Source organism: Monodelphis domestica, chromosome 2 (assembly GCF_027887165.1).
Source record: "Monodelphis domestica isolate mMonDom1 chromosome 2, mMonDom1.pri, whole genome shotgun sequence".
Lineage (NCBI taxonomy): Eukaryota > Metazoa > Chordata > Mammalia > Didelphimorphia > Didelphidae > Monodelphis > Monodelphis domestica.
Genome location: NC_077228.1, coordinates 31,582,244 through 31,654,332, shown reverse-complemented (window position 1 = coordinate 31,654,332; position 72,089 = coordinate 31,582,244). Strand labels below are relative to the sequence as shown.

The 72,089-nt window shown below is 43.2% G+C and overlaps 1 protein-coding gene across 1 annotated transcript; it reads left to right on the top strand.

Moving 5' to 3' along the window:
- Window positions 1-37,252: 37,252 nt before the first annotated feature.
- LOC100023917 (vitamin D3 hydroxylase-associated protein-like) lies at window positions 37,253-64,454 on the top strand. Its single transcript, XM_001375294.5, has 15 exons — window positions 37,253-37,681; window positions 49,997-50,110; window positions 50,405-50,554; window positions 50,946-51,079; window positions 51,695-51,901; window positions 54,932-54,972; window positions 55,252-55,376; window positions 57,214-57,339; window positions 58,284-58,381; window positions 58,783-58,882; window positions 59,089-59,132; window positions 59,802-59,841; window positions 60,263-60,374; window positions 61,644-61,786; window positions 64,217-64,454. Exons 1-15 carry the CDS (start codon window positions 37,466-37,468, stop codon window positions 64,343-64,345), a joined length of 1,779 nt encoding a protein of 592 aa, XP_001375331.3. The 5' UTR covers window positions 37,253-37,465; the 3' UTR covers window positions 64,346-64,454.
- Window positions 64,455-72,089: the final 7,635 nt, after the last annotated feature.

The following is a 72,089-nucleotide window of genomic DNA, read 5'->3' as shown; positions in this document are numbered from 1 at the left end:
GTGGAAAACTCAAGGTGGTTGGCTATGTTATTTTGTGCTTTTTTTCTCTCTAACCTACTTTTACTGACAAATAATTGTAAGTTAATACACAGTCTCCAGAGAATTAATTTTAACACAGGAGTAGAGCAGAGTTCTAGTTCTAGCCTCTTCCCCAATCTGAAGCCTGCAGAGGAATAACCAGGGCAAGGATCTCAGACTAAAGGAAAGTCTGCAGATCTGTCCCTCTGAATCAGCAGAGCTTTCCAGTTGGCTGGTAGGGGTTAAGTCCAGCAGCAGCCTATTGTTGTTCTGACCCAAACCAAGGTTAGGAACTTGCAGAACTCAGACCAAGGGGGCATTGCCCTGGACCAGACAACTTTGGAAGCACTGAATATTGTCATTTTCCTAGCCTCTCCCCCAAATCCTAAAATAGCACAACAATGCACAATGTCTCACAAAAGCAGCAACAGGACTAATCTACATTTTCCTTCCAGAAGAGGGTCAGTTAGATGGTTCAGTGGACTGAGAGCCAGGACTAGAAATGGGAAGTTCTGGGTTCAAATCTGACCTCAGATACTTCCTAGCTGTGTGACCCTGGGCAAGTCACTTAACTCCAATTGCCTAGCCCTTATCACTTTTCTGCCTTGGAATCAATATCAATTCTAAGAGGGAGGGTTAAAAAAAAAGAAGAAGAAGCAGACAGGAATACTAGACAAAGAGAAAGAACTTTACTATAATGAGTTATTATGGTAACAGAGGCATTAAAGACACACCCCCAGAAGAAAAGGTTGATTCCAAAACATCTACAAACAATGCTCCAGAGAAAAATACAGATAGGGCACAAATTTGACTAGAATTCTTGTAGGAGATGAAGAAAGAGTTTTTTAAAAGAATAAAAATATTTTTACAGGTGAAATGAGAGCACTTTTAAAAAAACCAGTAAAAACCCAAATGTATAGAAGAATCAACTGGAATAGGAACATCTTGACTCAAGAGATATAAAACCCCATCCAAACAATAAACTTCCTAAAACTTAGAATGGATGAAACAGAAGTCCGTAATTCTATGAGAGAATAAGAAATATTAAAACAAAGCCAGAAAGTTTAAAAACATAGAAGAAAATGTAAGGTATTTCACAGCAAAAACAATTATATCTAGGAGAAAATATTTAACAATATTTACGAGTCATTGGACTATCTGAACTCCACAACCAAAAAAAGCACCTATACATCAGATTTCAAGAGATCTTGAAAAAACAAACAAACTTCCCAGATCTCTTAGAGCCAGAAGGTGAAGTAGAAATCAAGAGAATCCATCAGTCACCTCCTGAAAGAAATCCCCAAATGGAAATTCCCAGGCATACCATAGCCAAAATCTAGAGCTTCCAAGTCAAAGAAAAAAAATACTGCAAGTAACTAGAAATAACAATTCATCTTCCAGAGTTATAATCAGGATCACCCATGACAATAGCCAACCAATAAAGGAGCTTAGAATACTATATTCCAGAAGATGAAAGATCTGGGTTTACAATTAAGACTAATTTGTGTTGAAAAAACTGAATATAATGCTCCAAGGGGAAAAAAATAGATCTTTAAAGAATTAGAAGATTTCCAAGATAACTTGCCCCTTATTCACCTCATTACACAAATATAGTTCATTTTAGAAATACCTTTCATTCTATAGAGAAAGAGGAAAAGAGATGAGATGGAATTAGAGGGAAGGCAGATTATGAGAGAGATTAGTCCTAAGCAAAATAAACTAACTAAAGATGTACAAAAATATTTATAGCAGATCTTTTTTAGGAAGCAAAGATTAAGAATCCAAGGGAGTGGCCCATAAATTGGGGAACGGATGAAAATTGATGGTATGTGAATATAATGAATATTATGGAGCTATCAGTTATGATGAAAAGTAAGGTTTCAGAAAAACTTGGGGAGACTTGTATGACTTGATGTAGAATGAAGTGAGTAGAAGCAGGAGAACATTTTATACAATAACAACAATATAATAAAGACAAACAACTTTAAAAGAATTAGGAACTTTGATCAGTGCAATGAACAACAATGATTCCAAAGTACTAATGATGAAACATGTTACCCAACTCCTGATGGGAGAGGGGAAAGAACTTAAAAATGCAGAATGAGACAAATATATTGAAGTGTGGAAATTTGTTTTGACTGCCTATACATGTTTGTAACAGGGTTTATTTTTCTCAGTTGGAGAGGGATAGGATTTGTATAGGAAGGTAAGAAAGCAGATTTTTGCTGATATATATGTTTAAATATATTATATTTATAGTTGTTGATATATATAATTATATATTTTTTTAATTAAAAAAGGGTTCTCAAGGGGATCAGAAATCTTACTTTCCTTAGCTTCATTGACTCCCAAGCTGGAATAGACTTCAAATGACATCAAGACCAACTTGGCTTGAGTGTAGTTTGTCAGAGATTCTCTCTACCCCTTCCTGATGGGAGGTCAGCCATCCTTCCAATCCTTGAAAATCTCTAATACTGAGGATCTCATTACTGCTTGAGATTGTCTGTACTACTCATCAGCATTGGGAAGTCTTTTGAGTTGGAGAGACTTCTCTCTACTCCTCCTGCCTCTTTGCTCCTGGTTCTGCTCCCTGGAACCAAGGAGAACAAGTTTGATATCTCTTTCATAGAACAGCACTTCAGGCATTAAAGATATTTTAGTTGGGTGGGGAGGTGAAAGAAGGCTGTCCCAGTTAGCAAGGTTACAGAGGTGGGAAAACTTCCTGGTAGGTGTAGGAGTCACAGTCTAAGGATATCTAGTCCTTGAGAGTGGGAAGGGACTTTAGAGCTCATCCAGGCTGGTTTTTTTCATTCTTCAATAGAGAAAATCAGACTCAGAAAAGGGGAAGGGCTTGCCTAAAGTCATCCAGAGAGTCAATGGTAGAACCAGAATTAGAACTTTTCTTTATGATCATCAAGAAATCAGAGATAGGCCTGTCCCAAAGACACAGTTGCCTCAGGGATATTGGGAGTCAGAGGATGGCAAATTGGAGAAGATGGGAAAGTGAGAAGGGAGCCCTCTGTACAAGAGGCAAAAACATCACCTCTGCCATTTTTTAATGGTTCCCTATTGGCTATGAGATAAAGTTCATAATCTTCAGCCTGGCATTTCTCACAGAAAGAGCAACACAGAAAAATGCCAGCTGGGGAGGAAGAGATTAATGACTGTCCTAATCAGATTGGATGAGGCTCTAGGCTCCATACTCAAGATCAGATCTCACTCCTGTAGCACAGTATTGACTTTCTTGGGAATCCTACAGGGTTGTGTCCTGCTTAGACATTAACCAGGTTCTCCTTTTCTTCCTACTGTGCTATCTTAAATGTTTGGAGACCTGTGACATTTCTGGGGAAGGCTCCAATCTTCCTATGATTCTAACAAAATGGTGTCAGAAGTGGTATCAAGCACCAGGAGGCTCTATGTAATTCCAGGACCCCCCAAATGCAAGAAAACCTTCTGTGTTTGTCCCAGTTTGGTGTGTTGATTTGAATTAGGGGACCACGTTCCCTACTTGTATCCAAGGACCCTACTGGAAGCAGTGGAGTCTTCCCTACAGCAAATCCCTTTGCTGTTTTGTGGCCTTTTTTTAAAAAATGGGTTGTGCCTTACAGTGTAAGGGAAAATGGGCCAAGTAGACTTCTGGTTTGTAAAAGAAAGAAAGGCAGTTAAATTTTCACTTAGTGTTGTACTTCCGTGTGTAAAAAAGCATGTAAAAAGCCAGTTTTTAAGGTTTTTCTTTGAACTAAAATTAACTCCCTTAAGGACTACCTTGGAAAAAGAAATGCTCTGCCAGAGAAGGGGCAGCTTTTAATATGTAGAGTACCGAGCTTAAATCAAGTCAGAACTCCAACCCAGTCAACAACCTTGGAGAAAAACTTTTTCAAAATCTTTGGTTATTATTGCTATTATTTTGTACCAAAGGAGTACTACAAAGGTCTCTGAAGGCTGGACTCCTGCCCGCTATCCTTTCTACTTGAGAAAGTTTGGCTTTCATTTTTCTTTTCTTTTTTTCCTCCTTTTCTTAAGGTCTGGTTAAATATGCCCATAGATCTGTTTGGGGTTGTGTTGAGGAGGCCAGAGCAGGAAACTAACCAGCCTTGAAAGTTCAGGAAGGCCTGAACAAGGAGCTGCCTGGCCTTGGGAGTTTTTTAGAACCATAAATATGCCAAAACCCCAGCTGCAGTGGTGGGTACCAGATAAAGGCCAAGAAGACCCCAATAACATAAAATTGTCAAGGTTCCAAGAATAATATGTAGCGGATAAGAACCATACATGCCGGCAACGTTCCAACAATGGTATGTAGCAGATAAGGGGCTGGAAGGGGGGTCATACATGCTGGAAAGTACTTAAGGCCCAGCCTTTCAGAAGCAACTTGGAACTCTGATGGCAGAGGTTCCCACTGGTGCGCGTACCAGTTCCGTAATAAATGACCCTTTCTTTGCCTTATTGCATTATCCATGGGTCTTCCTTGGTGGTGGGTAAAATCCTGGACCTTAACAGTGTTTCCTGGCGTAAAAAGGTAGGGAGTAATAAGGAACTTTGGTGGAGAAGGTCAAAGGGGGAAAGATCCTTCCCCTTCAAGAGGCACTGCCACAGGGTTTATGGCTGTTACTGGTTGTGCCTCCTAGCAGAGCAGGTAGACCTATGGGTAAAAACATATCAGATAGAATTTTGACAGCATAGAACCAGGTATAGTTAAATGCAATCGAATATGACACATCTGTAATAAGGCAACTGATCAGTTGTTTTAATTATTTGATTGTTATTATATTTATTTATCATTATTATTGAATAAGTTATGGCTAGCAAATGTATGATAATTTACCATTATTGCAAGTTATGGGAAAAAAGAATTATCAAGACTAGTCATTAAATTCCAATTATGATCATATGAACTGGTTTTGCTGAGCAGCTGAAAAGTGATGTTTTTCTGGGGGCAGCTAGATGGCTCAGTGGATTGAGAATCAGGCCTAGCAACTAGAGGTCCTTGGTTCAAATCTGGCCTCAAACACTTCCTAGCTGTGTGACCCTGGGAAAGTCACTTAACCCCCATGCCTAGCCCTTACCATTCTTCTGCCTTGGAACCAATACATGGTACTGATTCTAAGAGGGAAGGTAAAGATGTAAAAAAGAAAAAAAAGTGATGTTTTCTGCCCACCCACCCCAGCCACTCACACAAAAGAAGTTTCTTCTTTATATCCTTGTGGAGATATCTGTCTTATCATTTGGTCTCTGTTTTTGTTTCTTTATAAAATTCAGGAAAATCTCTTTTTTTGTCTTGTTTAGGGTTGTCTGGAAATTCTATTGCCTTGAAAGATTTTAAAAGGGAAAATGCGACCAGACAGAAAAACTGCTAGGAAACTGCAAAGAATTCATTATGCTGGAACCGTTTAATGCTTTGTCCTTGAAGCAGTTGTCCCAAGAAGCCAGATTGCCTTGTACTTTGGATTTTCGATGGAGAGATTCATGAAATGGGGCAGCAGCTCCCCACTCATGTCATGAAGCTGCAGCTATAATCCTGTCTCTTCAGAAGGCAGGGGCGATGGTAAAGCAGGTATTTAGCTTCACTTCTTTACTAAAAACTAGAGAGGAAATATTTTAGAATTTTGCTAAAATACCCTTTTTTCCTCACACACCAAATTTTTGGGGAACAAATTCAAAGAAAGCAAAATTCAAGGGGTGAGATGGAAGGAAATGTGTAACTCCAGTAATTTCCTTACATTTGGAAACAAATTAAGAATAGCCATTGAATGAGGTACCATGGAACAGGCCACTATCTCCTAAGAGGGCCCACTTGGGTACAAATCTGTTTTACCTGCGTTTTGTGCTAATCCATGCTGGCAGAGGCTTCAAAGTATTTGTTCTGTCTTTGTTAAGGCTAAAATTCTCTGGAGTCTGTATACTAATTTTTAATTAACTATTTAATTAGTTAATGCTTTAATTAATTTATATTATGTTTAATTATTTAATTAATTATCTACAGATAAAGAAAAGGCACATAGCCACATGGCCCACTTTCCCTTTCCCTAGCTAATTCCAACTCTCTGCTCACCTCATCTTGGTTTGCTATTGCTGCTTGGCCAGAAAAAGAGCAACAGCTTCCTTGATCCATCACTTACAATCCTCTTCTTCCTCTGTGACATCACTTTTTTTTTTTCGGTCCATATCAGAGGGCAGTCTTCTGGACACCAGGAGTCATATGGGATAAGAGGCAAGTGTCTTCGAGGTGCCAAGGAGCCATGAGGCTTATAGAAGTCCTATCAGAGTGCTTATGCCTCTCCCTTATACAGATCATCCTCACATATTGTTCTTTATAGGATCAAAGGGTGGAATTGTTGTAACCTTAAAAGGATAGGGGTTCAGACTAGAGAATTCTCACCGTTTTACACTTTTTCCTGTGATATGGCAAACCAAAGGGAAAAACAAAGACAAATCTCTTTTTGTTTCTCTATATCTCCAAATATTAGCCACATTTGAGGGCTGCAAAGGTGAAAGATGGGTACAAAAATTAATTAGGGACTAAAAATTCTAAATGATGATGTGAGATTTTTTATTTTGTGGGGATACCATTCTGTAGAAATTATTTAGTTGGGAATATGACTTTTTAAAGTCTGATTAAAACAAAAAAACCTAGATCTACTAGGTAGGACTTGAGACTGCTTCTAAAATTGCAGTTTAAAAATCATATTATTAATCATGGAATCTGTTCAGGAGAGATTCCATGAAATTGAAATTCAGCAATGTTAAAAGAAGTGTTAGGATAAAGAAGAACTTAGGAAAATAATAGAGGGAACTTTTAGCCCTCCTTCAGTTTCCAAGAGAATAAAAGTAAGTAAAATTGGAATGTATTGACCTTTCTGTTGCTTACTAAGTAAATTTTAATATTTTTCTGTGAAATTAGGGTAAAGAAAGAGAAGGTATACAAAAGGAAATAAAGAAAAGGTTATATCTTGAGCCCTTCAGAAATTTAGTCTCTCAGACATAAACATAAAACATAACATAAACATAAACATAAATATAAAAACATAAAAACATAAACATAAAAAGTATGTCTAAACATAAAAAAATAATGCTTTTTCAAAAAGATGATCTTCTCTGAACTACTAATTTTTCTTATATTCTAGAATTTGAATAAATATTTTATATATGATTAAAAATGTGAAGTCTCTTCTCTTTAGGAGTATTTAGTATATACTGTTCTGTGAAAAATTTCCAATATATTGTAAAGTGCCGTTAGGGGAGATTACTTTCCAACTGAGTTATTAAAATGAATATGATAATAGTTTTATAAAAATTTATAATAATGAAGTACCTTCCCCTTAAATTTTTATGATTTAATAAGAGGTTTTAAGACTCCTCCCCAGGGGGCAGCTGGGTAGCTCAGTGGATTGAGAGCTAGGCCTAGAGATGGGAGGTCCTAGGTTCAAATCTGGCCTCAGACACTTCCCAGCTGTGTGACCCTGGACAAGTCACTTGACCCCCATTGCCTAGCCCTTACCACTCTTCTGCCTTGGAGCCATACACAGTATTGACTCCAAGATGGAAGGTAAGGGTTAAAAAAAAAAGACTCCTCCCCAGTTGTGATCTGAATTTGTAACTTGGGTAAAGTAATTTTGAAATGGACTCAATTAAAGTCATTTGGCTAAAGTAAAATCAGACTAATAAATTAGACTGCTAAAAAATAACAAGATTATTCAAAGAAAAACTATTAAATACTCCATGGGTTACATTTTCCTCTAAAATAGTCTCCTAAAGGGACTGACTTCAGTCTTATTTTTTAATAAGAAGAACTGACTGAAAACAGTGGGCTCTTAGAAAAGTTGAGGTTTAAGTATTGTCATTAGTAATCATGAATCAAGAATTGACTTGGGTGAAATTTTGTTTTATAACTAAAATGTAATGTATTCTCATTTACAGTGATATAAATATTTGTACCTATCTCCTGAGGTTGTTGAGAAAAAAGCTAATGATTTCGAAGTGTTTAGCACAATGCCTGACTTCTGCAGTTTGAGCAATGTAATAGTTAGACCTTATAGAAATTCAGTTGGAAAACATGCACTGCCACTTAAGAAGATCTTTTTTAAATTACATTGAAAGTTAATGCATTTGCTGATATCTTTCAGAGAATCAATTCACAACAGAAAAATTCAACACTAAGCATTTTAAAGTGCAGAAGGAAGCTCTGCAACTCTTTTAAGCTTTACAAAGGGGAGGCTGGCAGGTGGTAAGTACTGTGTAAATGAACTGTTGTCACTTCTTTATTCCATACTAGATAAGCTTTATATTGAGTCTTAGAATTCATTAGGTATAATTAGTCTAATGTCTAAAGAAGTTTAGAAATTCTTTCCATTGAATTATCATCATCTGGTTAGGCGTGTCTTTTGTTTTAAGTGTGTGATACTGAGTATGCAAAAGTTTTTCTTGAAGTCTAAAGTTTGAGAGGAGTCATTAGGTCAAGTTACTTCCTCTTGTGTGAAATTGAAATTTAAGGGGACCTTGAAATAACAAGATTTATCCTCTTTAGCCTCCATTTAAAAAGACCAAGAAAAACCCATGTTTAAGATGGAATATATTTATTGAGAAAGAGAAAAATGTGGAGCAATATCTCACATTCATAGGCCTGAGACAATTTTCTCCAGATGTACAGAGAGAGATGTGTGGCCATGCGTCAAGTCATTAACCTGAGCCGAAATGACCCCTGATTTACAGGAAAACACTTACTACTACTATGAGAAAATACAATAGACTTATTTTACACATTCAAGCCCTCCTTCAAATGAACATTTTTAAGAAAATGGCCAAGGGTTGGAGCCAGAGGTTTTTGTCCAGAAATAAAGGACAGGAATGTTAAATTGATTGGCTTTACAGTGAATACAAAGAGAGGAGTTCAGGGCTGTGTTACCTGGGAGAGACTGATGTTTTACAATGGATACAAGAGGATCATTCCAGCATGTGTCTGATGGTAGTAGTCTCTCGGTAACCGAGGATGACAATTGTCTTTGTGCGCTTTCATCTGTGAGGTAGATGAGTGTGCACAAAGACACTTGTGCGTGAAGGAGATTTAAGTGGAAAAGCCGATGCACAGAGACAGTCCCATCTCTCGGCGTTGGAAGCCTGGGTCCAGTGGCACGAAAAGTCATTACACCTGGAGATTTCCTCAGCTGCATTGGATGGCCATGTTGTCTTTTGTGCTCCAACACGCCCTAAGCACTCCACAGTGCTTTGCTGCATCGCCCTCTCAGCCGTTGAACCTTCTTATTGGTTTTTTCCATCTGTTCAGCCGAAGCAGTCTTCACATGCTGGGTGAGCAAAGCCTTAGTTCACCAGGGGTCTACGACTCCAGACTCAGGAGTTCATGTTCACTCCCCCACCCCAGGAATTCCTATGCACTCCCCCTACCATAGAAGAGTATAAAAAGCCTGCAGACCCCAGACTCAGGGCCAGCCACTTTTAGACACAGTCCCGGGTGGGCCCTGAGTACATCACTATTGGCCATTTCTTCCAGTGACCTTTATAATTGGAAAACGCAGAATCCTCCCTTTTCTAAACAACCCCCAAAACTAATCTCTTTACTAGACTCTATTCATTTTACTCATAACCCCACATGGGACAACTGCCAACAGCTTTTATAGGTTCTCTTTACCACTGAGGAGAAGGAACAGATTCTCCTGGAAGTCAGGAAAAATGTTCCTGGAATTGATAGCAGACCCACAAGCCAGCCCAACCTCATTGACGACACATTCCCCCTGAACTGCCCCAATTGGGATTTTGATCCACCAGAAGGTAGGGAGTGACTCCAAGTCTATCACCAGACTCTCATGGCTGGTCTCCATGCTGCGGCTCGAAAGCCCACCCATTTAGCTGAGGTAAATTTAGTTAGGCAGGGATTAGAGGAGAGTCCTGCCTCCTTTCTGGAGAGACTGCAGGAGGCTTTCCACCTGTATACTCCAATGGACCCCCAGGTGGAAACAAGCCGTGTTGCCTACTCTTGGCCTTTGTTAACCAGTCAGCTCCCAACATTCCTCAGAAGCTCCAAAAAGTCAAAGGACTGGGCGACCAGTCTCTCAGTGACCTCCTGAAAGGTGCTGAGTGAGTGTTTAACACTCGCAAGACCCCAGATGAATGGACCGAGTGCCTCCAGTAGGAGGACTGGGAATATAAGGCCTGACAGAAAAACCAGAAAGACCTCGCCAGAATCCTGGTGGCTGGGCTAACCCAGCGCCCCATGACTTAAAGGACGACTTCTTCACATTGCCCCTGGCCCCCATTAGCCAGTCCCTATTTGCCTTTGAATGGTACGATGACCAATCACAAACAACAGATCAGATAACCTGGACTTGACTGCCCCAAGGGTTCAAAAATAGCCCCTCAATTTTCAACAAGGCTCTCACCTCGAATCTTTGGAGGTTCTGGGTAGGACCTCCCCATGTTGCCCTCCTCCAATATGTCGATGACCTCCTACTTGCTGGTCCCACCAAGGCTGCTTGCAAGGAGGCCACTTTGGCCCTTTTAAGAACTCTAGAGCAGCTCGGTTATAGACTCAGTGCTAGGCAAGCCATCATAGTGGAGAGGGAAGTCATATATCTGGGGTACAAACTTTGGGGGGGGGACAATGGTGGCTAACCCAGACTATGCAAAAAATGGTCCTGGGAATCCCTACCCCAAGGGGACCCCGACAAGTCAGGGAGTTTCTTGAGTCCATTGGATATTGTCGCCTCTGGATTCCTGGGTTTTCTGAACTGGCCCAGCCCTTGTACGAGGGCTCAAGGGAAAAGCTGGAGTGTACTTGGTCCCCCGATATGGACGCTACCTTTCAGGTACTGAAAGACATCATGATAAATTCCCCAGCACTGGCCCTCCCCAGCCCTGAGAAACCATTCTGACTTTATGTGATCGAGAAGAAGGGAATAGCTTGAGGGATTCTGACACAGAAGTTGGGTCCCTGGGATAGACCTGTCACATATCTTTCCAAATGGCTGGACCCAGTAGCTCTGGGATGGCCCCCTTATCTGTGGATCCTGGCCACAGTAGCACTCCTAGTACGGGATGCTGACAAACAAACACTCAGGCAGGCCCTCCAGGTGGCCACCTCCCCTGCAATCAAGGGGGTCCTTAGACAGCCTCCCAACAGATGGCTATCCAACACTAGCCTTGCCCACTATTAGAGTCTGTTACTCAATGCCCCTTGAATCTCATTCCAAGTGACTTCTGCCCTGAACCCCGCAACCCTGCTACCCACCTCAGAACCAGATGGGTCCCTACATGACTGTCAAGAAATCCTAGCCACGGGGGCAGCTGGGTAGCTCAGTGGACTGAGAATCAGGCCTAGATACGGGAGATCCTAGGTTCAAATCTGACCTCAGACATTTCCCAGCTGTGTGACCCTGGGCAAGTCACTTGACCCCCATTGCCTAGCCCTTACCACTCTTCTGCCTTGGAACCAATACTCAGTATTGACTCCAAGATGGAAGGTAAGGGTTTAAAAAAAACGAAAAAAAAATCCTAGCCACTGCCACCTCCACCTATCTGAATCTCTCCGACATGCCTCTCCTGAATGCAGACCACGTGTGGTTTACGGATGGCAGCAGCTTCATCATAAACGGGCAATGAAGGGCCAGCACTGCGGTGGTCAATACTTCCGGTAACCTCATCTGGGCAGCCACTCTTCCAGAAGGAACATCAGCTCAAAAGGCAGAACTGATCGCTCTGAAGAAAGCCCTGGAAGAGGCGGAAGGAAAATGCCTGATGGTATATACCGACAGTAGATATGCTTTTGCCACCCTACATGTTCATGTGCCCATCTACTGGGAAAGGGGGTTCTTGATGGCCGGGGGGAAGGAGGTTAAACATTTGACTGAAATCCAGGGCCTTCTATTGGCCATATGTCTGCCAAAGAAGGTGTCGGTGGTTCACATTCCTGGACACCAGAAGGGGGAATCTCTGGAGGCTCAAGGGAACAGGGCAGCAGACCAGGCAGCAAGAGAAGCAGTGCTCAGTTCCCCCCTTTTAACCCTTCCCATGGTGATTCCACCTCCCCCTGAGGGGGTCCCCAGTATTCTGAGACAGACCTCACATGGATACAAAAGCAGTTGGGGATGAAGAACAGTCTCTGGTATAAAGACTCAGAGGGCAATACACTTCTCCCTGAAACTATGGGACAGCTGCTGAGCATTCACCTGTACCACCTTACCCACCTAGGGGACAGAAAACTATCCCAACTCCTGGAAAAAGGACAATTGCTCTTCCCGGGGAGAAGGAAATTTCTGGCCTGCCTCATGGAGGCTTGTTGGGCCTGTCAGTTAATGCGCTCAGCCAAAACTGGCAATCACAATTTCCACCTACAGGGAGATTGCCCCTGTCAGTCCTGGGAAGTAGACTTTACTGAAGTAAAGCCTGAACCGTTCGGATTCAGGTATCTCCTTGTTTTTACTGACACCTTTTCAGGCTGGCCTAAAGCATTCCCAACTAAAACCAAAACAGCTCAGTGGCCAAAAAGCTCCTAGAAGAAATCATCCCCCTATTTGGATTCCCCACTTCCATTGGTTCAGATAATGGACCAGTGTTTGTGAGTAAAATAACACAGGCAGTCACAGTAGCCCTGGGAATAGATTGGAAATTACATTGTGAATATAATCCCCAGAGCCCTGGACAGGTAGAGAGAATGAATAGGACAATCAAGGAGACTTTATCTAAATTGGCCCTCGAGACTGGCATAGACTGGGTGACCCTCCTTCCTTTAGCCTTGTTCCGAGCCTGGAACACCCCCAGCCCACATTCTCTTTCTTCCTATGAGATTCTTTTTGGCTCCCTTCCCCCGATCCTACCTAACTCTCCCACCTCTCTGACACCCAGCATCCTGAGAGATCTTAGGTCTATGCTGTTGGGACTGGCAGCCCTTCATAAAGATATATGGCCCCAATTAAGGGAACTTTTTCAGGCACCACAACATACTCCCCATGACTTCCAACCTGGGGACTGGGTTTGGGTCAAAAGGCAGAGGAAGGGGAACCTCCAGCCTCGCTGGAAAGTTCTCTTTGTAACCCCTTCTCTTAAGGTAGATGGAATTGGACCTTGGATCCACCATTCTCACATCTGGCTGGCTGCTCTGCCCTCACCGTCCGTCAGGAAGAGTTGGAAAGTAACTCGGCACCCAACTGACCCACTTAAGGTGTGCCTCACTGAGGACAGAAGCACATGCTGCTGCTGCATGCCCTAGTCATGATGTTGAACTTGATCCAGACTGGTTTCCTTTATAAACCTTACTGAAGGTCATTCCTTAATCTCCACCAGCCCTGGAAATGGACCCTGGGAAGTTGGGACTCCTCTGCTATCCTACAAACTTATGTCACTTCTGGCATTCCTAGTTTTACTCTCCTTCCCTGCCACCTTATTGGCACAACCAAATTCTGTGTGGCTGAGGTCTCTGGGGCCCCATATACACACTTCACCTACAACGACTAATATATTAGCCCCTCCTCAAATCCAGGATTGTCTTATTGTAACTTCCCCGGGGACATTACTATTGCTCTCATTGGGGATGCGAGACACAGTCAACCGGTTGGTTTCCAGCTAGGCAGGACTGGTTTCTCTCTCTCTTCTGGGGACCCCAGGGCTATAAAAGAGTTAGGGCATCACATAGCGATAGGACAGGTGAAATCCTGGATAGATTGTCAGTACATCAATTTGACAGTCCTTAAGCCTCAGGATCCAGGATGGTATTTTGGATGCACTTGGGGCATACATGCCCGCATGAGTGGTGAGGATCCTGGAGGGTTGTTTGTGATTAAGAAGGAAATCGCCCTCCCTACCCAGCCCATGCCCCCATTAGGTCCCAATAGAGTATTGAACCCCCCCCATGAATCCTTGCCAACCCCAGCAAACCTACCCTGCCCACACTCCCTGCCAAACACCCTGCCCACACTCCTTGCCAACCCCAGCAAACCTACCTTACCCACACAAAATCCCAGCTCCTCAGTAGGCGCATCCCCGCTTCCCATGGCTACACCTAACCCCCTTGGCTCCATCTTAGTACCCTGAGAATCAACCCCCCTGGGGTCCCCCTTGAAAGCCTCATTCATTTCCTTAAATCAGACTATGCCAAACCTGACTGATTCATGTTGGCTCTGCCTTGACACTCAGCCCCCCTACTATGATGCTATTGCCCTGAATTCAAGCTTCAATACCTCCCTGAAGGAGTCCCCCCTGCCCCAAGTGTGACTGGAATGACAGGAGATTAGGCCTGAGCATGCAATCTGTTCTAGGCACTGGTCACTGTGTAGGGAATAATTCCCACTCACAGTCTTATGTCTGTGCCCAACACTCTACCCCGACAACCGGTAAATATCTTATCCCTCCCTCCAGAGCCTGGTGGTTATGCACGACTACCCATCTGACCCCTTGTATCTCCCTCACCACCTTACAATAGACACTCCCCCTCCCACAAAAGGATATAAAAAGCCTGCAGACCCCAGACTCAGGACCAGCCACTTTTAGAGGACTGAGCCCAAACTGAAGTTTGCTTTAATAAATTCCCCTTTGTGTGTTGCATTGCTGGTCTGGTTTCATACTTGGGATCATAACCGGGCACTTCACTATAACCATTTTAGTCTTTATCATAGGTATTTTATATATATATATATATATATATATATATATATATATATATATATATATATATATATATATATGTGTGTGTATATATATATATAATTACCTTAACTATTGTTATTGGAAATTTTTGTTAGCTTGCTACAATTATGATGCTAAGACATACCTGAGGATCAGCAATGGATCTTGGAAAAGCCCCTCACTTACTCTTTGGCCAGTCAAAGAAGGCTCCAAGGAGCTTTATAACCAAAGGAGGAAAATATTAACTGTAGATATTTAAAACATAATATAAAACATAATAGTAAAATCTATAACATGTAGATATTTAAAAACATAATAACTAAACATAACTAGGGATGTTGAAATTGTAATTATAGTGTGTTTGTCAGGAATCCCTGCTAATTCCAGAAGAAGAGGCCCATGGCTTCCATTTCAGAAGAATTCTTGGTAAGACCTGGTAAGACGTGGTAAGACCAGTTGAACCCATTTCAGACAATGCTCCATCAGGGATTCTATGAAGGAACCCTAAGGTGTAGTGATGTTCTCCTTTGAACAGCTGATATGCAAATATTTGGCACTAATATACAAATGAACCAACCCTAAGGTAAGCTAAAATATGCTCAGATATTTGGCCTAGATTCCAGGCTCTGCTGGTCATCCTGTTGTTGTTGTTGTTGTTGTTGTTGTAAGAATCCTAATATGACATATAAAAAGAAGTGCTCTGTCCCCGATATCACCTTTACTGGGAATCCTCTGGGGGCCGTGATCTTCTGGAGGGCGACCCAGGTTCTCCTCTTCTTCCAACTATGCTATCTTAAATAAATGTTTGGATTGCTGTGACATTCCTGGTAAAGACTTAGTGTTTCCCTCAATTCTGACAGTAGTTATTACTGTATTCTAAGGTTTCTTCCAGCTCTGGCCTTCTGGGTTTTCATGTCCCTCCTCGATCTTGCATTCTCTACTCTGTATTCTAAGTCTTCTAAGGGTAAGGTGGGGAAATGTGGCTCTTCAGTTCCATTCTGACCCATGGGCAGACCAAGTCCCTTGACCTGAGTTCACTTGAGTAGAACTCTATGGGCAGTATGGTCCGTGGGGTCATGAAGACTTGTACAGGATTGAATGACTGAACAACTACAACAAAAGAAGGGGGGAAATTATGCAAGTTGGAATGTTTGCTATTGCTGCTGAATGGCAAACATTTCCAGAAGAGCAGGTAAAGAGGTATCTTTGACCCAGGGTCCTCTTGAATAGAATTTATCAATGTCTTTTGTTTTTAAACCAGCTATTTTTAGAGATAACCTTTCCTTCCCACTCACCAGTTTTCCAGGGTAACAAACAAAAAACCAAAACCAATTCAGCAAAACCAACCAATAGGTCAATTACTATGTGGGAAGTCTCAAATATATGGAATGTTCTACACCTACAGACCTTTCCAATAAAAGGAGGGAAAGTACATTTCCTTATCAGCTTTTGGAATAAAATTAGAGAGAAGGAAACAGAATATAGATCTGTCACCAGGCACCAAGAACACCTGATGTAATATTTATTGGGAAAGGAAATGGGATTGGGAAAAATGGGATAAATGGGGAATAACTAGAGGTTTGTTTAGGGGTAAGGAGGAGTTAAGGGGAGAGAGGGAATATTGCTTGGTGAGGCAAGGGAGGGAGATGCCCCCTGCTGAGAGGAAACAGCAGGGGTCCAATAAGGATGGTTTGTCTTTGAATGACTGAAACTGAAGTTCAGCTCCCTCTACGACCAGAAAAGAGAGTCCACTTATCTGACTGCGAATTCAAATAACATAAAGTTTAATAACTAGTTGGGATTGGAGTTTTTCTCAGCTTCAGACCTGAGGCCAGGCCCCAGAGGCTGAGAGGGTTTGTCCCACTCCCGTCTACTCTCGTTGTTCTAATTCAGAATCTTAGCAGTACACAGAAAGCAAACAAGAACAATTCTAACCTTTAGAAGCCTGTGTCTTTGGGCTGAACCAAGAAGAGCATGCCACTCCAGACTGGGCTGAACAAGCTCCAGGACGTAAGACCTCTCCCGGCAGGAAGGAAGTGCTAGTCCCAAGACCCAACTACCACTCCCAGTTGACCCTCCCCCACACAAACTGTTAGTCTAGTTTCCTTTCCACAATCGTTCCCTTTTTTTGTTGTGACCTTCCCAAGGTCACATATATTATAGTTACCAATTTACTAAACCTACTCTAAGGATTCTTTGCAGGAAAGTAAGGGTAAGGGTAATTTTGGGTTTTTACATTAAATTCAGTACAAAAATGTCGAACAAAACTATTACAAGAAATTGAATCTTAGTGCTAATACTTACTCTAAGTTAACTAAAACTAATACCTTCTTTACAGAAATTATTTACATATAATACAACAATACACATTATTCCACATCATGATGTCAGTCAAATAGAAATATCTATTGATCTTTCTATTTGCCTAAGACCCAATTGAACTAACTATATACATATTTACATTTTGCATAAATACAATTTCAGACCCTTATTTATATAAACAAGGTCTCTCAATGTCAGTTTGTGATTTTGTGTTTTGTGTCTAATAGTGTTGTGTTGAATTAATACTTATCAAGTTTCTTCAGATTTCCACTTCTCATGTTGACTGTTGGATCTCTTCTTTCTTCCATGTTATGTAGTGATGCATGCTATTTCCCTAATATGTGAAATTACTTTTGTTTTATTATTTCAACACACTCAGCCTTACATATGCCTCATTTTTTCAATCTGTTCTCTTCTTATATAAACACATTTACAAAGTTCAAAGTCTTAGCTGTCCATTTCAGCTTTTCCTCTTTGTTTCTTTTCTCTAGCATCTTTTCTTGATGCTTTTCCTCTGGGCTGGTTTAAAATCTTTTCCTCTGGGATGCTTTTCCTCTGGGTTGCTTTTCCTCTGGAATGCTTTTCCTCTGGGTTGCTTTTCCTCTGGAATGCTTTTCCTCTGGGCCGGAAAGTTGTCTCAAACATTATGTGTCACTATTATTTCTTTGTGTTGTACTTTTTGTGTTAATTAGTTTTTGTTTCCATTTTTCAGCCCTATCTGTTGTCTAATTATCTTCGATGTCTGTTACAGTGGTGTTGAACTTTTTCTGGTTTCATGTGGGAACAGTGAAACCATGAGTCTTTCCCTGCAACTTTTATAGCTGTTGGGGTAGTAAGCAATATTTCATGTGGTCCAGTCCATTTTATGTCTGTAGCCAATTTTCTATTGAAATTTTTTAAGTATACTATGTCTCCTGGTTTGATGTTGTGCAAATTGTAATCCAGGGGTACTGTTTGTTGTATCAAGCCCATTTCATGCAATTCTGCTATTCTTGTCTGTAAAGCATGTATATATTTTGTTAATTGACAATCTCCACCTATCATGGCAATGTAAGCTGGTTTACAAGTCCTTCTTTGCCAAATTGCGTGTCCATATAGCATCTCAAATGGAGAGATGTGCAAATCTCCACTGGGTCATGTTCTAAGATGGAACAGAACTAATGGCAGAATGTTTGTCCATTTTTGGTGTGTTTCTGCACAAAATTTTCCTATCAATGTTTTAATGTCTTTATTTAATCTTTCCACTTGCCCTGAACTTTGGGGATGATATGGTGTGTGGTATGTTGCTTGTATTCCTAGATTTTTATAAATTTCACTTAATATTGACTGAGTAAAATGACTTCCACGGTCTGGGTCCAATTTTGAGGGAATCCCCAATCTAGGTATGATTTCTTTTAATAGGATTTTGACCACAAATGCTGCATTGTTCTTTTTGGAAGGAAAAACTTCTGGCCATCTAGTCAGTCTGTCTATGATGACAAGGCAATACTTAAACCCTTTGTCTTTTGGCATATTGACAAAATCTATCTGTATGCATTCAAATGGAGTATATGCTAAGGGACGACCTCCTAAGCCTTTAGTCTTATAAACTCCCTGATTGAATTGCATACAAATTTTACATTTTTGACAAATTCTTATGGCATAACAATGTTTGTGTTTGCTTTTTCTTGTGCATTTACTATTGGTTGGAATTCTTCTGCTTAAGGATTTAAGGTTGACTTTTCTATTATATCATTGGTATTTTCTTTTGTAATAGCATTTTTGCTTTTAGAGTCATTGTCTCCAGGAGGTCTGCTAATTTGAATGTTCTCAGTTATTGCATTTTCCTCCCCATTGGACCCTTCTATTGTTTGCTCATGTGCTTCAATAAATTCATTTACAGTTTTTGTATTATAGACTGTTGCCACTTTTGTTCCTTCTTTCTTTGTAGATTGTTCCACTGTTCCAAAAATTTTCTCTTTAAACTCTGTTACATCATTATCTAATTGGATTCCTTCTTCCATCTGTTCCTTAGTTTTATTTTGTGCTTTTGGCACCCCACATCTTATCTGCATGCAGTATCCTTCCTTTTCATTTTTCCCTTTTCCTTTTCCATTTTTCCTTTTTGATGTTACCCCATGCACCTGGCTTCATAACTGACTTTGTTTTGCAGCACCTGAGACTACTTGCGAATAACGTGGTTTCGCTCCTTGTTGGATGTACCTCTCCATGGTTTCTAAATTCGGTGCTTGCAATGATTTCTTGCAATTACAATCACAACATTTTGCATTTGTTTCTGTATTATTGCTGCTATACTTTACGTTGCTTTTCCAAGACCTCAGTTTGTTATTAGCTTGGAATAATTGTGCCTTTAAATAACAGTCTCGAACCATGTGACCTATTTTTCCACAGAGGAAACATCTGGGTAAGTTTCTCCTTTGAGTACTTTGTGTGTAATTTCTTGTGGGTTTGTATGATTGCAGAATGGCTAGATTTTTTATTTCTTTATATTTACTTGAGCTATTTGCCTCCTTGAGCTTGGCTTTAAGCTCTTTTATTATTTCATCCTTTTCCTCTAGCATTTCTTTATGACCTGAAAATATGTAAGTTGCAGTTTTTCTTAAATCTTCCAGACTTAGTGTTTCCCAATCTGGGTATTGAAGTTTAAAATATTATCTAATAGGGGTGTTACTGCCTTTCACAAATTGTCTCCTTATGTGTTGGAGATTTTGTTCAGTTAAATTTTCAAATCCAAGCACATCCTCTGCTACTTCAATCACTCTATTAAGGAACTTTGATAGATGTTCCCCACTCTCTTGTCTCAATCTCTCAATTTTTCCCCAAGTATCTGGTCTTTTTGAAAAACTTTTCATTGCCTCCAATAGATCTTCTCTGGCCTTTCTTAGGTAACGTAGATTTTCATTATTAGATAACTCTAAGTCTGTTCCTTCCTCTGGCCATGATGTTAAATTTGGATTTTTTCTAGTTTCATCAAGGAATGGTTGTTTTTCCTTTTTTGAAAATAATTCTGAGAGAATTTCAGTGTCCTGGAAATCTGGATCATAAAGCCTAATTGCTCTTTTAAATTCTTTTAAACATCTCATTGGTTCTGAAAACCAGGAAGGCATCCGTCTTTTCAGACTTTCAAGGTCAACTGTTGTAAATAGTTTATGTGTTTTAATATGAATTATGCCGCTATCTGGTTGTAGGCTTGTTTGATCTCTTAGTGGCAATATTGGTATTCCCCCTTCAGCCCCATCTGTATTTTCTTGAGGAACTACATTGTTATTTTTAGGTATGTCTTGTTGTGTGTTAATACCTTTGCCACATTGTATCTCTTCACTCAGTTGCTTCATCATTTCCTTTAGTTGCATCATCTCCCCTTTTATGGCTAAAATCGTCACAGCCATTTCATTATCTTTTGCTTTTTTCCCAAAAATTAGATGCACACCTATTTTTAGGGCATAGTATAATTTGGTTAAGAAGAATAATGCTCCAGCATATGTGGGAATGAATGAAATCAAGCAATACATACTTATATTCAGCCATTGCAAAGTTTCATAGATGCTAAGCAGAAAATAAATATAATCTGGAATCGTGACAAACAATGTCGTAAAACATATACAAGAAATATGCAATCCAGGCTAGATAACCCATGGCAAGTAATAGTTTCTTTGCCGTCTTGTATCTTGAAAAGCTTTTTGCAACAGAAAAAAATGTTTTTAAGTCTGGCCCTTTAAGAGTCCCCTCCTCCCTTTAGGAGGAGTGGTTTCTTTTGGGTGTGGTATCACTAGGCAGATTAGTTGCACTCAGCACTGCTCTCAAAATGGTTACTTGTCACAGTCACACAGGCTTTTGAAATGCTTGCAGGCCCAACTTCTCTGAAACCTCCAATTGCCTTCTTTTTCCCAAATTCTTAACAAAATAGGTTGGAAAACCTAGCTGGCTCTGCCAAAAACTGTAATATTTATTGGGAAAGGAAATAGGATAGGAAAACAGAGGGATAATGGGGAATAATGAGAAGTTTGTATAGGGGTAAGGAGGAGTTAAGGGGAGAGAGGGAATATTGCTTGGTGAGGCAAGGGAGGGAGATGCCCCCTGCTGAGAGGAAACAGCAGGGGTCCAATAAGGACGGTTTGTCTTTGAATGACTGAAACTGAAGTTCAGCTCCCTCTACGACCAGAAAAGAGAGTCCACTTATCTGACTGCGAATTCAAATAACATAAAGTTTAATAACTAGTTGGGATTGGAGTTTTTCTCAGTTTCAGACCTGAGGCCAGGCCCCAGAGGCTGAGAGGGTTTGTCCCACTCCCGTCTACTCTCGTTGTTCTAATTCAGAATCTTAGCAGTACACAGAAAGCAAACAAGAACAATTCTAACCTTCAGAAGCCTGTGTCTTTGGGCTGAACCAAGAAGAGCATGCCACTCCAGACTGGGCTGAACAAGCTCCTCTCTCCTCCAACACCCGGAAGCAAGTTCCGCCCCCTCCCCCCCTGGCAGGAAGGAAGTGCTAGTCCCAAGACCCAACTACCACTCCCAGTTGGCCCTCCCCCACACAAACTGTTAGTCTAGTTTCCTTTCCACACTGATGAGCAAATTCAAAGTATCTTCCAAATCTTGGCCCCATGAATCAGAGGCCTGGCCATAATCTGACCACAATCTGCAGGGTGCTGCAATACAATCCACGACAGCTCATTATTCCTTCACTGTCTGCTTTGTATATATGTCATTCTGGGTGATGGAGGTGTTGGGCGAGGGAGTGGATGGTGATCCAGTTAAAGCTGTCTCCATGTGGGATAATGGTGTTCAGCTGAACTTTCTTAGACTATACTTTCAAACTGATTTCCAGAATGGTTACATCAATTTATGACCCACCAAGAGTAAATCAGTCTGTCTCCATCCAGTCCCCCCAACATTTACTGTTGTCACATTTTGTCACTTTTGTCAATTTACTGGGGATGAAGGGAAATCTCAGAACTCTATTCATTTGCATTTCTCTAGTAGTAATGTAAGAAAGATGGGTATGGGGGGGCAGCTGGATAGCTCAGTGGATTAAGAGTCAGCCCTAGAGATGGGAGGTCCTAGGTTCAAATCTGGCCTCAGCCACTTCCTAGCTGTGTGACCCTGGGCAAGTCACTTGACCCCCATTGCCTAGCCCTTACCACTCTTCTGCCTTGGAGCCAATACACAGTATTGACTTCAAGACGGAAGGTAAGGGTTAAAAAAAAAAAGAAAGAAAGATGGGTATAGGATCCCCTGGACACCCCAAATCTCCAGAGAAATCCCAGGTCAAAGATTACATGAGGATTTCCCAATCTAGCACCTCTGCTATGCTGGCCAAAGAAAGCTGGCCCTAGTACAACCAGAGATGGTTGACTAAACAAAGGATTCTCTACCTCTTGTTTTAGATGTATTTACACTAGTTTTATGATGGGGTCTTAGTACAGAGGGACACCTTATGTTTGTATCTCAAACATCACTCTCTCTTTTAAACCCTCACCTTCCATCTTAGAATCATTACTGAGTATTGGTTCTAAGGCAGAAGAGTGGTAAGGGTTAGGTAATGGGGGTTAAGTGACTTGCCCAGGGTCATACAGCTAGGAAGTGTCTGGGGCTAGATTTGAACCTTGGATCTCTCATCTCTAGGCTTAGCTCTCAAGCCACTGAGGCACCCAGCTGCTCCTAATTTCTCTGTAGAAACCTGTCATTCTTGAGAGAGCACCCTTCCTGGCCCAGGGTTAATCTCAAGTTCTCTTAAAACATAAAGAAAAATTTCTCATGATCCTTAATGTTTTGCAATTCTTTTTTTGAGAATGACGTGTTTAGGTCTGTTGACCTCAACCCTATCATTTCTTTTTTTTTTTAACCCTCACCTTCCATCTTGGAATCAATACTAGGTATTGCTTCCAAGGCAGAAGAGTGGTAAGGGCTAGGCAATGGGGGTCAAGTGATTTGCCCAGGGTCACACAGCTAGGAAGTGTCTGAGGCCAGATTTGAACCCAGGACCTCCTGTCTCTAGGCCTGGCTCTCAATTCACTGAGCTACCCAGCTGCCCCCAACTCTATCATTTCTGATCTGTTTATAGAAGAATGATTCTTCTTGGTCATATATTTTTGTTAATCTCTATATAGCTTGGAGATTAGACCTCTATTGATGCAAATAAGATTTTCCTAGATAATAATAACTTCCTTACTTTTCCAAACTTTTAAAAAATTTTATTCTTGCTAAAGTTTTTGAGTTTCATATAGTTGAAATGATCTGTTAGTTTTTATTTGGTTAAGAATTTTTTTCCTAGCTATAATTGTGAAAGGCAGCACCTTCTATTTTCCTCCATTTTTTAAAAAGACAAGCAAGGTTAAGTGACTTGTCCAAGGTGAAAAAGCCAGGAAGTGTCTGAGGCCATATTCGAATCAAGGTCCTCCTGACTCTAGGTCTAGTACTTTATCCAACGAGCCACCTAATTGCCCCCCAATATTTTTTTATAATATGACTTTTCATGAAATAATATATGTAAACCTTTTTGAAAACCTTTAAGTGCTACATAATCTTTAGCTATTGTTGTTAAGCCACTGGAACTAATCCATGTAATATAATGTATTATATGGCATAAGATGGCAGTCTAAATCTATTTCTTACCAAATTACTTTCCAGTTTTTCTAGCCATTTTTCTTGAATACTAGTTTGTATTCATGATTTTAACTCTTGAATGAAGGTTTTGTGCCAGGACCAGGCTCTGAGGCCCCTGGATATTCTTTGGGAAGGAAGTGGCCAGTTCTGCTTGGTTTCATCCTAGGTCTCAAGCTTTTGTGTTGAACTCAAGATCCTGGGGTTTGGCAGACCTCAGCAGATTTAGGACTTACATACATAAAAGAAATAATTCCCAACAATTGTAATTGTCTAAAAAGAGGAGTTACCTTTGAAATGTGTACGTTTTAACAGTAGAAAAACATTTGCTTGATCACATGCTTCTATAGGGATATGATTGGGGATGTAGACTCTAAATGATCATTCTATTGCAAAAATTAATAATATGGAAATAGGTCTTGATCAATGACACATGTAAAAATAATGAAGGAAAATTAAGAGTGAAAAAAATAAGAAAAAATAAAGCTCTAAATTATAAAAAAGAAATTTGTAGGTTTTTCTCTCATGGAGGTCTCTGGACAAGTGCTGGACAGCTCCTTGTTGGGGATGCTATAGAGGGGATTTCTGTTCTGATCTACACTGAATTTGATAATGCTTAATGTCTTTAGAGATCTAAGGTGGTAATTCTGGGAGTATCAGAGGTGGAATATCAGAGCTAGGAGTTTTTTAAACCCTTACTTTCTGTCCTAGTGACAACTATAAGACAAAAGAGCTAGGGCTAGGCAAATAGGGTTAAGTGACTTGCCCAGGGTCCCACAGCTAGGAAGTATCTGAGTCATATTTGAACCCAGGAGGTTCTATCTATAAGCTTGGCACTCTATGCACTGTACTACTTAGCTGCCTGAAGCTATTCCTATCCATCACGTCATGGCCTCCTTTCTAAGTATTTTTTTTTATTATCTAAAGTTATCTATATTATACTGGAGATATCTTTCTCAGTTCTCCCTCTTTACAACATAGGCTGACCCATTTCCTATAAGTCCTAATGTCCTTTCTGCCTTTCTTTTAAGTCATTGATAAGGAACCATTACAACTGTTGATGACAAACTCCCACCAAGCCATTTAGATAACTCACAATTTTAATTCTCCTTGTCTCCTTAGCCATAGAGTGAAGAATATAGTGGTAAAAAATGGGCTTTGTATAAAAGAGAATCTTGGGGCCATTAAAAGTGTTGATTTCCCAAATATGATAAAACCTGCTCTCCAACTTCTATGCCATTGGTAGAGCCTAGGAAATCATAAATTAAGATGCAAACAATAGCTCCATAGGTGATCTAAGGCAGTGGGTGGCTATTCCTTAAGGGTGATTTCCTTATTTATTGTTGTTGTTTAGTCATTTGACTCTTCCTGACCCCATTTGGGGTTTTCTTGACAAAGGTATTAGAGTGGCTTTCCATTTTTTTATCCAGCCCATTTTACAGATGAGGAAATTGAGGCAAACAAGGTTAAATGACTTGCTCAGGGTCACATAGTTAGGCAAGATTTGAAGTCAAGAAGAAGGGTCTTCGTGACTTCAAACCCTGCAGGCTATCCACTGCACAATCAACTTCCCTGACTTCCTTATGATGTTGTTGTTCAATTCTGATTCTTCATGACCTCATTGTCCAGGGTTATATAGTCAGTAAGTTTCTGAGGTCAGATTTGAATTTAGGAAAATAAATCTTCTTGACTCTTGCCAAAACACTTTACCCACTGTGCTACCTAGCCAAGTCGATTGGTCTCTATCCCCTTGATTCAGTGGTCATCCTCATGCCTTTCAGCACCTTCTCCCTCTTCCTTCAAAAGTTCCCATAGTAGAACACTGACTCCAGGGCTGGCAGTCTATGACCTGAGTCACCTAGCTGCCCATCAGGCACAAAGGAGACACTTAAGAAATACTCATGTATTAATGGAATGAGGTACCCTCTCCTGATTCCTTTTAGTTGGCGGTTCAAAAGATGTTCTTTTAACAACTATTTCCTGTCTCAAATGTCTCTCCCTAGGACAGAGTTTCTTTACTTTTAGTGTGTCATAAACTGCTTGAGAAGTCTAAAAAAGCCTTTCTTAGAAGTAATACTTTTAAATGCATTAAATACATGTTCTATTACAAAAAAATTACAAAGGAAACTAATTACATTGAAACCCAGTGAACAGAATAAAACAGTATTTCTTGGACTCCAGGTTAAGAAGTTCATCCTAGTCCTACCCTTTAAGGATTACTGGGGGCTTGCCCTCTCCTTGGCCAGCCAGTAGCTGTTATCTTATTTAGTAATGGAGAATGGTCACTCTTCATAAAGAAGAAACAGTATAGACATGCCTTTGCTTGTTGATTTATGCAGTAACACCTGATTATCTTTGCTATACCTTTTATGCATTGATGTCTGATTATCTGTGATTTTATTCATTGGGTTTGAGGGATTGATTTCATCAATTGATCATGGAAGTCCTGGCCAATTGTCATCTACTCCCCCTGCTCCCAAGCATACAAACACATTTACAAAAACTCAGTCAACTATATACAACAGTTCACTGTTTCAGAATTCTTTCTTGTTTGTGTTTATATAATGAAATATTCATTTCAATAATGCCTTTCCCTCCGAGATCACCTTCCATCTACCTGGTATTTACTTAGTCATTTATATGCTCTCTCTCTACTTCCAAAGAGTTTTCATGATACTACTCTCTCTCCCTCTGCTCAACTCCTACCTTTCTGACAGCTCCTTCCCAATCTCCTTTCCTGGCTCATGTTCCATATTGGGCCTTCCTTCCAACTTTTCCTCTCTTCCTTTCAGTCTGAAAACCAGCCACATGGAGCCCTCTCATAACAATCTGTCAACCACTTTTGTACCTCATTCCTGGAGTGTTCTTCCTCCTCACAGCTCCTCTTTAGATTCTCTACATAAAGTTTTTTGAACTATTTCCTTCTCTCTCCCTTCACTCCCCAGGGCCATAGTGTCTATCTCATCAAAGTCTTCTTGTCATAATTTTATATAGACTAAATAAAATAGGGCACTGACCAGTGAGAGCCCAGGCCTCATGGGCGCAGCCTGATGCAATCCTCACTTCTTTGTTGAAGAAAAAGCCTTTTGATAGCTCTGCCAGACTTGAGAGTATATTCAAAGTGGCCAAAGTGAGCCCTTCTTCTAGCCTGGTGGTGAGTAAAGTCTTCCCCACACAAGCCTCAGCCATGTAGCCTGGGGGTGTCCAGCAAGTCCGTGCTTCTTTCTCTTGAGTGGGTAACATATTGCAAAAGCCCAGACACTGCAATTCATGCCAATGTTTGCCAACATCAGCAGGTGATGAACTTTGATGTTCAGAGTCTTTTTGAAGAAGAAGACTGAGTAGCTTAGGCTGCATTTGGAAGTGAGCTTGATTTGGTGAATTTTTTGTAGCAGATGATTTAAGGTTGAGCCTGAGGTGATATAGCTGAGTGTAGCCCCCAGAGCTGGGGGGATATATTTGCATTCCTTTCTATATCTTCTCAGGAAATGTCTCTTTTATAAAAAGCTAATTGATCATTGGCCTCAGAATTATTTAGATTATTGGCTGTGTGACCTTGGACAAGTCTCTTAACCACAATTGCCTAGCTTTTACTGTTCTTCTGCCTTGGAATCAATACTTACTATCGACTGTAAGACAGTAGGTAAGGACTGAAAAAAAGTTGATTGATTAAATGATATTGGTATAATTAAAAATACTACATTGGGGGGCATTAAGGTGGCTCAGCGGATTAAGAACCAGGCCATGGCAGCAGCTGGGTAGCTCAGTGGATTGAGAGCCAGGCCTAGAGATGGGAGGTCCTAGGTTCAAATCTGGCCTCAGAAACTTCCCAGCTGTGTGACCCTGAGCAAGTCACTTGACCCCCATTGCCTAGCCCTTACCACTCTTCTGCCTTGGAGCCAATACACAGTATTGACTCCAAGACAGAAGGTAAGGGTTTAAAAAAAAAAAAGAACCAGGTCTAAAGTCAGGAAGTCCTGGGTTCAAATATGACCTCAGATAATTCTTAGCTGTGTGACCCAAGGTAAGTCACTTAATCCCCATTGCCTAGCCTTTACTGTTCTTCTGCCTTGGAATTAATATACAGTATTGATTCTAAGAGGAAAGGTAAGGGATTTAAAAAATACTAACTCAATCAATAATATTAGAGAGATACTGGTGTTTGATATTGAGGAGAGGACATCAGAATGGGGTCTTGAGCTGATAGCATTAAAAATTCGCAATAGTAAAAATAGTTAACATTTATTCGTTGTTCAGTTGCTCAGTCATGTCTAATTCCTTGTGACTCCAGCACACCAGACCCTTCTATCCTCCACTAGCTCTCTAGATCTGTTGAACCTCACATTTATTGTTTCCATGACCAAGCGACCATGGAGACTAAGTTGTGGAATATTGAAGAGATCAGGCCAAGATAGAAAGGAATCATCATTCAATGACTGCCAATGACCTTCCAAATGACCACAGAAGAACAAAAATACCTCAAAACAAATACTGGAATGGCAGAACCAACAGAAGAAGGGATAAAGCAATGCTTTGGCCCAGGAAAATATGGAGAGATAGCAAAAAGGACTGGGATATGAGGAGACAGTGCTGGGACTCAGATGAGATACAGTGCAATGGCAGGGGAAAGGGTATAAATGGCTTGGTCTAGCCTCAGCAGGGTAAGAGCAGAATCCAGTGCAATATAGAACAAGCAGCAGTGGGAAGAATCCACCTCTTTCCCAACAGGGTCCAGCCTAGGCAAGATTAGGCTGAACTCAGCTTGAATTATTTGAACTGAACAACTGCAAACCTCCACACAAGACTAGCCAGGCTGCTTCTGCAGAGGCTCAATCTGAGATGGAGACAACAAAGCTAATCCCATGCCCAGTACAATTGCAGGACAGTTCCCCTTTACCCCAGGAGTGGAGCTAAGCTTCTGCAGAGAGACAAAGTCAAGGGAAAAATAACCTCCAAATGAGTAAAAGACAGAAAAAAAAGCCTGACACCAGAAAAATATTTCAACAACAAAAAAATAACCAAAATACAAACTCAGAAGAAAACAATACAAAGATGAAAACATGTGAAGTCTAAATGAACATTTGAAAGGGTGTCAAACACTAACTGAACCCCTAGAAGAGCTCAAAAAAGGGGGCAAAACAAATAATGAGACACTGTGAGATTTAAAATAGTGAAGCCCATAAACTGTAGTGAGTTAAATGGTGGAAGATATAAATTGTGATAGATATAAGAGAGGGTGAGTAAATTTGACCGCAGAAAATATGTTTCACTACAGTATCTTGGTTTTTAAATCAAATATAAGGTGGTTGCCAGGGAAATATTCCCAATTATTCAAATACCCAAGTCAACTGGGTTTTATAGAGATTTTTAATTAATAATATAATGAGGAATTAGAGAAAGAGTAGGAAAGGAATAATTATGAAGGGCCTCAAGCCAATATGGCCTAGACCTGAGTCTTAAGAGAGAGAATCAATCAGTCAGTCTTTTAACACTCACCACAAGGTCTGCCTAAACAAGGATTCTAGTGACACCACGCCAGCTCCATCTCAGCTGACTTCACCAGAGAGCCTTTCAGCCAGAGACTGTTCCAAAAGGCCTCTCTCCAGAGCCTCCAGAGGGACAGAGTCCCCTTAGAGGAGCTCCAGTGAGACCTCCTTAGAGATTGTCCTCCAAGAGCTTCCCTTCTCCCGAGCCTCTCTTAAGAGATTCTTCCCAAGCGATCCTCATCAGAGATCCTCCAAAAGGAATTCCTCCAAAAGGATATATCTCCTCTAGAGATTCTGCTTTTTCTTATATAGGGGTTTTTCTCCCATGTCACCTCCCCTAAGTCCCTACATCTACCAATCACTGTAGACGCTTTCCAAAGGATTGCCCATCTAAATTCCTGCTAAGTCGACCAATCTCCTCAGTAAGTCTGAATCAGAAAAAATGCTGCTGTGTCGATCAATCTCCTCAGTAAGTCTGAACGAGAGAAAACACAGCTGAGTCAACTAATCTCATCAAGAGAAAACTTGCCCAACCCTTTTAGGTACCTAGCATTCCATTGTATCAATTCTAAAAACAGGCCTGGCTCAAAGAACTCTTTGCCTTATTATAAGCATGGGTCCAAGTACTTTCATTGTTTAGCAAGGAGTTTTCTCTCCTAAAGCATTCTTAAGTATGGGTGGAATAGAGGTCCTCCCATAGCAAGGAGTTTTCTCCCCGAAAGCAGTCCCAAGTAGGGATGCGGTAGAGATCCTCCCATAGCAAGGAGTTTTCACATTCAAGTAGAGTTCTCACTATCTGGTAAGGAATTATTTCAAGTAGGGAATTGGAGGATTCCTCAATGTGGAGTAAAATTTTTAACATTCATAAGTCTGTGAAATTTTAAGGTTTAAAACACTTAGATGAAAAATTGGAAAAGAGAATGATAGAATGAATTAACAGCTTAGAACATAAAGTTCTTCAAGAAAAAATTTTAAAAATTACTTACAGAAAGAAAAATTTCCCTAAAAAATGAAATATAATACCTTAAACAGGAAAATAATTCCTTAAGAAAGAAAGTACCAAGCCTCAAAGAAGAAAATAGCTCCCCCAAATTAGAATTGGACAAATGAAATCCAACAACTTCCTGAGATAGCAGAAAATCAAAAGAGAAATTCAAAAGAATGAAAAAATAGAAGAAAAACTGAAATCTCTTGCTGGAAAACAATTGAATTGGAAAATAGATCTAGGAAAGGTTATCTAAGAATCATCAGACTCATCATCAGACTCCCTGAAAGTCATGACCAAAAAAGAGCCTGGACACAACATTGAAATAAATTATCAGGGAAAACTGCCCTAACATTCTTGAACAAGAGGGGGGGGAATAGAAATTGAGAGAATCCACTGATCACCTCCTGAAAGAAACCCCCAATTTAAAAATCCCAGGACTATTATAGTTGCATTTCAGAATTCCCAATCCAATGAGAAAATACTATAAGCAGCCAAAAAAATATTATGAAACCACAATCAGGAATACATAAGACCTAGAAACTTCTACATTAAAGGATCAGAAGGCATGGAATATCATATTCTTGAAGTCAAAGTATCTAGGCCTAGAACCAAAAATCACCTGCTCAGTGAAACTGAGCATAATACTCTGGGGGAAGAAATGGATATTTAAGGAAATAGAGGAATTCCAGACATTCCTGACAAAATGAGCAGAGCTAAAAAGAAAATTTTATGATCAAATATGACATTCAAAAGAGACAGTAAAAGGTAAAAAGAAAAAAAAACTCAAGAGAATCAATAAGGTTAAACTAATCACATTCTTGCATGATAAAGTGGTAACTAGTACATTTAAGATTTCTATAGTATCAGAAATCCTAAAATACTTAATGTAACCAACATAAACAGTGGGATTAAACTGATTACATTCCTTGATGGGAAAGTGATAACCAGAATACTTGCTGTTATGATTATAAAAGAGAAGTTAGATGGGTAGGAGCAGGGATGGAGGAGGTAAAGGGATAGTAGGTTGGTGTGGTAGAGGAGAGAGAACCACTGGGTCTGAGAGGTGGTCTGTGTAATTCTCCCCTTTCCTCACACTTCAAACACATAAGAGGGGTACCCCTGAGCAGATTGTCAAGGATGAACAGGGGCCGTATCATATAGGCTTTTGTGGGAATACGGTGTTGACTTGTCCTCAGGACTTGGCTGGTATCCAAGCCCCAGAAGCCTATTTGGACACATAGTTTTGACAGTCAGGAAGCTAAATGGCCAGTCTACCCAACACCCTCTTTCCCTCTTTCTAATATCTCTTCCTCAACTTCTGTAACAATTTAAATTTGACTGCAGTTTTCTTCAGAACAAGGGTGGTTTAATAGTTCAAGAAATAAGGAGGGGTATAGGTCAGTGGGAACAGGAAACCCTGCAGGGCTAAGCAAAACAGGTTGCCACTTCTTTCTTCAGCCAAGCCAAATGGCTCAGGCTTCAGTGTTTCTTTTGTTCCTTCCTCTCTATTCACTTCACTATCCTACTTTAAACAGGTCACAAGTGTCATTCTTGGGAAGGCAATGGGATGGGACAGGCCTTTGGGGTGACCCTTGTGAGGTTCAAGGATTCAGCACCCCTCAGCAACAGTTGTTGATCTTTTGATTTTCTTTAATCAATGATCCAAAGATATCAGGGATCTTCTGTCTTCCAGGGCAAAGGGAAATGGAGGCAAGGCTCTGGCACCACAGGCTTGGGGTACCTAGCTTTGGTCCTTAGCTCCTATCTCTCATGAGTTCACAGGGCAAAAGATCCCTCTCCCAGATCTCAATCCCACAAACCCTTTCTCCTCCTCCAACTGCTACCTCCCGCCAACATTCTAAAAATGGTCCCTCAGTCTCAGTTTTCCTTTCTACATTTGTCCCCTTTTTATGTTGTGACATTCCCAAGTCACTTAGTGTACCTATTATATTTACTAGTTACTACTAATTCTAATTTCTAACTACTCCCCCCCCCCAATAATAAACTTCCCTTGATTACTCTATTGCTATTCTGTGCTAACCTTACCTGTTCTAAAGGATTATTTGCAGGAAAGTTTTGGGTAAGGGTAGTTTTGGGGTTTACAATAAATCCAGTAAAACAAATGTTTTAATACAAGCAATACACAGAAATGTCAACCCTAATGATAATAATACTTATTCTTGGTAAATTTAAACTAATACAAACAGTTTTCCTATATCTGCCTATCTATGCTTATTTGCAAATTATTGTATCTATTTATTTCCATGAACACAATTTCAACATCAGCTTTACAATAAACAATCAAAACTCTAACTAACTAACCTGAAAATGCAACTTACTTCTAATCCTAAGTAAAAGTAATCCTAAGTAAAAGTCTAGTTTAAGCTTAATTTAACTTCTAATCTATTCTCTACTTATTATATGCTATTCTCCAAGTCCTTATACCTATACCTATGTATAATGGCTGTACACGCTATGTTACATATTTACATAGTCTAACACGTGTTTTGGTAAGGATGCATGCCATAATGTCTCTGTGTTACTACTGCCACCCAGTGAACTTTTCCCCATGAAATACCATGTTAGAACCATCTGTAAAGATTTCAATTTCAGGGTTTTCCAGTGGGGTGTCTTTTAAATCATTTCTGGTTTTCTCTACTAATGATATTGTTTCCTAGAAATGATGTATGGGTTCCCCTTCAAATGGAAGATCTGGAATTAAGGTTGCTGGATTCAAAGGATTGCAATGTTTCAGTATGATGTTTTCATTGCTTAGTAACACAATCTCATATTGAGAAAGTATCTGCTTTAAAATATTTATGGTACAAGAGGCATTAAGATACTTTAAGGTAAACAAGGCAAACAATGGAGTTAAACTAATTACATTACTAGTAAGAAAGTGTTAACTAATGCTTATATCTATGATACTTGAGGTACCTAACATACCTAAAGTGCTCAGAATATGTAAGGTACTAAATATGCATAAGAATGTTATCATTATTAGGGCAATGGATAGGAGCATATATAGGCAGAGAACAGGGAGAAAATGTAATATGATGAATGATATTTTTTGAAAAATCAAAGGAAAAGAGAGAGGAATACAATGGGGAAAGAGAAAAGGATAGAAAGTTGGGTTAAATGATCTCACAGGAGGAGGCATGTAAGAATCAATAGAGTGGAAGCAAAGATGTAGAGGTGGAGGGCAATGCTTAAATCCTACTCTCATGGGAACAGGCACACAGTGCAAATAATATTTATACTTAGGTATAGAAATCTATCTTATTACAAACTGGGGAAAACATTTATAGCAAATCTCTCTTAAAAGGACATCATTTCTCAAGTATGTAGAGAATTGAGTCAAATCTATAAGAATACAAAGCATTTCCCAATTTACAAATGGACAAAGGATACAAACAGGCAATTCTTTGATGAAGAAATTAAAACTAGCTTTAGTCATATGATGCTCCAAATCACTATTGATTAAAGAAATGCAAATGAAACCACCTCTGACCCATTAGACTGGCTAACATGTTAAAAAAAAAAAAGAGGATGTGGAAAAATCAGGACACTGACAAACTGTTGGTGAAACTAGAAAACAATCTGGAACTAGCCCAAAGGGCCATAAAACTGCCTATCCTTTGACTCAGTAATATTACTACTAGGGAAAAGAACCTACCTGTACAAAAATATTTTTAGCAGCTCTTTTTATGTTGGCAAATAACTAAATCAATTGGAGAATGGCTGAACAAGTTGTCGTTTATGCTTATAATGGAATACTATTGTGCCATAAGAAATAACGAACAAAATGATCACCAAAAATCCTGGAAAGACTACTCTGAAGTGATACAGAACAAAGTAAACAGAATCAGAAGAACTTTGTACACAATAACAATAATAAAGTATGATGATCAACTGTGAATGTCTTCACTACTATCAATAAGGCAAGAATTCAGGACAACTCCAAAGGACTCATGATGTAAAAAGGCTACTCACTGCCATAAAAAGAAAATAGAACCTGATTGCAAATTGAAACATTTCATTCTTTACTTTATTTCCTCCATGAACTTTTCTCTAATGCCTTCTTTCACAACACGATGAACACTGAAATATGCATTGTATGATAATATTTGTAATACCTATATCATATTGCCTGCCTTCTTGGGATGAGAAGGCAAGAGAACATAGATTGCAAAATGGCAGGAAATGAATATCTAAAAAAATTGTATTGACATCTAATCTGGAAAAAATAAAAATGTGTTATTACTTTTTATAAGTTATTCAACTAGGGGGCAGCTGGGTAGCTCAGTGGATTGAGAACCAGGCCTAGAGACGGGAGGTCCTAGGTTCAAATCCGGCCTCAGCCACTTCCTAGCTGTGTGACCGTGGGCAAGTCACTTGACCCCCATTGCCTAGCCCTTACCACTCTTCTGCCTTGGAGCCAATACACAGTATTGACTCCAAGACGAAAGGTAAGAGTTTAAAAAAAAAAGTTATTCAACTTTATCCTCACAACCTTGGGAAGTTAGTGCTACTATTAACCATAATTTATAGATGAGGAAAGCTGAATGGACAGAAATTAAATAACTGACTCAAGGTTGCACCAACTAGTAAATGTGAGACCAATTTTGAACTCAGGTCTCAATACTCTATCTACTGTATCGATTAGCTACCACTATAAACAACCCTAACCCTTCAGGAGTGCCTTCTACTATCTCAAGAGGGAGTTAGATTTGCTCTGTGGCAACTCAATTTGCCAGTGAGAATGGGAGCTGACCATAGCTTACATGAATCTGAGAACTGGAGGTCTTCTCTCCAACCAAATGGTCTGGAGTGGCTCTAGACTCACAGAGACTGAGTTCTATTCTAGGGGGAGCCTGACCACAAAGAGGGACAATAGGCTCCTTTTGCACTCCATGGCTCATCCAACTCAAAGTATTGGGAAGAATCTCTTTAAACTTAGGTGTTTCTTCCTACAAGGTTCCATGAGCTCCATGCTCTGCTCTGAGCACCTGGGGACAAAAGAGAAACAAACATCTCCCATTCAGAGGCAACTTACACATTCCTCTACCATGTACACAAATAGAAATAATTGGAGGGTGGGGTATCAAAAGCCCTTGATGACTTATAAACATTAATTTGTGAGAAAAAATTAATAATGAATTGCTATAATTTTTATATGAATTCTTTCTTTAATAACTTCTGAGATAAAGTAATTTAATCTCAGGCCTCGAGGCATCTCAATGGACTGGCTTTTGTTAGAAGCAGGGTAGAGACTGCTCCTAATCTATCTGTAAACAAGAATTCTCTTAGGTAAGAAAAGTCAGCCAACTTTAACCACATGACCCATCCATATGGCAGGGAGGAAAGGACATTTTGGTGTCCCTAAGATCCACCTCTTCCTGAGATAAAGTAATGAGGGAGGAGTTAAGGTCTTTAAGTCCACCTCTTCAGTGGCTAATTATCAATCAGATTTGTCTTGGGATGTCTGGGAGAGGGACTGAGTAGTGGGGCCACATGGGGTATATGGGGGGCAGGAAGGAGGGAGAGGGAGAGAAAGGGAGGAAGAGAGAGAGAGAGAGACTGACTGATTGACTCTCTTTAACCAATGCCACACATTGGGAGGGGGGGGCAAATTCTCTTTGGCCCTGATCTTTTGCCCTAGTTGCTCTCTCTGGCATCCATTCAGATTATGGAGGTAGTCAATTGGTTAGTTTAGATTTTCTTGAGAGGTCAATTACTAAATTAATTTAAAATTAAGACATACTGCCTCTTGAAAATTTCAATCATCACACTTGTGAGATGTTAGACAGATGTCTTTCTATCTCTTGATCCTTAGTTTCCTCATCTGTAGAATGGTCCAGTTGGACCCAGCGTTTTTAAAGTTTCCTTCTTATGTCTTTGTTGCCTCACCTATAACCAGCATGCTCACTCTCATTACTTCTGCCAAAGTTTCCCTTACTTCCTTTAAGACTCAAATGGGCAGCTGGGTATCATAGTGGATAGAGCACCAGGCCTGGAGTCAGAGGACCTGGGTTCAAATTTGAGCTCAGATTTGCCCTAGCTGTGCGACCTTGAATAAATCACTTAACCCCAAACTACCTAACCATTACTGTTCTTTTCTGTCTTAGAACTGATTCTAAGAAAGAGGTAAAAAAATTTAAAATTTTATTTTTATTAATTAATTTATTTCTTAAAAAATTCTTACCTTTTGTCTTAGAATCAATACACAGTATTGATTCCAAGGCAGAAGAGTGGTAAGGGCTAGGCAATGGGGGTTAAGTGACTTAAGTCACATAGCCAGGAAGTGTCTGAGGTCAGATTTGAACACAAGACCTTCCCTCTTAAGGCCTGGCTCTCAATCCAGTGAGCCACCCAGTTGCCCCCAGAATTTTTTAGAAAAGAAAAAAACATTTACTAAGCACCTACAATATGCCGGGCATTGTGCTAACCTCTATATATAAATACAAACGAAAACCCCTGCCCTCAAAGAGCTTACACAAAACAGGAGGAGGGCAGAGAAGGTACCAGGTGTGAGAGGGTAATCAACAACTGATCCATAATCTTCTGGTCCTGAGATCCAGAGAGGGCCAAGGTGGGGAAAGAAGGAGTGTCCTGCCCTAATCTCTATATCTGTATCTGTATGTGGTGGGCTTGTTAAAGGGGAAAGAGACAGGAAGGAAACATATAAATATTTTAGGTTTATTGATTAGAAAGACCTAAGCAGTTGTCCAAGGATTGCCCAAAGCAGGAGGTGGGAAGGACCAAATGAAGCAATGGCCACCAACCCATTAGAGTCTCCTTCCTACAACCAATTTTCACATAGGTGTGGGAGATTGGCATGGGGCTGGGATTGGTGGATGTTGCCCTTCTCCCTCACTGGACCTGAACTCCCTCTCAGGACTCTGAGCACAGCAATCTGGGTATATTGACTTCCGAAGGTCAGTTCCCTTTCCTCTTCTGCCTCCCCTTCCTTTGCCTGGGGCTAGAAGCCATCTAACTCTAACATTTGGTGACAGAGAAAAGAGAACAGAGGAGGGGGAAGAAATGAGGCAGCTTGGCAGCTGCCAGGGGATCATCACCTGCAAGCCCTGGGGCCAACCTCCCGTAGGGTCCACCCTTGGTCCAAATCCCTGGTTGGGTGAGGCCTGATTGAGTCACCTGTTGCCTAAGGCATAAATGGGATGCTCAGAACTCTTCTGTTGCTGGCAGGGGAAGGCCTAGGGCACAAGTCTAGCTGCTCATTTAATCACTTTTCTCTACCACAGATTTAGAACTTGGCCAGAAGAATCCAAAACACCAGAGTTAAAGGGCATACGGTCTAATAGCCTGCCTTGCCTGCCTTAAGACTGCCTGTTGGCCAGAGATCAGAGGCAGAGGAGTCAGAGAGCCTGGTCCTGAGATCACTCCTCTGATTGCCTGCAGGATGCGCTACCTGGAAGGAGTCTCTGAGGCATTCCAGAACCCATGGCAGTTCCTGTTGTCCTTCTTTTTGGCCCTGCTGGTCATCCTGATTGTCACGAAGCTGCTTTGCAAATGTGCAGCCAAAGCCCAGGCCAAGGCCAAGATCAGAGAGGCTCAGCAGAGGAGGGAGGTGGCTATGAAGAAGATGGAGGCTGCAGTGGAACGGCTAAAGCAGCAGGTAACCCCACCTTGGCAGTCCCACCCAGATAAACCTGCACTATTCCCTTGCCAGGGACCAGCTGGGGATCTGGGAGGCAGACTCAACTTGGAGCTATTCTGTTGTCCAAGGACAAGGCCCTTGCAAGCTCTAGGGTCTGTTTGGGGTGGATGGGAGAGGCTTTGGCCAGCAAAGAGACCCTCTGAGGATGTGGGGGCCCCATAAACTGAAATGATTCTTGCCAGTTCACCCAGCAACTGTTGAGCTGTGGAGGACCTTAGAGACCACTTGGGATGGTTCTCTCATTTGACAGAGGGGGAAACTGAGGTTCACAGAGAGGAACACAAGAAAAATGTCCAGCTCCCATTTCTCTAGAACTTAAACCATTAACAAAACATTTTCCTCCCAATGGCCTCCTGAAGGAGATTATGCAAATATTATGCCCATCATTTTCTGAGGAGGAAATTGCGACTCAACTCTGAGAGAAGGGAGTTGCCTGAGGTTCCATACACAGGTTGCTGGTCTTCTCTCTCCTCCAGTCAAAGCCTGTACAGTTTAGAAAGATCTCAAGAGGCACTAATAAGTGTAATTATCTTGAGCATCTCTTCCTCATTGGATCTTGACCACAAACCACTGAGATCCTGGACAGGGATCATTAAGGTCATTTTGCCTAGGAAGAAGCCAGAGAGGAGGGGAGACTCACAGTGAGGGTGCCAGCCACTAGCTCAGGCTGCTTTTTGGTAGGTGGAAGAGTTTTGGTCCATGATCCAAGGGGAAATGGGGACACAGGGTCCGGTGAAATGTTCAGGGGCAGCCAAGGGCTTGGCTTGGCTGGACTCTATGGAAGCAGCAAGGATTTTGCACCCCCCCTTCACTTCACTGAGTTCCCCTTTCTCCAGCCTGGTTCTGAGAGTAAAGTTGGCAGGATAGGTTGGAACTTTGCCCTCAGGGAGCTCCCATTCTGGGATTACAGAGACAGAGCAAACCTGTGCCCTGACCTCAAGGGTCTCCAAAAGTCTGGGGCCTTCTGGAGATTCTATCGAACAGCAGAGAAGGAAGGAAATAGACATTTATTGAGAACCTACTATGTGCTAAGTACTGTGCCTTCTAAGCCCTTTACAAATATTACCTCATTTGATCCTCACAACAATCTTTAGAGGTATTATTTTTGTCTTCATTTACAGGTGAGGAAACTCAGGCAGACAGAGACAAAGTGACTTGCCCAGGGTCACACAGATAGGGTCAGATCACATTTGAATACAGGTCTTCTTGATTATAGATTCAGAGTTCTATCCACCACACTACCATTAGCAGGGAAATAGAACAGTACTTTGGATCTGGAGGGGATTCAAAGACTTGGAGGCAGAAATGAACTTGGTGTGTACACAGTAAAGTGGGGCAGAGGTGTATAAGGGAAATAGTGAACAAACAGTGGGAGATGAGGCTGGAGGCAGACAGAAGGACTTGGCTTCATCCAGAGTCGGTGGGAGCCAGTGAAGATCTTGGAGCAGGGGAATGTCATTTTCAGAGCCATGCCTTCTGTTCCTCACTCATTGGTTAGTGGAATGTGTCCCTCCCCTGCACACCCTGTGCCCCAGCTCTTCTTGGGACCTCAGTTTGAACATTGAAGGGGACAAAAGGTTTGTGATCTTAGGTTCTACTCCAAAGGAAGGAGAGAAATTGGAGGAAATATTTGGGATGTGTGTGGAGAGGGATGTCCCTAGTAGACCCAGGGTTTGGAGCTAGGAGGAACTTTGGATGGCTGCCAATTTTACAGGTGAGACACTGAGGCACAGTGTCTATTTTCTGTTCTGTGGTGATTGTACTTCTGATTACTTTTCTGCTGAAATCTCGCTGCCCCTGCTATTGGGGAGGTCCTCCTTAGGTCTAGCTCAGATCCTTCTTGCTGTGGAAGCAGCCCTCTCTCTGAAAGAGGAAAAACAGCAGGGTCCCCAAGTCCAGCAGCCCCAGGCCTGGGGCCATCATTTATAACCAGCTCTGTGTCCCTGGAGCTGGGGGGCAACTCCCACAGGGCCCTGGCCCAGACAGAATAGGGATGGGCCCATGGTCTGCGCCCAGCCAAGGGAGCCCCAGGCCAGGAAGGTCCGGCTGTTCCAGCCTCGTGCTGCTGTCCTGACCCATAGCGTCACCAGGATGCCAGTGATGGGGAGATTGATTGCAGCCAGGGCCTCCTGTCAGGCTCTGACAGCCTGGGAGAAGAATGTATTAATATTAATTGGGGCTAATTAGTTGGATAAATCAATCCGCCCAGAGAGACTAGGCTGTTCCCACCAGGATTGGAGCAGGCTAGACAGGTCTAATGAGGTCGTTGGAGGGAGTGTGTTTCTGCATGTGCACATATGTGTAGCGTGTGTATGTGTGTGTGTTTGGTGGTGAGCAGCTGCAGCTGTGGGAGGGGGAATCATGAAGGCACATCTGAGAGAGGGTCGGCCTCTAGAGGATGGGGCTGTTCTTGGGGTGGGGGGCCTGACCCAAATCACTGTGTGCCTCAGTTGTCTCCTCTGGATAGTGAGGACGATAACGGCACCTAGCTGCCAGGATTACTGAATGTGAGGACATGGGCACCATGAAGGTGCCCAGGGTGCTGGGATTGTTGGGTGGCTGCCATTGCGATGGAGTCTCTTGTCTCTTTCCTACTCCGGGTCTCAGGTTTCTTGACTATAAAAAGTGGGACAAACAATCCTCACCAGATCCACCTCACAGGCCTGTTGGGAGGAAAGGGCTTTGGCAGCTCCAGAGCTCCTGGTTCTGTCCCCTCCACCCTCAGTCTTGCTCCTGCAGAGCCCCCCCATCTAGCCCTCAAACAAAAGCTGAGCAATGTCCCCTGGGGCTCAGTCCACTGGATTTTAAAAAAGCTGACTTTTTGCCTTAGTAACAATTCTAAGACAGAAGGGCAAGGGTTAGGGGAATGGGGTTAAAGTGACTTGCTCAGGGTCACACAGCTAGGAAGTGTGTGAGGCCAGATATGAACCCAGGTCCTCCAGACTCCAGGCCTAGTGCTCTATCCACGGTGCCACCTAGCTGCTGCCCCACCCTCAGCTTTTTGTTAGACCCTGTCCTCCCCAGTGTCTCCCTGGGTGCCTAGTCCTGTGCCAGAAGGAGATAGGAGGGCAAGGAAAGAACAAGGCCTGGGTCTGACATGGAAGGGGCTTCTAGTCTATCTGGGGAGATAGGATACCTCTAAGCACCAGTGAGAGAGCCAGAGTAGTTGGCTAGAGGGAACTCAAGAGGTAAGGAGGAGCCCTAACTCAGACCCGCAAGCACTGAAGGGGACTGATTCCAGGAGCTGTCCCACAGAGGATGTAATATCCATGTCGAAGGAAAAGAAGAAAGTTGCAGGGTCTGGGTTCAAATACCACCACTGAAACTACCTGTGTAACCTTGGCTAAATCACTTACCTTTCTTCCTATCTCCACCTCTGTACCATGAAGATAGAACTAGATAGTTTCTGGGATCCTTTCCCAGGAAGAAGAGAGGGTTTATGACTCTGGGGAAGGAGATGGAGAGGAAAATGGGGAGAAGAAGGGATCCCTCTGCTAGTTTGTCTTGGATTGTCCAACTTCTCCAGAGATCAGAGACCAGCTCCTTCCATACTCTCCTCCCATAGAATCACAGAATATCAAAGTTAAGGAAGGACTTTAGAAAAGATCTAGTCAACCACCCTCATTTTTCAAGGTAGAAATAAGCTCAGAGAGGGAAAGATGCTTGCCTACAGTCACACAGCAATTCAGTGGCAAAGCCATGATAGGACACAGATCTCCTCATTTCCAAAGTCTCTTTCCCCTCACCCTATTATGACTCCCCTGCTATGGCTCTCTCCAACTCCAACAGGGACAAATGTCCCTGCCCCCTCCCTTCTGTCATTAGCTTTATTTGAGAAACTTCTCATCTAGAGAATGTCCAGGACAGAGCTGAGAAATGAATCTCCTAAAAATAAATAAATATGTAATATGTCTGTATAATACTTTACTCCCAAGCAGCTGAAATTCACTGTTGGTAATACTCTCAGCAGCAGGAAGCTGAACCAACTATGGGGAGAGGAATACTGGATTTTAAGTCCCAAGTATGACATGTAGTGTCAGCTAGGTGGGATGGTGGATGGAATGCTTTCAACTTTGAGTTAGGAAGACCAGGGTTCAAAGCCTTCTGACACTAGCTGTGTGACTCCAGACAAATCACTTAACCTCTGCCTGCCTCAGTTTCCTCATATGTAAAAAGGGGTAATAATAGCACTTGCCTTCCAGGGTTGCTATGAGAATCAAATGAGAACATTTGTAAAATATTTTACCAATCTTAAAGTGCTTATAAAATGCTGGCTATGATGAATATTGTGATGCAGTGGCTAGAACACTGAATCCAAGGTTAGGAAGACTTGAGTTTGAATCTTGCCTCAGATATTTAATAGCTGTGAGATTCTTGGCAAGTCATCTTTCTCTACCTCAGTTTCTTCATCTGTAAAATAAAAGTACCTACCTCAGAGTGGCTGTGAAGGTCAAATGATATGACCTGCAAAGTCTTTTATTAACCTAAAAGCTCTCTGTAAATGTTGTCTATTGTTGTTGGTTGGCTCAGTGTCTCTGGTGTCTGAGCAAGACCAGCCTTCTCTGGTAAAGGGAATTTCCCATTACAAGAAAACGTTAGATCCGATCCAGAAAAACCAAAACCCACAGGCTGACCTATTGTGGTAGAATTCTAAATTGTTCTAGAAGAAAAGATTTGAACTGTTATACCAACTCTACTGATCTGTCAGTCAGTCAAAAAACATTGATTAAGTACCTACCATGTAAAAAAATGCAGGTGATAGTCCCTGCCCTCTAGGAGATCACAGTCTAATGGGGGAGAAAACAAGTAAGGACAAATAAGCTATATAAAGGATAAATAATTAAATGTTTCTTCATTTGGTGATTTCTTCAGCTTTCATAGATTTAATTACCATCTCTATGCTGACAATTCTCAAATCTACATAGCCTGTCTCAATCACTGCAGACCTCTGATCTCACATCTCCAAATATTTAGATAATTTATAATATATAACATAATAAATAATTAATTAAAAGAGGGAAAGTATGATATAGAAAGGGTTATAAGGTGTAAGAGTAGAAAAGGAGTAAGACTTAGCTATGAAAGTCTTTTCATGTCAAAGGGTTTTATATTTAATTCTATAAGAGCCATCAGATCTGTGCTTTAGAAAAATCACTTTAGTGGCTAAATGGAGGACAGGATGGAGTGCGGAGAGAATTGAGGCAAACAGACCCTTTCACCTCCTAGAAGACTATTGCAATAGTCTAGGTGTGAGGTAATGAAGATCTTTACCAGGGATGTCAGAGGAGAGAAGGGAAGGTATTTAAGAGATGCTACAGAAATGAAATTGGCAAGAGATGCTGCAGAGGTGTAATGAACAAGAGATGCTGCAGAAGTGAAATCAACAAGAGATGCTGCAAAGGTGAAATTGACAAAAGATGCTGCAGAGGTGCAATCGACTGACCTTCACAACAGCTTGGATGTGGTGGGTGAGGAATGACTCCTAGGTTGTGAGTCTGAGGAACTGGGAGGAAGGTGTTGATCTTGACATTAATAGGGAAGTTGGAGAGGGAACGGTTTAGGAAGAAAGATAATAAGTTGAGTTTTGAGTATGATGAGTTTAAGATATCCATTAGACATCTAGGTTGAGGATCCTGAAAAGTATCAATGTTAAAAAGAAGTTGGAGGGGCAGTTAGGTGGTTTGGTGAGACTGAGAGCCAGGCCCAGAGACTTGAGGTCCTAGGTTCAAATTTGGCCTCAAACACATCCTGGCTGTGTGACCCTGGGCAAGTCATTTAAGCCCCATTGCCTAGCCCTTATCTTTCTTCTGCCTTGGAATCAATGCACAGTACTGATTCTAAGATGGAAGGTAAGAATTAAAAAATAGAAATTGGAGATTTGAGATTAGAGGTCAGCAGTGATTGAGGCAGGATATGTAGATTTGAGAACTGTTAGCATAGAAATGGTAATTAAATCCATGAGAGCTCAGTGGATTGAGAGCCAAGCCCATAGATGGAAGGTCCTAGGTTCAATTCTGGCCTCAGACACTTCCTAGCTGTGTGACCCTGGGCAAGTCACTTACCCCCCCCCCCATTGCCTAGCCCTTACCACTCTTCTGCCTTGTAACCAATACACAGTATTGATTCTAAGATGGAAGGTGAGGGTTTTAAATAAATAAAGAGCCAAGATGGCAGCATATTAGCAGTGAAAGATGAAACCACTCTGAGAATCCTCCCCCAAACAATTTATTTACTATTTATTAATTTGCAGGATCATATATTTAGAACTAGGGGGATCTTAGAAGTCACCAAGTCCAGTCTCCTGATTTCATAGATTAGAAAATTCAGTTTGAGAGAACTAGAGAAATAAAGTACTAAATTTGGAGCCAAGAAATATAGGTTCAAACAGTCTCTAATACATAATAGCTACATGTCCACAGCAAGTAATTTTCCCAATATAAGCATCAAGATCTTTGTATATAAAATTGAGAAAATACCTATAGAAAGCACATAACTCATAGGTCAACTCATTGTGAGATCCAATATTTTTCAAACTTTTAAAGAGCTACAGATTATTATCATTGCTAAAAGAGTAGTGAGTAGCAGAGATCAAATTTGAATCCAGTACCCATTACTCCACATTTAATCATCTTTCCATTTATTATCTCATTTATTAATTTACTCTCATTCTTTCTTTCATTTATTCCATCATTTCTGTGTCTGTGCATAATTTTCCTCCAGGCCTGGAATGTTTTTTCTCCTTATCTCCACTCTTTGGGATTTCTAGTTCCCTTTAATACTTAATTCAAGTGCTACATCCTACATGAACCCTTCCCTAAATCTGGTTGTTACTGTTTCCCTCCTACCTCCTGAAAGAATTAATTTTGCATCTACTTCGTATTTATTTGCGTATGTACATGTTTAAATGGATGAGTCTTCTAAAAAATGAGCTTCCTTAAGGAGTGTATTAGTAGGGAACAAATAGGTTCCCATTGATATCCAAGAAACCATTTTTCTCATTATTCAATTGACTGAAAGGAATACAAGTTCTCTCAGTACTTCAGAGTACTGACAGAGGTTGATAACTCTGGGTCCATCTAAGATAAAGATCTGAGTGCCCTTGTCAGAAGTTGAGATCTCACAGTCTTTCTGAGAATGGGTCTGAGTGCCCTCCCATCCACCTTTTTTTTTTTTTTGCTTAGCATAACAATACATGTTTTTGCTGGCAAGGCATGTTGTTGCTGACTGTCCTATGAACCTGGAAGACACTTGGAATCATTATCCTACCCCAGGTGCCACATCTATAATTCTTGTTATACTTTCCCAAGAATTTTTCTCAGAGGATTGTTTTCACTTTCTGTGATCTGTATCTTTAAAAGATGTAACACTCTACATTAAATTGTACTCACTTGCAGCAGGTGAGACACTTATTATTTTCCCTCACCCTTACCTGGGGAACTCTGGTCCCGGTTCTGCCCCACAAAAGGGGGCACTTTTATACTTACATTTGTTGATTTTAATTAATTAAAGAATTTAATTCAGTAGAAGAAAATGCAGGGAGCAGCTGGGTATCTCAGTGGATTGAGAGCCAGCCCTAGAGACGGGAGTTCCTATGTTTAAAACTGGCCTCAGACACTTCCCAGCTGTGTGACCCTGGACAAGTCACTTAACCCCCTTTGCCTACCCTTACCACTCTTCTGCCTTGGAACCAATACATAGTATTGACTCCAAGATGGAAGGAAAGGGTTATATTTTTTAATTAAAAATTCTTTTTAAAAAGAAGAAAATGCAACCTTAAAGACTGCCTTCCAAATTGGTGTCACCTATCCACACATGAAAGTTCCTTGAAAGGCACGACAACAAAATAATCTCATTCATCTATGCTCAGTTAATAAATATCATATGAGGCATATTGCAGGGAGATATCTGCTTACCTAAGGTACTGGTCATTATAATGGAGAATATCAGCAGAGATTGGAAGTCCCTATAGATTTTGAGGTTCTTGAGATGCTCAGGTTTGATATGTTTTGAATCCCAGAATAATACAGTCTTCTGGAAGAGATCTGTTACCACTGAAGAATTTGGCTCGACCATCCACACAGGAAAAAACAAATGGATGGAGAATGTTCGTTGTCCAAATTACGACATGCAGCTAGATGTTACATATGTATGCACATACATACACACATACAGAAAGACTGTGTGTGTGTGTGTAGTGTGTATAGAGGCTATGGCAGGACCACCCCAATTGCCTAGTCCTTGCCACTCTTCTGCCTTAGAAGATCAGTATGGATACTTTGTATCGATTCTACAGTAGGTAAAGGTTTTAAAAAAATTAAAAATATATATAAACTTCTTGAAGGCAGGAATTGTCTTCTTTCTTTCTGCTGAGTTAGTGTAGAGGTCCACACCTGTCTAGGGGCAAGGGAAACAGTTAGTATGTACAGATTGTCTTAGAAGAGAGCATGCTCAGTCTTGCACTTGGCTAGGAAAGCCTCTGACCCTTGACCCCAGCTTCCCCCAGGTTAGGAGGGAAAACAGGTTTCTTTGTGTTCACCTGGTTAAGAGAAACCACACCTATACCTTGTCATTGACCAATGATAATCATTCCTATGTATTGTGTATATTTGCATATCAAAGAGATTAAATACAGCCACAGCATGCTCCACCTTCTCTCTTCCTCTCTTCCTCTTGGATCTCAGCACTCACTGATGCCTGTCCTTGCTGGAGCTTGGCCAAGCTCCATCTTTAATCCTTCTCTATCTCTCCCACCTGGGACCTGGCCTTTGGCCAGGCACTTTCTGTTCTCTATCATCTCTCCGACCTGTGTAGTATTAAGTTTGGATCACTGGACGGTACAAGCCTTCTGAGTAGTCCACTGATCGGAGTTTTGCTGTGGCTCATTGATAATTAATAAGGCCTGCATTTCTGACTCATTCCTGCCACCTCATATCTATAATTTGAACATTATTCCTTGGTTATAAGAATCATATTTCTTTCCCTCCCTCCCTTCCCCCCACTCTTCCCATAGCCGATGCACAATTTCATTGGGTTTTATATGTGTCCTTGATCAGAACCTATTTCCATGTTGTTGATGTTTACACTAGGATGATCATTTAGAGTCTGCATCCCCAACCATATCCCTTTGACCCATGTGATCAAGCAGTTGTTTTTCTTCTGTGTTTCTGCTCCCACAGTTCTTCCTCTGAATATGGATAGTGTTCTTTCTTGTAAATCCCTCCCAGTTGTTCAGGATCACTGCATCGCCACTAATGGAGAAGTCCATTACGTTCGATTGTACCACAGTGTATCAGTCTCTGTGTATAATGTTCTCCTGGTTCTGCTCCTCTCATTCTGCATCACTTCCTGGAGGTCATTCTGACATGGGCACTGCACCCCCAGAAGCTCAGGCAAACTATTATCAGTGAAATTCCTTTGCTCCCTTACATCCTCATGACTCCTAGCCTAAAAACATCTAATGGCCCCGATGGGACCCTGACATTTTTGTCCTCCTTTGATCCTCCTTTAGATTTAAGATGGACAGAGAGATGCACCTCCAGGCTACACCTCAATTCTATCAGGCTATATCTCAGACATCTGTCTGTTTCCTAAAACTGAAGAATCTTTTATGAGGGTCATTCCCTACCAGTCAGATAACCAAACCCCTAACTGAACTTCTGAGGGTTTGTTACTCTAGAGTCACGTCCACACCATGACACAGCATATGTTGTCAAGAGTATAAAATCCCCAGAACTGATGTCGTCTGGGGGACGGCCTTTCCATCCATGCTGTCCTTCCAAGGAGCAGCCTTCCATCTTGCTGTTCCACCTGTACCATCCTCCTGGCCATTCTCAACATTAATCCCTAAACTAATAAATTTCTCTTTTTATTTTTAAGCTAAGTTTTGGAGTCTTGCATTCTTGCAAAAGGTATCCTTCCCGAACCCCAGGGATGTACCTCTTCACCCCCACAACAATTCCAGTTCACATGGGATCCCTCCAGTTCATTATTCCTTTGAGCGAGCACAGTAGTATTCCATCACCAAATATACCACAATTTGTCCAGCCATTTTCCAATTGAAGGGCAGCCCCTCATTTTCCAATTTTTTTTTGCCACCACAAAAGAGCAAGCTGACTTAGATTTCTAACAACTTCTGTGTTTTGTTTTCTCTCTTCTGATTTCTGAACTTCTGTAAGTAGCTTCTCACATAGGCTTCTCTGATCTCTTTCCTGCCCTTAGCTTCATCAGATTTCTGACTGTTGGTTTTCTGGTCTTGATTCTTACCTGGCTGCTAATGCCTCAAATCAGGGCCTCCTAAGGTGTAGTGACTTAACTCTAAGTTAGGTTGAGAAACCCCAAATCTATCATCCTGTTGGATATGGCACAAATTTCTATCCTACAATAGTCACAAAGCATTTCTTTGATATAGTTTCCCAGAAATAACCTGCCATTAAAATTAGCTGCTGGAAAACGATGCACTATAGATATCTTTACAATTACTTAGTACTTTTCTCTTTCAGTCTTTGCTCTCATCCAAATCCTCTCAGAATTGTCTGAGTTTTGTGGTTAGAGTTAGTTAGTTAAAGGCTAAAGTTCTCTTCATATAGTTCTCACGTGAATATCTTTTTTCTTCCTCTTTCAATAAAAATGTTTATTCATGAAATGAGACATATATGTGTATGTATGTGTATGTTTGGGCATGTATACACACACACATATATATATGAAATAGAGACGGTGTCAGAGAGTATGGACTTGCTCTCTCATAATAATGTCAACTTCACTCCTCCCTCAGAGTTCTAGGGGTACCCCTGAGGGGTTAGTGGGTGCCTTTTTCTAATGCAGGTAGCCCAAGCCTCTATTCCAGCATGTTCTTACCACTGTTAATCATCAGTGATTAACATCCCAATTCCATTTAACCTTGGTATTAACTCCAATTAACACTCCAATTCCCTTCATCAATTAACTTTTCCAAAGGGATATTTACCTCAAAAATATAGCAAGAAGTTACAAATATCTCCCCAACACACACCTTGGGGCACACATGCTTCTATACCCTACCATGCCCTTAGGGGAGTGGGCTCAGACCACAAAATTCCTACATAGCATTTGCCCCTCCAAGCTTCCTTCCAAATGTGGCACAGCCAGTGGATGAAGGAATCTACATCTCTGCTACATGGGCAGAATCAAACAGGTTACTCTTGTTTTTCCTCTTCTCCATCTGACTTCTGGCAAATCCAGGTATGAACTCTATCTTCCGGGCATCCCATGGCTTGTTTTTATGACCTTTGAAAGTTCATAAGGGCAGGACCATCTCCAATCTCCTTCACGTTAAATTGGGGGCAAACAGTCAAAACAGAAATAGAAACAACAGTAGTGTGCTCCCGGCAACATTGTCTTAGGAGGAGGAGAGGGGAGAAAGAAAAGTTTAAGGTCTCTTATCCCATGAAGGGCTTAGTTCTGTCCAATTTGCCTGAACACAATCAGCAGGAATGAAGACGCCAGCCTTTTCACTTGGATAAATTAGTGCCTTTGAATGTGTCCCAATTGGACACAGAGCCAATCAACTGCCCGACCCTTGATCACATAATCAGTAGGCCAAAAACCAGTAACAGAATGTTTCACCCATTCCAAAACGCAGATGGGAATTGCATCAGTTAAGCCCACTGCACATGGTCTTAAGAACTAGACTCATTGGCTTGTCCCCTGTTATATTTTTTTATCTACAAGTCCATGTACATACAGTTCCTGGCGCACTGTAGGCATTCAATAAATGGTCATTGAGGGGGGCACCTGGGTATCTCCATGGATTGAGAGCCAGACCTAGAGAGGAAGGTCCTGGGATCAAATCTGATCTCAGATATGTCCTAGCTGTGTGACTCTTGGCAAGTCACTTAACCCCTGTTGTTTAACCTAAGGGTTTTTCTACCTTTGGACAATATTAATTATCCAAATTTGGACAATTTTCTGCTTTTCTGCCTTGAACAATATTGATTCTAAGACAGAAAGTTAGGGTTTAGAAAAAGGTAATTGAATTAAGTTAGGTTGAATGGATTTCTGCCCCAATCCCTGCTTATATGAAGCTCAAACACTGGTTCTCTTCCCCTGTTTTTCTCTTTTCCCATCTCTTATCTACCTCTCTCTCTCTCTCTCTCTCTCTCTCTCTCTCTCTCTCTCTCTCTCTCTCTCTCTCTCTCTCTCTCTCTCTCTCTCTCTCTCTCTCTCTCTCTCTCTCTCTCTCTCTCTTTCTCTCTCTCTCTCTCTCTCTCTCTTTCTCTCTCTCTCTCTCTGCAGGCACCTAAAGTGGACCCAGAGCACATCCTCTCTCTGTCCCTCAAGGAGTTGGCCCACCAGTTACGACAAGGATCCCTGAGCCCTGATAGCGTCCTCTGGGTTTACATGGAAAAGGTGAGGAAAAAGTTGCAAGAAGTCAAGAGTGAACCATCTGATCTACCTTCGCAATGCCACCTCCCCCTGGATCTCTCATCTGGGCTGCTTTGTGCCTCGATGGTCAGATCCCAGGCGTAGGTGGACAGGGTCAGTAACCTCACTCTAAATTCTGAGGGGCTGCTGAGGAAAGCAGAGTTCCCTCTGCATTTTGGCTGTGTCCTCCTGCAGAAAAGCTGGGAAAGGCTCCTGGAGGGAAGGCTACCTCTCAGTCCTTCCCACACTTCACAGCAGTCTCTCTTCATCTGAACTCAGGCCCTGAAGGTGCACTCTGAGCTGAATTGTCTGACTGACTATTTGGAGGACTGTGAGGTTCGGGTGCAGGAGTTGAAACAACAGCCCAAGGAGAAGCGGGGACTACTCTATGGGGTCCCTGTGAGTCTCAAAGACCCCTATGATTACAAGGTGAGTCCCTATAGCCAAAGGGGGTGCACTCTTACAAGAGCAAGAGCAGAGGAGTGGGGGAGGGATTGTGAAGCATGGCCTGAAGCTTTGCATAGGGTGGCATGAAATGGGTTTGATGAATGAATGGAGGAAGGAGAGACCATGAAGGTGCATGACGATGTGATCCCATGGACCACTGTGTGAGTGTGTGTGGAGAAGCCTGCCCTCTGAGGCTTCTGGGGGGAAAGGACTGAGGGCCTGGGGTGTACATTATCATGAGCATTTCTGTGTTATTCACATGGGCTGCTGAATTCCTGAAGAGGAGGGTGGACAGGAGAGAGCCCAGCAACTGGCACTTTGCAGGCTGGGAGCAGCAGGATCTTTGATGTTTCTTCTCTTCCCTCTTCTACAGGGCCATGATTCCACCTGTGGCATGGCCTATTTCCTGGGAAAGCCTGCAGAGGAAGATGGTGTCATAGTGAAAGTCCTGAAAAGTCAAGGAGCAGTGCCCTTTGTCAAGACCAACATCCCCCAGACCCTGCTCAGGTCTGGAGTACAGGGAGAGCAGCTGGTGGGCAAGGGGCAGCTGCCAACCTGGGGAGCAGAAGACTGATCCCACCCCTGTGACTCAGGGCAGATCTCTTTGGTGCTCTGGGCCTTAATTTTCCCCCTGGCCAAAGGAAAGAGCTGGACTCCATGGCCTCTGATGTCATTTCCAGCTACTATTGTCTGGGTTCTAGCCATTCCTTCATTCTGTGGGCTAACAAACTTTGCTGTGCATTTAGGGTTTCCTCCAGCTCAACCATCTATTTTAATACTGTATGCTAAAATCTATATCTGCGTTCTAAAGGTTTATGTTCTAAGCTCAACTCTGTTCTCTTTTCTAAGCTTTTTTTTTCTTCAGCTCTCATAGTCTAGAACTCAGCATGTAATATATTGTACTTAATGGAAATTTCTTTTGTGGTTCTTATGTCAAAGGAGCTAGTTTGGTTCCCTTTATGTAGCCCATCTCTGGGAGAGATGAGAAGTCCCAGAAAAAAACCCAAAGAACCCTGAAGACCAAAACTGTACTGATTCTGGGGTGACTCTCAGGTGCAGGGAGGGAAAGGAGGGATAGAGCAGATCTGTGATTCACATTTCTCTTTCTGCTTCCCTCTGTAGCTTTGATTGTAGCAACCCTATCTTTGGCCAGACTGTGCACCCCCAGAACTCAAAGAAAACTCCTGGGGGCTCCACTGGAGGAGAGGGTGCACTACTGGCTTCTGGAGGCTCCATCATGGGCATGGGCACTGACACCGGTGGAAGCATTCGTATCCCTTCTGCCTTTTGTGGCATTTATGGCATCAAATTCACTGGCTACCGGATCAGGTACAGTTTTGACTAGGACCTGAGTCTTTCTTCTTCCACTTGAGGCAGCAGTGGGTCCTGCCTAGAGTGTTGTGGATTGTTGGAAAGAAAGATGTGATTTATAATCAAGAAACTTGAGTTCACTGAATTCCCCAAATCCTAAATCCAAGAATCTTGGAGTCGAAAGGGGACATCTAGTCTAACCTAACTGGGAAAAGAAGAAACCCCTTTAGATACATCTGATAAAGACTTCCACTGAGGTCCCACCAACTCATAGGCAACTCATTTTATTTAGGATCTGCTCTGATCCTTAGGAAAATGCCCCCTGATATCTAGTCGCTTTGCACGCCTCCTTTTCCACTCCCATCTTCCATTTCTACCTATTGGAGCCATACAGAATAAGTCTCATTCTTCCATAGGACTATTCTTTGGGTCCAGCCATCACCTCCTTATCTTTTTCACAAGAATGACATGAAGCTCTTTGTTAATTCAAAGAAATCTTTGCTAGATTGTCTTTGTGAAGTCCATGTTAAACATCCCCACTGCGTGCCTTTGATTAACAAGGATAGTAAAGCTAGTAAAAAAGACAGTGTGGTACTCTGGCATGACCTGTTCTTGCCAAGGTCATGATGGCTTTTGGTGATCACTGCTTCAATTTCTAGGCATTCTATAACCATCTCTTTAATAACATAGTCTACAGTTTTGCCAGGAACTCAAGCCAAACTTACTAGTCACTGTTTGCAGACTCCTTTTCCTGTCCTTTCTGGAATATTGGGTCAACACTGACCCATCTCCAGTCTTATGGAGCCTCTCTTGGTTGCCATGGTGCAGCAAAGATTACTGATAATTGACTGAGCAATCAAAGACAATGGTTCTTTTAGTTCATTTGCGAGAGGTGAGTTGAACTCATCTTGATCAACAGTACTTTCTTCCAATCAATTGATCAACAAGTATTTATTAAATTCCTTCTTTGTGCTAGACACTGGAGATAAAAGTGCAATGAATGAAACAATCCCTTCTCAATTCCTTACATTGTTGTTTGGTCCTTTCCAGTCCAAAGATCATTGTCTATAGCAAGGAAAAGAAAAGTAAGATGAAAATTGGGTGAAGCCTTCTCTGTGTCCTCCCTTATCATCATACCCACTAATCCACACACCTAAGTATTCACTGGTCCTCTTCTGTTCCCCAGATAACTCTGTAAAAGTCCATTTGAGCTGTTTTTATCATTCCTTGCCAACCTCAGTTCACTCCATGCATCAGTCCTTATGACCCAACTATTATAGTCTCCAGAAAAGTTAGACATATTCTTTGGATCTCACTTCCACTTTTAGAATCTTTTGGCTACCATCACTGAGCTAGTTTTCCTCCTTTGGAGGTTCACTGCACCCATTTTTATGATCTTGGCCAGATCCTTGCAGAAATCATTCTCTAAGAGCAGTTAAGTAGCTCAGTGGTTACTGGATATATTCCTTTGAAAAATGCCTATTTACATTATTTGATCATTTATATTTTGGCCATTAGGTCTTGTTCTTTTAAATTTGTCAGCTCCTTGTAGAAATTGTGTATGAGATGTTTGTCAGAACAACTTTCTGCAAAACTATTTTTCCAGTTAACTTGAAATTAAGAAACTAATAAAAAGTAATTATACTACTTATTTTCAATAAGGTAAACTTCCCAAATCAAATTCCAATCATAGGTCAAATTCCACCAACTCTCTATGACACCTCTAAGATCAAATTTGCCTCCTTGCATGTGAGAATATCTAGTTCATCTTTCTGTTCTTTCTATATGTATATATATGTTATTTATTTATATACAGACATCCAAAGCAATGGAACCTATTTCTTAGGTTTTGTTCAGCTAGAATCTGAATGGACACCCTCTTGGTTTCTACAAACAGTTGCCATAAATATTTGTACATATGGGTACTTTTGTTCTTTCTTCATTATAGGTACTCTTTATGGTATCTACTTGGTGGCTAAATAGGGGATTTTCTCTACCAAATTCCTTTCTTTTTAGTATAAAGTTCTTTGGATTAGGTTTGTAAGGCTTCAGACAATTACGTTCTTTCTGGTCCTTGTTAGGTACCCTCTATTCCTGACCAGATGCCTGTCATTCCTACATTTTAAGCTGTGATTGAGAAATTCAAATTGTCCCATCTTCTTAACCAGCTATTTACTCCCCAAGTTCATATTTCTTCTGCAGTCCTTGTCTTTAGGGGGAGCAGTGATGGAAACAATTCCTATGCTTCTAAATCTTTCTCTTTCTTTCCCAAGAACTTAAAAACTTTAGTAATGTTTTCTAGATTTGTCCTGGCAATGCCATTTGTGTTCACATAAATCATTAGATGTAGGTAATAAGCATCTGGGCCGAGAGTGTTCAGGGACCATAGAATCACTGATCCTCAGAGCTAGAAGGGACCTCAGTGGCCTCTAGTTCTGAGGCTGAACAAGAATCCCCTCTTTATCATCCCTGACAAGTGATCCACTGGCCTCTGCTTGAAGACTTTTAAGAAGAAGGAGCTCACTACCTTTTTTTGGATGAGTCCATTGTACCCTCAAGTCTCCTGTTTCTCCTGGTGGACAGTTGTAGTTGTTGGAAAGATTGTGTTGGTACAGAACCTAAACATCTTTTTCTGTCCCTCCTTCCCTCCCTCCCTCCTCACCCCATTGCTGCTCCTAGTTCTGGCTCTCTGGGACCAAGCAGGACAAAGCTCATCTCTTTTCCATAGGACAGCTCTTTAAATATTTCAGTTTCAATGTTCTGTCTAAGCTTTTTCTCTTCTGTAGACTAAACATTCCTCATTTTGCAGTTGATCCTCAGGCCCTGATTCTCCACTCCAACTCCTGCACTCTCTACATTTGGGGGGTTCGTTACATTTAGAATGCAAGATGATTGCCTTTATTGCTTTACTCAGCCCACTTTGGGTCACAGAGATGAAGATATTGGGATGGATTCCAGTGGGGGACAGCTGTAAGTCCAGGGAAGGGCAACTGGGTTGAGTCACTACTCCATACTTCCACTTCTAACCCTAAATGTTCCAATTTTTAGTTACAATGGCGTCAACTCATCTATAAAGGGAAAGAAAACAGGTAAGTTTGCCCTAGCTTTCTTCCCCCAAACTATGCCAGTCATCAAGTATGACCTGTCCATCCATGACCCCCCTCCCCCCATTCTGGCTCTGGCCTGTTGGGAAATCCTTTTGTCATTTAGATTCATTCCTCACTCTTGTGTGTAGCTTTTAATTCCTTATTTCAACAAAATATAAACTTCTCCTGATATATGTATAAATTCCTTGAGGGTTTCTCTCCTGGTGGGAGGTATGCTGCTCTTAGGTTCTCTCTCCTCATCTTTCTCTCACCCAAAACTAGTGACCACCATGGCTGGCCCTATGGCTCAAGATGTGGATAGCCTGGTCCTGATCTCCCAGGTGCTGCTGTCAGACTACATGTACAAGTTGGACCCCACAGTGCCCCCCATGCCCTTCAGGAAGGAGGTGAGCTGGGGTTGGGGATGGTGTCGAAGGTGGTGACTAGGCAGGATGACATCTGGCTGGGGCAAGTCCAGGGTCCAATCTTCTCTGTGAACTCAGGCAGTGCCTGAATCTCTTTTCCCTAGTATCACAGTAAACAGAGTTCAACAACTCCCACTCCTTTCTCCCAGGTCAAGCCTACTTGACAGAATTGGGGTGAGGAAGGAGGTTGTGTATGACTGCTCTTTGATAAAAGACTGATGGTCTCTATACCTCTTGGTCATTATCATTAATGTCTATCCTTCTATCCATCTATCCATCCATCCTTCCTTCTTTCCTTCTATCAATCCTTCCTTCCTTCCTTCCTTCCTTCCTTCCTTCCTTCCTTCCTTCCTTCCTTCCTCTCTTCACTAATTACTCCCAAATTCACTGTCAGTGTGAATGGGGGCCTCCAAGGAATCTGATCAGGCCTAAACCATCTCCAGTTGGGAGTTATCCAAACTTCACCTGAAGAACTATTGTGTATAGGGCCTTGAGCTAGGCTAAGGGAGATGCCAAGTTTAGAAAAGATGAGTCCCTATCCTCAAGGAACCCTCAGGCTAGGAGATGATTAGAACAAATACATAAAGGTAATAATCCATGTTACACCAAGAAAAGACAATGATCTGGGTAAAGTGTAAGAGAGATCAGGAAGGCTTGCTGGAAGAAGTGGCATCCAAGTTGGGCCTTCTAGGCTACTGAAGAATTCAAGAGCCAAAATGGGTTAGGAAGGGCATTACAAGCACTGGGAATGATTTGAGCAAAGACTAGGAGGTGAGAAAGTAGTGGATCTCTTTGAAGGAGTTTTCAGCTTATTTGAGGCATAGACAATATGAAGGGAACTGAGATGTGACCATATCTATGTGTATAAAGGATTGTTCTGAGAGAAACCACCTGCTTTAAAGGTTTGATAGGATGGGGGCAGCTAAGTGGCTCAGTGGATTGAGAGCCAATCTTAGAGACGGGAGGTCCTGGGTTCAGATCTAGCCTCAAATACTTCTACTGTGTAGTTCTGGGTAAGTCACTTAACCCCCATTGGAAGGTATGGGTTTAAAAAAAAAGTTCGGCAGCTGCTAAAAAAAGATGCTAACTGTGTGGGAAGACTGTATTCTCTGGCTCTATATTCTTGGACCCATGTGAATCGTGGTTGTTCTTGTTCCTCTTGACCCTGGGCCTGGGCCTAGACACCTGGAACAATGCTTTGGATTGACAGCCTTCACAGGTCTTACCTTGTAGACCCAAGCCAAGACTTTGGCCCAAACTGAGAAGAGTAGAGACGTGGGTTCTGGGATATACTTTGCTATATATTCCTTTATCTCTTTGGGCCTCCATTTTGTCCTCTGTAAAATGGTGCTGGTGTGTGTGTGTGTGTGTGTGTGTGTGTGTGTGTGGTTCCTTGACCATGTCATAGGCTTCTTCCAACTCAAAACAATTTATGTTTCATGTTCCATGACCATCTTTTATCCTTTGTCCCTGGTGGATCAATTGTCTGCCCTCATCTCTAACCACCCAGATCAATCCATCAGCTGTCATCACATTTACTGTCTCTCCTCATCTGTCCTTCCTTATCCATCACCATTGATTACCCTGTCATCTCTCATTAATTACTTAGCCTATCAATATCTATCTGTCTATCAACCTGGAGAGGGTCTATAGGATCAATGGGACTATGGGGGAGTCTCTGGGAAGACAAATGAGCAGACCTTGAGGGGACCATGCAGGAGAAACTCAGGAGTGTTTGAGGAGAAAATCTGGGGAGCATTTGAGTGGGCAAGGACTTAGGGAGAAAGTAGGGAGCCTCTAGCTTCTCTCCTTCCTCCAGGTGTACTCCAGCACTCAGCCCCTCCGAATTGGCTATGTGGAGACAGATGGTTATACACAGCCATCACCCAGCATGATACGAGCTGTCCGAGAGGTCTCAGAGAAGCTCCAGGCTGCTGGACACGAGGTAAACTGCACTGCCTGCGTGAGAAAGGTTGAATGGTACAGTGGGTAGCATCAGGGGAGTCTGGAAACTTACAAGCTTTGTGGTCCTGGGAAAATCACAATATTTCTTTGAACCTCAGTTTCCTCACCTGTAAAATGGGAATAATGAGACTTGTCCTCCATTCCTGGACTGTTAGTAGGCTCAAACAAAAAAAATGTGTGTAAAGCACTTTACAAGCCTTTAAGCCTTCAGAAGTATCAGTGGATGTGCTTATTATTGTTTATTACCAGTCCTTACCTGATAAAGGGTCAGCCTGGGGCTGATTCCCAAAGTGGCTTTGCTATCTGATGATCCTGCCATCTTTTCAGTGACTCAGATACCCAAAAAGCCTTGTCTACCTTGGAGAACGTATGGGGAAGGCAGCTCTCATCTCTGACTCCCTCCAAAGCTGTGGGCTGGGCCTGGCCCCTAGTCCTCTCCAAGTCTCCATTTTGGTTATGCTTATCTTCTCTGAGACTGCCAAGTGTCCTTCCATGAGGCAGGTTAAAGGATGGCTTGGGAAAAGAAGAGACTCTACTCCTGCTCTCAAAGAGGTCACAGTCTTAGAGCATTCTAGACTTTCTGCAGTCCCTATGCTCACATAGAAGGTAGCTGGAGGAGATGAGCATGGGCAATCCAGGTGTAGACTCCAAGTAGGAAAATGACCTTGGGTGGCATGGAGGAGAAAGCACCATCGGGGATGGGGAGGCTACAACCAAACCAAGAAGAACCAGCAGGATTGTGGTAGTAGAGAGAAGGAGCTAGAAATTATTTGAGGGATGTTGGATCAGGAGAAGAGTGAAGGCCATGTTGAAGAGCTTGGACATTGCAAGGCAAGACTAAGGATTTAGGGGAAGGTAAGTTCTTTTGGGGAAGGTGGGCCTCCTGGCCCGCATCCAGATTGTTCTCTCTCTCTCACTGCCCAGGTCATTCCCTTCTCAGTCTCTCGAATCGAGTATATGATGAAAAAATTATATGTGCCAGGGATCTATGCTGATGGGGGTAAAACTCTTCTGGAAAAACTGTGAGTTGAATTTCAAGTATGGTGGAGAGATGCTGGTGGGAGAATTAGTGCTTTAGGAAAGAGAAGGCCAAGTCAAGGATGGAAATTGGAAGCGAGGAGTCAGGAAAGCAGACCGACTCACTGCATGATCTTGATCAAGATCATCATCTCTGGTCCTCATCCATTCCCCCAAATATGCAGATGGATGTCATGACCTCCACCCCATGGCACAATTTCCTGTACCTCTGGTTACCCTGAGGTCCAAATGCTTTCCTTGGATCCAAACGCCAACCCCCTTGCTTCATTGGATCCTTTCTAGGCTGTTAAGAGAACTAGGAGGTCCTGGAGCTAAGGATAGGAGGATGGGCAGGGTGAGGATTGGCACTGGAGAAACTTGATGACCCTTTCTCTCTGTTGACCAGCTGTGGGGACATCATAGATCCTTCAATTTCATCCATAATTTCTGCTCTTCGACTCCCAGCTTTTGTTAAGTGCCTCCTCTCTTGGATCCTGAGGCCCACGGTATGTCTTGAGAATAGAGGATGGGGCTTCATAAAGGGGATGGGGACTCAGAGAGAAAATGGGGGCTTAGTAAGAGGCATGGAAGTTCAGTGAAGGATATGGGGCTCACTGAAGAGTTAGACATACTATGAGAGGATAGGAACTCACGGAGGACAATAGGGTTTCAGAAAAAAAGGATGTTATTGATGGATTCCTCTCCTCCATAGGACATTAGGTTTGCAGAGTCCATGAGTGCTATTCGAGGAGTGAGGTGAGTGTGCAGCCCTCCCCATCCCGGCTAGTATTCCCTGGGCCCTGTGTAGGGATAATACCAACTGGGGACCGTGTTGGGGTTAGGACTGAGGTTCTGATCAGTGGGTGAATTGGAGAGAATATTGAGTTTTTAATGAGATTAGGATTGAAGTTCCAGTATTGGCATGTAGTTAGGGGTCATTCAATAGACACTTATTAACCAAGATTATACATAGAGCCCTGGACAAAGCTTGAGGGCCATATGAAGGGATAGAGTGGGATACCTAGAATGTGAGCTCACATCCTTGGAAGAAGATTGGTGCAAATAGCTGTACAACCCAGAATTACATGATCAGGGCATTCAAGGTGGGAACTCGGCTGTCTTTGAGGTTGCCATGGACCTAAGGGGAATCTGCCTGGGATCCCAGGGTAAGGGGGTGGGGAAGGTACCCAAGACTGGCCCAGATATTTCAGAAGGAATAGGTGGGATGGGATATTTTCACTTAATGGGAAATGGAGCCCATGGGGAGTCTAAATTTGGGAGGACTTGACCCTGGCAGAGAGGACTAGCAGATCTTCCCTGAAGGACCAGTGAATGAATACTTTGGTTTCTGGCTGGCAGGTAGGGCAGGGAGAAGATATGATAGGTCCCACATGACCTTAGACTCTGGATCTTATTCTTTCCCAGGACACCTCAGAATCTCTGGAAGCAACATGTAGCTGTAGAGGTAACTGAACCAGGGCAGACCCCAGGAAGGCTTCAGAGAAGGCTTAGGAGGAGGAAGAAGACCCCAGACCCCCACACCAACCACATTCACCTTAGAGTCACAGTCATGGCACCAGACTTTGAGAAGCCCTGGTTTGAGGGGGAAACTCAGCCCCTGCCTTTGGGGAAGCTCTAGTCCAAGAGGAGAAAGAACTTAGAAGTCCATGTGAGGAGACATTAAGGATACCATCTCATTCTTAGCCAGTCTTAGGTCTGCTCCTACCACCAGGCTACAGACTTCCCATGCCAGAGGCACCTGACCTTTCCCCACTAATTCATCCTCTGAGAGACCCTCCTCCCTCCCTAGTTATAGTGGTCCAAGATTTTCACACAAGGTCTGCCTTGAACTTCCAGTGAGCCATGCTCTCTCCCTATGTCCCCAGGACTATCAGAATGAATTTATCTCTAACTGGAGAGCCTTGAACCTGGATGTGGTGCTGTATCCATGTACCTGCCCTGCCTTTGACATAGGGTCAACTGAAAAAGCTTCCGAAAGTAAGAAGGCTGAATGAGAGTTTGGTCCCTGGCCAAGTCCTGGGGTCTGGCGTGGGTTTGCAGTGAGTGGACATTCTTTGGAATGGTGGAGGCAATATTAATCTGAGTTGGTAGGCCAAGACTTCTTCAACTTCTTTATCTGGGATGCTAACCTCACTCCTTTTGTCAAGCCTAATCCCAAAGGCAACCCAAAGCCAACTTCAGGCCAGGGCTGAACCCCATCCCTAAGCCATAGTCAAGTCCCAGCCCCAGCATTAACCCCTTAAGCTCAACCAAGCCCAATCCTAACCCCAAACCTACCCCTAACCAATGTGAATTAGGAGTCAGAATTGAAAGTTGTAAAGAGAAAAAATTTAGGTTCCATGAAGAAAGGGCTATCCACCAATGAGAAGTGTCCAAAGGTGACCTTGCGAAGTGGGTTACCCTTCCCCAGAGGTTTATGAGCAATTGTTGGGATCTTGTTGGGGAGCAAGTAGAAGATTCTTGTTCACAGGGGGCCTGAGTGAGTCGGATTTTAAGTGTTTTCTTGTATTCTGTTGTCTTCTCTTGACACGGTCACCACTTTTTGCTTATTTTCACCAGAGGTGGCTTTTAAAAACCAAAATAATGATGCTCCCCACTTGTCTTTCCTCCTTCCCCCATATAAATCAGAAAGGACAGGAATATTAGAGAAATAAAGGAAGAGTTAGCATTCATTTGACTTAGGTTACTGCTTTGCAATGTTGTCCTAAATGATCTTTTTTTTTTATTAAAACCCTTACCTTCCTCTTGGAGTCAATACTGTGTATTGGCTCCAAGGCAGAAGAGTGGTAAGGGCTAGGCAATGGGGGTCAAGTGACTTGCCCAGGGTCACTCAGCTGGGAAGTGTCTGAGGTCAGATTTGAACCTAGGACCTCCCATCTCTAGGCCTAGCTCTCAACACACTGAGCTACCCAGCTGCCCCCCTAAATGATCTTATCACAATTTCCGGCACCACAAACCATGAGAGGACTCTTTTCTTCCAAATCCGAGTTCTACAGATTCATTCATTTGGAGCAAAATCCATTCCAGAGCATCTAAGGTTCTATTTCCACAGTCCTGTGGAAATCACCTCAAGATGATTTTATCCTTTTGGGTTATTTGTGCCAGAACTCCATTTTGTTTTGGAGCACCTGGCTCCATGAGGTCGAAGGTTCCAACTCCTTCTACCCCCTGGCCATGGGAGAATTTGGGGTTGGGGTAGCAAAGATCTGGTATCTTCCCTTATCCTCTCCTCTTTGGGGGATCCAGGTATTTCCTACATGACAGTGTTCAACACCTTGAACTTCCCGGCTGGTGTTGTGCCCGTGGGCACTGTGACAGCACAGGATGAGGAGGAGCTGGCTTCATACCGTGGTTACTATGGAGATAATGCAGACAAAAACTTCAAGAAGGTTAGCTGCCCTTATGACTCCCCACTATCTGGTCAGCTTGCACCTTCTCCACCTCTCCCCAGCTCAGTGGACCATCTTTAGGAGGCCACGGTACTCAGTGCCTCGGGGGCCACACACCCAGGGATACAGGGAAGCAAACAAGTGCCCATGGAGGATGAAGAGTTCACAAGCCCAATCAGATCATTCATTTTGGTCTTTTTCATATTGAAGGTTTAGTCCAGATATCCTAAGAGAGTCAGGAGATCTGGGGTGGAATACCAGCTCTATGAGACTTGGGCTCTCTAGCCCTCTGCCACCCCATTTGTGAAATGAACATGAAATCACTATTGCTCCCAATCTCACTCTCAAGCAGGATTGTTGGGAGACCCGAAGGAGGTGACACGGTCCAATTTAGATGAATCATTATCATTCCCACAGCAAACAAGTCAACAACCAATCAACAAACATTTGTTTATTTATTTATTTTAAAACCTTTCTGTCCTAGAATCAATACTAAGTATTAATTCCAAGGCAGAAGAGTGGTAAGGGCTAGACAATGGGGGTTACATGACTTTCCCAGGATCACAAAGCTAGGAAGTGTCTGTGGTCAGATTTAAACCCAGGATCTTCCACTGAGCCACCTAGCTGCCTCTCAATAAACATTTATGAAGCACCTGCTATGTGTCAGGCACTGTGTTAAGGGTTGGGGGTACAAAAAGAGGCAAAAGACAGTCCCTGCCTTCAAGGAGCTTTGGATTTAATGGGGTTCTGTACCAGGCCCTGGCGAGCCAAGGACAAAGAATAAATCAGTTCTGAGATTATATGACCAAAGCAGGAAGAGTAGGGTCTGAAGACTGTGCTAGGGAGACGTATGGTCTATTAGAAGAAGCCCTGAAAGGCTGACTGTAGCATTTTGCCTTTCCTGGTGTGAGCTGAGGGCTCTTGAGGGCAAACCCATGTAGCATGTTGGAGCTGAAAAGGACCTTGGAGATAGCCCAATTTCCTCATTTTGTAGCTGAGGAAACTGAGTTGAAGAGATGGGAAGGGACTTGCTCAGGGTCTCACAGACAGCATGTCAGCAGCTGCTCCTTCGAATTACTCTCCCCAAGTGGAGATTCAGATGAAAAGGGCCCATTAGGAAGACAGCTGCTGTTAGCACCAAGAGTTAGCCTGAAGAGGAATCTCCACAGTGGGAGCCAGTAGTGAGCCAGGCTCAGCCACCACTTTGCTGAGCTCACACTTAGAGCATATCCTCATGGTTTGTGATGCCCTGAAGCCTGATTAGGAAGCTCGGACGTTTGCTGTTTTCTTCCTGGTTCTGGTGATACTTAATATTCCTAATAACGATTCCCATTTTTATAGCCATGTATGGTTTAGAACAACTCTGTGAACTGTCCCATTTTAGAGATGCATAAGCTGAGGTCTAGAGTCAAGATGATCTATCTGAGGCCAGTGGTCTAATTCTTGAGCCAAGACTCAGTCTATGTTACCCTGCCGGCAGATAGAAGACATACCTTTGTATTATACTACAAGAGCCAACTTTTGTATAAATGAAAGATCTGTCCCTTCTTGGGGGAGATTGTGAATTTGACAAGAGGGAGAAGGAAGGAGAAGAGAATAAAAGTTTCTATTGTACCTACTGTGTGCTAGACACTGGGCTAAGCATCTTACGATTGTTACCTCATTTTCTCCTCACAAGGAGCCAGGGAAGGGAGTGCTATTATTATCACCCCCATTTTATAGTTGAGGAACTGAAGCAAACAGAGATTAAGTGACTTGTCCGGGATCACACAGCTAGTGTAGCTAGCTGAGGCTAGATTTGAACTAAGGTTCTAAAGACATAAGAGCATGCTCTGGTCTGACTCTTGAAGATATGAATAATAATGATAGCTAACAGAGCTTTCTTATGTTATCTCATTTGGTCTTCACAGCATCTCTGTGAGAGAGAGGCATTATTGTCCCCATTTACAGATGAGAAAACTGAAACACACAGAAAAGTGAAGTAAATAGCTAATAATAATAAACATTTACTAAGTACCTACTGGGCGCCAGGTATTGTTATAAGAGCCTTACAATCATTACCTCATTTGATCCTGACAACAACCATGGGAGGTGGGTGTTATTATTATCCCCATTTTAAAAGGGAGGAAACTGAGGCAGATAAAGTTAAAATAACTGAGGCAGGATTTGAACCAGAGTCCTCAACTCCATATTGAGTAATCTAGCCACTCGCTTGTCATAGATTTGGTGGAATCTTGACTTCAGTTAGACAAAATGAAGAAGAATCTAAAGGATTAATCCAAAGAATCAGCTGAAGAGATGCTAAGAAATGGCCTAAATGACCGCTAAAGGTCCTTCTAGGCTGTACTTTCTGTGAAGTACAGGGATTGGGGGTAGGTACTGGAAGCACACAGTCAGCCCAAGAGCATTAAGTGCATTTCTGTTCTGCAGGCAATTGCTGGATCTGTAGGTCTTCCCATTGCCGTGCAGTGTGTGGCTTTGCCATGGCAAGAAGAGCGATGCCTGCGCTTGATGAAGGAGGTGGAGAAGGTGGTCCAGAAGCAGACAAGAAGAGAGTGAATCTGCCCCTTCCCGGACTCACTTCTGCCAGGGCCCACGAGAGCTCAACAGGAATAGGGAGATTCTCCAATAAAAGTTTCTGACTGGCTGACTGCCGACTTTGTATGAGCAGGGGAGGAACTTGCTCCACATCAGCTCTAGCTGGCACAGCAGCCTGAGATGATGACAGAGCTTGCCTTCATCCCCTCTTGCCCAGATGAGTATGCCAGCCTTTCTTGGCCTTCTTATCTCATTCATACATTCACCAAATAGGTACTAAGACCCAGTTACATGTTGAGCCTGGTTGTAGGTGCCGAGGGAGATAATGGTGTCGGTCAGAAGCCTCCAGCCTAGCAAGGAGATGAGATAAACACTGCCAAGGGATAAGATAGTTATTGATTGCATAATGGAAGGGGCAAAGGAGAGGGCTTTTACCAAAAGGCAGGGTAGCATCAGAGGAGCTTCCTAGAGAGTAGCTTTAAGGGATGAGCGAGAAATCAAGAGGTGAAGAAGGGAAGGGAGGACAACAGAGCTGGAGGCAGAATCTGAGACAATCGAATGTCAGAGCTAAGAAGAACTTTGGAACTCATGAGTCTTTTTCTGAACACAGAATATCGGAACTAAAAAAGACCTTAGAACATAGAACATGTGATGTTGGAGCTAGAAGGGATCTTATAACATAGAACATGTAGTGCTGGAGGCAGAAGAGATTTTAATACACAGAACACAGAGTATCAGAACTTAAAAGGACCTTAGAACATAGAACATGTGATATTGGAGCTAGAAGGGACCTTAAAACACAGAGCATGTAATGCTGTAGCTAGAAGGGACCTTAGAACATAAAACATATAATGCTGGGGCTAGAAGGGACCTCAGAACATAGATCATGTAATACTGGAGCCAGAAGAGATTTTAGTACATAGAACACCGAATATCAGAACTAAAAAGAACCTTAGAACTTAGAACACAGAACATGTGATGATGGATCTAGAAGGGATCTTAGAACATAAAACATATGATGCTGGGGCTGGAAGGGACATTAGAACATAGAACATGTAATGCTGGAGCCAGAAGAAATTTTAGTACATAGAACACAGAGTATCCAAACTAAAAAGGACCTTAGAACATAGAACATGTAATGCTGGAGCTAGAAGGGACTTTATAATATAGAATATGGGATGTAGGGGACTAGAAAGTACCTTAGAACATGGAACATGTAATGCTGGAGCTAGAAGGGACTTTATAATATAGAATATGGGATGTAGGGGACTAGAAAGTACCTTAGAACATGGAACATGTAATGCTGGAGCTAGAGGAAACCTTAGAATGTAGAACATGATGTTAGAGCTAGAAAGGACATTAGAACAGTGATTGATGGTAAAAAGCTAGAATATGGATTAAGAAAGATAAAGTATTTATTAAATAATTACTGTGTGCTGGAAATACAGATATAAACAAAGACAGGGATTATGGAGCTTACATGCTAATGAAGGAAGACAAAACATAAAAGGAGAGCTAGTGAGTTGGAAGTGTTGAATATAAGGGTGAGAACATGCCTGTTTGGTAAAAGTCCAGCAGGTCAGGAAGAGAGCCAGGTTAGAAGTGAGCATGGCTGGTCTGTTCACCTTCTCAGTGGAGGTCCTGGGCAGAAACTTGCTCATCAGTGGAGTGGTTTCTGGTATGAGGCATCTCCTGGAAGAGAAGGCAGCTAGGACAGAGTGGGGATGGCTGGGAAGCCAGGAACATAACTGGCTTAGAAGTAAGCATGACTTTGTATAACTTAGAGCTCTGACCCCTTGTTTCCTATTTAGCCAACAGGTAGCTTATAAGAATATTCTTTACTGGCGTGTCATAAGCTGATCCCATCAGTTTATACACACCTGTGTTCTCAGAGAAATCCAATGGCCTTTTCTTCTTTAGATCCTGCGAGCCATGGCACTATTCATTGTCTAGGGCCATGTTGATTTTTTAATCTCCCCAATCAAAAGTAGCTCTGAGCTCCCACCTACTGTGTTAACCATGGCTCCTTTTAAACTTTGCTATTCCAACTGGCTCTCTTCCTTTGGCTTTAGTATAACAGGATAGTTCCCCTCCTTGCCTCCCACCCTACCAGACACACACTAGGAATCTGGAACCAATATGTCAATAGGTCAGTTCTTAATAATGGATCTGGCTTTGGGATCGGTCTCAGCTCACTCTTTTTTTTTAAAAAAATCCATCTCTTCTGCCTTAGAATCAATATTAGATATCAGTTACAAGGCAGGAAGGGCTAGGTAATGGGGAGGGTTAAGTGACTTGCCCAGGGTCACACAGCTAGGATGTGCCTGAGGTTATATTTAAACTGAAGACTTCCTATCTCCAGGCCTCATTCTCTATTCACTGAGCCACCTTGCTGCCCCCCTCAGCTCACTCTTGACAAAGGAGCTGGAAGGTGAGATCCAGAAAGAACTGGAACTTGGAAGGGTTGGTGGTTTGCCTAGTCACTGGCAGGGAAACTGACATCATCTGGTTTCCCCACAGGGAAAGGTCAGTGGAATCAGTGGCCAGCCTGGGCATTCCTGTCTCTCTGCCCCTGACCTCGACTCTGCTGCTCTGATATCTAGTCCCAAAGGCTAGTTCTCTAAGTAAAGGGAAGGTGTAGAATGCCACACAGATGAAAATCGGTTTCTGCTCTTCCCCATACATACAAAATTTTACAGAGAAGAAAACTAAGGCACAGAGAGATAAAGACACCCTTCCAAGTTCACACAGCAACTAAGGAGCAGAGTTCAAAGCTCCTGCCTTCCAACTCTCAGAACAGAGTTTAGATTCTTCCGATGGACTTTCAAGTCCCTTCCCAGGTTCAGGCTCTTATTTCCTTTCAACAAATGCAGGGACCACGTATTCCTGCTCAGGACGAGGCTGTAAACCCGGGGAACAGCCCGAGATAATAGCTGAAAGTCTCTGAGATCTTCCCCTGCCTCCTGGCCCTCCCGCCACATCAGCCTTCCCTTCCTTGCCTGTTTTCCCCTAGCCTTGTTTCAACAACCTGAGAGGAGCCGAAGTCCTTTTTGAGCCACCAGGGAGCAGCATTGAGTTGCAGATCTCCCTCCGAACAGAGAGCCTGTGAAACTGTAGAAGGTGACCTCCCTTCCTTTCCCACAGTTGCCCAAGGATTAGGCTGCTAGGCTGAGCCAGGTGACTTATCGGGCTCAATGAAGGAGTGAAAGGGAGGGGGCTCTAGGACAAGGAAGCATCGTTGGGGGGGGGGGCTTAGGAAGGGAATGGAGGGGGAGTTTACCGCCATTTGGTGTCTCCTCCCACTCGCCCCCAACATCCTTTTACAGAAAGGGAGGAGAGAGCTCGGGACTTGCCCAGAGTCACGCTGCTAGTCATTGTCAGACTCGGGGCCAGACCTTTACCCACTGGGCCCCCTTATTAGCCTCAGTGTGATAAGGAGGAGAACATGAGAGACTTAAGAGAATAGATTTCAGTGAGAGGGGAAGGGAGCTGCTGAGATGGGGAGGTGGAATCAGGGGTGAAATTATGGGGTCTAGGAGATAATAAAAGAATGAGGGATCGGTGAGGGGGTGGGCGGCTTAGTGAAAGGACAGGGACTCAAGTAGGATGTAGGAGCTCACTGAGAGATTGGAAGTTCAGTAAGTAAGAAGTTGGGGACCCAGAGAATGGGAAATCCGTGATGGGATGGAGATTCAGGGACTTTGGATTTAAGGATACTGATGGGGTTCAGGAAGGGATGGAGACTTAGTGATGGAATGGGGTTCAGTGAAGGGTTTGGGGACTTAAGGGAATTTGGGGAACATAGAGATTGGATGAGAATTCAATGGGAGGATAGGGGCTTCATGAAGAAATGGGGGCTTTGGGAGGGTAAGAGAGCTCCAGGGGGGGGACAGGTCTCAGTGAGATGTGGGGTGCTTTAAAACTATAGTGCTATAAAAACACTTCCTTCTCCAGGACTTTTTTTTTAATCCTTACCTTCTGCCTTAGAATAGATAAATTCCAAAGTAGAAGAGCAGCAAGGGCTAGACTTGCCCCGAGTCACACAGCTAGGAGGTGTCTGAGGCCACATTTGAACCCAGGACCTCTCATCTCTAGATCTGGTTCTCTATCCACTAAGCCACCTGACTTCGACTCTGAGGACTGTTTAATTCACTAACACCTTTTAATCTCACCATTTATAAGAGGGAAAACAGACTATACAGTAGTCCCCCTGTCATCTGCAGGTGGGATTGTCCATCACCTCTCTTCCTTGGGGGGCCCAAGATAATTCCCTTTAAAAGGAAGATACAAGAGGATCTGTTGAAGGAGTCAGTTTACTGGGAGGAGAAAAGGCCCACAATCATTCTCTGGTCTGCTTCCTGAGAAGGGAAAGGCCAGAGTGAGAAGGGTGAGGATTCCACCTCAAAGTCTAGGACTCCAAATGAGCTTTGGTGTCTCATTGCCCTGGATCGCCCCCACCCCCACCCCAGGCCCTTTTTAAACTGGCTGAGCCTCGGACACCTCCACAAAATGGAGATAATAACCTCTGCGTGTTGCTCCTGGCAGGGCTGCTGGGAGATGGGGTGGGATCACTTCAAGCAATAAAGAAATGGAAGATAATTTATTCGTGTTGATAATAGTAATAATAATCAACGCGGGGGGATTAAGTAAAGGACACCCTTGGGGGCAGAAATCCCGGCTCCGAGCAGACTCTCTCCATCCCAGAGGGGCTTTTGGAATCCTTCGGAACTTTTTTGCCTTCTCTGGAATCCGGCTCATACCCGGAGGGGCCGTTTTGCAGCCCACGAAGGTGAAAGGGTCTCTGCAGCAGGAGGGATGTGGGAAGAACTAACTTTAAGCCCGTTTCTCCCCCGTCTTTGGAAGCCTGGAACCTCCAGCGCTGGGTTAGGATCCCGAGGCCCGAAAGGTCCCGCCTACAAGGAGGTTCTGCCCACCCCACCCCCAGCCCCCACACTGAGGGCCAGCCTGGACTCCCAGACCACTCTCCTTTTTCCGTGGGCTCCACATCCCGGGCTGGTGCTTTCAGCTAGAATTTGGAGCTAGAGCATCTTCCTCACCTGCCCACCCTGCGGGGTCCGGGCTGGGCGCAGGCCAGTGTGCCCTCAGTGAAGGGAAAGCGCAGGGAGGCCTTCCGAGCCAAACCGGTCTCACTGCCACAGCGCCTCTGGCCAGGCTCTCTCCCTCTTTCCCTGGAGGGCGGATGGAGGAGGCTGGTGGAGAATGGGGGTGTGTGACACCGCACGACCCAGAAGCCTCAGAGTTTCAGGGATCGGAAAACAGCTTCAAGCAGCCCCCTCATTCGAGGGCCGGGGCCAGAAGGAAGCCGAGGATCCGAGGGGGCCGGGACTTTGGGACGTGCTTTCATTGGGCTCGCCTCTGGAAGAGGCAAAGGGCAGGGCCAGGGCCGGCTCGGAGGCGAGGAGACCCGGAGTGAGATGGTGTGGGTGGAGCAGGGGAGTAGTCCCTCAATAGGACATGCGGAGTCAGGGGAGAAATTACCCGTCGGGATGTCGCGGACGCACCGGGACAGAGCCTGGGCGTAGGGAGATGGTCGCTGGCCTCGGGGAAAGAGCGGCGGCCCAAATCCAGCAGCTCTGACCTCGGGGCGCAGGCCTTCCCGGGGTGTCCTGGGCTGGGGGCCGCAGGAAAGCGTCCTAAGTCTGGCCTGCCTCACTCCTCTTCCCCCCAACCCCATTCCCCATGCCTCCCCCTCTCAGTCTCGGAGTCTCCCGCCTCCCCGCCTCTCTGCCCGCGGCCTCGGCAGCGGCGCGATCTCATTCCCAAAGCCCTAATGCGGCCCATCCATCATGGGCGTCGCCCACCTTCCCCCCCCAACCCCCCCGCCCGCGCCGGCCCCCGCCCCTCCCCCCCGCCCGCATTAAAGCCGCATATGCAACCTATGAATTATCAACTGAAAGGAGTCAATTACCGGCTCGGCCCCGCGCGTCTGGGCGCTATCGCCCGGAGCGAGGGAGCGAGCGGGACTGCGGGGCGGAGGCGGCAGCGACGGCGGCGGAGGCGGCAGCGGCCTCGCGTCTTTGTGGGAGAGCCGAGGGGGCTGGGGCCCGGGAAAGGACTAGGGCAGGGGCGGCCCGCGGCGGTCCAGTCTCCCCTCTGGCTCTCGCGGGCTTCCCGCCTCAGTCTCGGCCTGTCTGCCTGGCTGGATACCTGTTTCCGGGGTTCTGGGTCTCCGTTTCCTCTCTCTCACTATCTCTGTCTCTGTCCAGCTGTCTCCTGTTCACCTGTGTCTATCTCTCTCTGTCGTCCAGTCTCCTTCCCCCCTGCGCGCACACACACACACACACACACACACACACACACACACACACACACACACACGCCCACTCTTTCTGGGAGTGCAAGAATAAGAGGGATTTCGATCGGACCCCGGAGTCAGCCGCCCTCAGGCCACTTGCCCGGGCCCGACCTGGGCCCTCTCCGAGGGGCTCTACCCCGGCCCTTCCCCCCACCCTGGGCTCCCCTCCCTCAGCCCCCTCCTCCCTCCTCCCGGGGGCACCGAGGGGCGCTTAGGGAAATGAGGCGGCGGTAATAGGTTTACTGATGAAGTTGACCGCGGCGCCCCGGGGGAGGACGACCGAGAGAGCTCCCTCCCACCGCCCAAGCCTGAAGCCCGGGGAAGGAGGAGGGGGCGAAGGAAGGTTCGGCCTTACCTACAGGCGTCTGGAATGGAGGGGGGCCGAGGAGGGAGAGGGAGTGATTCCCCTCAGGTAGAGGGCCCCCTCCCCTCCAGCCCTAGCGCGTACTGACCGGGAGCTGGGGTGGGGTAACCATGAGGAGACTTGGAAGCAGCCAGAAGGTGGTTAAAGGAATTGAGGGGAGATAGAGAGAAATGGAAAGAGAAGAGGGAGTCAGGAGAAACAGGACTCGGGGAAGACTGAGGGAAAAGAGAAAAGAGGGGCTGCGAGAGAGTGCGGTTTCCCTTCCTCTTGGAGAAGTGGAAGTGGGAGACCTTTGAAGGCCCTCTGAAGGAAGCTGGGAAGTGGGTAGTTCCTTCCTGGATTGTGTGGGAACCGGTCCGGCAGGTTTTTAAATGAAAGATTGACTTGTAGTGGAGAATTCTTCCTTTGGTTGAAAATAGTCCCCCTCCACCCCCACTCCATCTCCCCTTTAGCTCTCTGGGGCCCAGAGAATGATTGAGATTCCCTTTTAGGGCCTCTAGGATGCTGGGGCTCGGGACTCTGAATCAGATTGTGTGTGACTTTGTAACTGACCCAGGAATCCTGGGTCTCTCTCTCAGCCTGGTTCTGGGATTCTGTGACTCTCTCTGACTGTCTCTGGGATTCTGGGACTTATTGGGGCAAATCTTGACTGGAAAATCATTTGAAATGCCTACTGAAGTCTCTGCAGCGCCATTGCGTCCTGGTCTCTGAGGTTTCCGCTTCAGGTAAAGCGATTTTCTTTGTCTCAAAGGAAAGCAGCTGCATCTGCATATAGAGAGGGCACTGTCCCAGGGAGGGTACTGGAAGGGCTTCCTCGAGGGAGCAGGGAAAGCGGCCTAGATCTGGAGACTCGGAGGCCCCAAGCTCTCTAGTGACTCCTACTCCTGCCTCCATGATCTCCTCACTGACACTCTGGGTCATCTGGAAGATGAGGTGTCTTTTAAGTCTGACACTAGGATCCTGACAGGCCCTTCCCAAAAGAGGTTCTACAGGGAGACTCCTGATCCAAACAGCAAGAGGAGGGGAGGGGAAGGTGCTGACTTTTCCAGAATGCTTTAAGATTCACCAGGACTTGAGATCTCTCT

What these genes read in the sequence shown, in the direction of transcription:
- LOC100023917 (XM_001375294.5), top strand. Translation starts at nt 37,466, where the DNA reads ATGCGCTACCTGGAAGGAGTCTCTGAGGCATTCCAGAACCCATGGCAG. An exon ending in CCATGCCCTTCAGGAAGGAG is followed by an intron (nt 55,377 to 57,213) that starts GTGAGCTGGGGT and finishes TCCTTCCTCCAG; the next exon opens with GTGTACTCCAGCACTCAGCC. An exon ending in AGCAACATGTAGCTGTAGAG is followed by an intron (nt 59,842 to 60,262) that starts GTAACTGAACCA and finishes CTATGTCCCCAG; the next exon opens with GACTATCAGAATGAATTTAT.